Genomic DNA, 72,089 nt, shown 5'->3' on the forward strand with positions numbered 1-72,089 from the left:
TTGCATATTTAGTGAATTATTGTATATTAGATCATGAATCATAGGTCAGTATACACTGAATCTCTGTAATGAAGCTAATTATCAATACTGAATGCCCGATTTCACCCAGACCTCTGAGATTCATTGATCGTTTATTTATGCCAAAAGTTTGGTGGCATTCTTATTTAAGTAGTGTACCTCATTTGCATATTTAATGAATTTCTGTTATTAATCTATATGAAAATACTGAATGTGCTGATTTTGACCGGACCCTTTCTAACTCATTGAACAAACATGTCTAATTATGCTTGAAGTTTAATGAGTGCAACATCCTAATTATTAGCTCATTTTCATATTTAATGGGTTTCTATAATTACGGTGTATATCAATACTAATGCACTTTGCCCGAATCTCTGCTACTCATTGAATACATTTACGTTCAGATATGCTGAAAATGTGATGAGCACGAGATTCCGAACTCGTTCCGATATATATTTGATGAATTCTGTTGCTAGGTCACCGATCAAGTCTACCGAATGCACTGAATTTTATCAGACTCCCCAGGTTCACTGGTGATACTTAGATTTAATTATGTTGACGGTATGGTGAGTATGCTACTTATTAGTTGATCTGCATATTTAAAGGTTTCTTGTAATTAGACAAAATGTCAAAGCCGAATGCTTTGAATATGAAAAGGTACGACATCCAGAGATCACCTGTGTTTGCCTCGAGCATGAGCATTTTAAGAAGTATTGAGCCTTTGTACAGCTTAATCAAGTTTTATGAACACTTGTATTTTGATTCTTTTTACTTCCATACTACCTGAATTAAATGGCGTAAATGCATAACATTTAGCATTAACCCTAGATTTATCACAAGACATTAATGATTTTACAGTCACGTTAAAAAATTGGCGCTTTTGACGTTACCCCGGTAAAAATTCGCAGAAACGTAAACTACCTCATCTATATTTTAAGTATTATGAAAATGAAAGAGAAAAGCGTGCGCTACACCACCGTTAGAAGGGATTACGTCTGGATTCCCGAGTATTGACACCCCTAGAGGAAGAAGCTTAGGTGATAAGTATTGTATAAATAATTTCTTCAATCGCTTACAGACAATAGAGAAGTGGTAACTGTGGTATAAAAATATATAGTTACGCTTGTTTGGCATTCTGAGTTTTTCTGTCGTTCTGACGATTATAAGTATTTTCGAGCATAGAGGTCTGCGTTTACAAATGTGTCCTTGAATACGCCTACACACCAATTTCGTTACATGTACTAACAATAGCATGTATCCAGAAATGCCGGTTTGAAATATGGTCCTATCAATATGTGTAGAAATTCGTAGTAAAACATCTAAATTATGTATTCTCTTATCACTGTAACAGGTATCGCTGACGGCCTGAATTCAAACTGCTGCATTATTGTAAAAGATTATGCAAAGCTCTTGATGGGCTTTCTTTGAAACCAATACCCATGATTGCCGCCGTTCCAAAATAGGAAAGGTTACGATGAGAATTATGCACTATTTGGCAAACAAACACTCGTCAGTGTGATATTTTTTCTGATACATTATTCCTCAATACTTTACCGGCATATTGACATAATACAAGGAAATATAAATTTTCCAGTGCAAGACACAAAAAATTAAAGATGTTTTGAATATTAGTTCTCAGAAAAATTATGCAAAAAACGTTGAAAAAATGAAAAAATTCAAGCATTAATGTGTTTCTTCAGAATCCTTACTGTCACAAAGGCGTATCTTCCCTTTTGTACTGTCTACCGCAAAACATTTTCAAAATAAATCTATTAATGTTGAACGGTATTCATCAAAAGCTGTGCTTTGCCATAAAAATGAAAACTGTTGAGGAGGCGGAAAGTTGCTCTGTCAGGGTTTTAGATCGCGTGTGTATATTTTCATTGCAGGAAAAACAACCATTTAAAACGTTTGAACATCTGAGTAATGTTTGGACGGTTGAAAATTGACACGGAAAACGAATTTAAGACAATCGACATTACCAGAAGCGTGCTCTCCTTGAAGCTTGAGAGGTCTTTGGGTGTTGCTTTTAGGCACTCCGACGAAAAGATGAACAAAACATTTAAAATGTAACGAGATGTGCTGGTTGGACTGTATCAAGCTGTTTGATAGTCGGGGCAACATAGATCGGTACATTTTATCAACACTTTTGTAATAGCAGGACTTTGTAATTGAAAAACGTTTATTAATAGGCAAGCGAAAAAAACACGTAGACTTAGCTTATTATGGATTTACTGGAGAGGAGAAATTTGCCTTTAGAAACGCCCTCTTTAGTTGTGACTAAGCTAATGCAAGCGTGCATGAAATATCAATCCGCCGGTAGAACTGTTAACTTTCGTATTGGTGTTTTCTGGCGACATAGAAAAGTGACAGTATGTGGCCTCGTGACTATCAGATGACGCTCGTGATCAGGGAGGAAAGCAGAACTCATTTCTTGAGAGAAGACACGCCCTCTTTAGTTATGACTAAGCTAATGCAAGCGTGCATGAAATATCAATCCGCCGGTAGAACTGTTAACTTTCGTATTGGTGTTTTCTGGCGACATAGAAAAGTGACAGAATGTGGCCTCGTGACTATCAGATGACGCTCGTGATTAGGGAGGAAAGCAGAACTCATCTCTCCTATCTGCGCCGCTACGAAATGGAGGCTAAGATCGTCAGATTTTGACTGAGTGTGTATCAATTAGAGAGATATGGCGAACAACATTACAAACGACTCCACGCAGGATTGGGATGCCATTGAGGCTACGATCAGGGCGTTCATACGAAAAATGAAAATGGAGGAAAACTCTGAAAAGCAACCTCTTAGCAAAGTCTACGAGAGCTTTACGACTTTGAACCCAGACTACGAAGATGACGAAAAAATGGCCCTTCCCTTTGAGTGGATCACTGCACTGACTTGTGCATTTGGTGTTAATATTGCACTGTCTATCGTGGGAAACATCGGCGTCATCGTAGTGCTACTCTTTGGTCGATCTAAAACGGTCTTAAACAGACTACTGATGAATCTCGCCCTGGCTGATTTGACGATGGCCATTTTCTGTATGCCGTTCACTTTTCCTACCATCATGTACGGTCGTTGGATATTCAGCGCTAATATGTGCCCCACGGTATTATTTCTACAGCACGTAAGTTAAGCTCACATTTAATCTCACATTTAATGTTGAATTTCTAACTCACCATTATTTTATTTAGCAGGGAAGGCTTCGTTAGGTCTAAAGTCGTATCAATATTTTTCTCCCCGTATGATATTCTCCTGGTAACTCAAGGTATGTTGCCATGCTATGCCAATCTGAAAGAAATAAGAGGATGGCTACCTGTATGTCTGTTTGTCCGTCAGCAGTAATTGTCTATGTCCCATTTGTATGGATAGCACATGGAAGTACATGCGCATGTTATACTTCAATGTACCATGACATATGGAGCTGTTAGCGAGAAAAGATGTTCGCGCGCAAGCATTTCCCTTGCACGCAGGTAAACGTATAGTGTCGCCGTGTCGTCTGGTGAGCAATTTTTAGGGCGGACGGGTACTGTTTCAACAGTAGGCGGGAAAGCTATCTATTGCTCGGTGAGCAACTTGGAACAAGCACCTCGTGAAGATTTGGCGTTTGATTCAGTTGTCTTTAGGACTTTGTGGATGAGGAAGGCAAAAATGATTGTTAGAGAGACGTTTTCCTTTGAAAAGTGAAGAAACGAGGGTATCATCGGGAGGGATAGGGATCAGTAAATCGTTGCAGCCTGAGCTCCAGGTTCTACTTTTCCACCAAGTATTAATGTTGTTCAAAATACCCCTTTATTACAATTTCCTGAATTCGACTGATCGGCTGCCCTTTGTCAGTATGCAGTGCAATTTCAGATTCTGATTGCTACCAGAATGTTATCAAGGTGGATGTCATTGTTTCAATGAACGAAGCAGTATGACAACAACTTCAGACGCCATGGCATTATTGGCCAATTCAATCAATGTGATGGAGCAATGCTGAGGGGATGGTGGTACGACACGAAAAGAATGTACGATATCGATGCATTAACATCGCTCTACCAAGTCTGAAGAGCGAACTCGCTTCAATTATGTAAAGAGTGAAGATTGATGAACATAAAACGTAAGAACGTGAACCAAAAGAGTTTTACAGGGGCCTTTTTTGCAATTTACTCGAACTACAGCTCTAGCGACTCCCTAGTTTAATGATAATAATTGCGAATGATTTGGATAATCAATCTTTCCATGATTACTCATGATTATCTTTAAACATTGCGTACCTACCATTCTTTGCACAACTAGGCATGCTGATGTGTTCTGTGACCAAACATCCTTTCCTGTGGCATTATAGTCACCATGGATAGGTCATAGTTGGTAAGGCCATTTAAAGAGAATCTTTTGTTTGCCGTGCTTGGATTTTTGAAAAACCTACCAGACAAAAACACAAGTGTATTAACATAAGCTCAATTTTATTTGGTTTCCTAATAATATTTCATTTGTAATAGTGTTAACATTGTGTTTGTCTTCTTCATTTTATCTTAAAACCTACCAGCACGCGGACGGCAAACAAACTTGAAGAATTTTATTTAATGCGCCTATTAAAAGATTCACCACAAACTGCTGCTAAGAACTCAAGGGAAATCAGAATTAATCTTTAATTTGAATGGTCTAATTTTAGTCTGCTACGTGCATAAATCCGGAAGTATTTATAGACCAAGTAAACACTTAGAACAGGGTCCATTCATAAAAATCTGTGACGACGTCGCTACACTAGTAAATGCGAGCCCGAATAGAGCATAAATAAGCTAAAGGAACTCCAGTTATCCTGTCGTGTCTATAGGTAGTCCTTTTAAAAATTCAATGCGCTCTCACATTTTTCATACGAATCTTCCATGTGCGTCAAACCCTCTTGGTTTCTGTGTCAAAACCATTGCGGAATAGTCCTGTTTTGCCAGCAGGTTACCAGCGCTGGTTTACACCGTAAGGCTATACTCACCAGAAAATAAGATTCAATACAATAATAACGTAATTTAAGAAGGTATGCGCCTCGAAAGTGAAAGACTTCAACTTTTGCTCTAACTTTCCTGAATGAAACTTCCAACCCTTCTCTTACCAAATCGACAATAAAGATCTGCAATGTTTGGAACTAGCGAAACAAATTACCCACCACTTTGCTATATTTGAAATTCAAAACTGCCGCCATTCCTGTGTTAATTTGACTCTATGGGGTGAAAATAAAAGTTTTGATTCAATTTCGAAAATCTTTTCTTTCTGCAAGAGCTTAAAAATGAGCCCTAAGCGTGGTAGATCAGAAAATAATTGTAAAAGTTTGAGAGTCCGAATATCTATCCCCGAGGCGCGTTCTACCTTAAAAATCAAAATATCAGTGTTCTCTCCTCCAAATATTGATCCCGGCAACATCTTGGATGGATAGCGGAAGCCGTATTGTTTGCTCCCCTGGTATGAGATTACGTGATCTGATGAAATTTACGGCCCATATGCTGGATTTTCCATAAAATATAAAAAAGTTGACATTTTACGGTAACCGTTACCAGAATGTAGTGGTGTTGGCGAATTTATATCCCAGTTAAGGGTAGCAATTGCCAGTCAAATATGTTTTTGCGATTTCATTACATAAGGTTGGAAATAAAAATAAACTGAACAAATTGGCTCGTAGAACTGTCAGGGGATAACATCTTTATGTATTTGCCTGGCGGTTCAAGAGTTATGAGTTGTGTATGGTTCCATGCTGCAGGCTAATTCGGATGATATATCGTCTTGGTTTGTGAATTATGGTTTGTTGTACCAAACAGAAACATGGAAATACCAACTAACTGGGATAAGTATCATCTGTGAGATGGAATACGCATTAGACACAACAAAGCAAATATGTGACCATTTGACACAAATGTTATGCAACTAATATATAACAGTATTTTTTGTGACCTTTGTTTTCTAAAGGTGATTATGAGTGACCTAACTTTTCATATCTTGCCTAACGGTCCTTACAAATTACTCTACAGATGTATATTTATTCAGTTAAAGGTATACAGTCACCTGTAATCTAAATATGCCCATATATGGCCAAAGGTCGTTCCTTGGCATTCAAAATGCCCATGTGAGGGTGCTGTTTTTAAAAAGCGGCCACCCGCTTAAAAGCTGTGATTGGTATGATTTTCTCTTTCCATGGTAACTGTGGCAAAATTGGAACAGGTGACAGTATACCTTTAATGGTTTCGTGAGTTCTTTCCGACATTAAATGCTTACTCTCGACCGCGGAGTCACGGTGATGTCAGAAGGTGAAACGTGTACGAGCGAGGTGAATGAGAAATCAGATGATACAGAAGAGAGAACGATACAGAAATTATGTGGAAAAAAGCAGAACTAAAAGTTATGTCATTTAAGTATTTTGAAACTTTGAATATTGTTTTGGTGGTTGAAAAATCAGAACCCCTTAACGGCGCTGTGACGTAAAAATGACGTAAAAAACCGCAAGTACCCCGATAACATGGTTTTCAAAGTTAGGGTAGATAGGTCGGTAGGAAATGTTTTCAAAATATTTTTATTCTTAAATAAGCATTTTCAGGGGTTAAAACCCTGCAGCTACTAACAGTTCCATCGTCAGATTGGATTACTGGTTGACATGTATGTTTGTTTGAATGTCATAGAAACTGAGCTGGCTGAATCATAATTCTTTTGACAGCAAAATGTACAGTCCGGTTTCAGACCTGCTTGTCTTCGGTGGTGCAAACTGCTGATTGCCCGCCATCAGAACTTGAAATGCATTCTTGGCTCTCGTAATTCCTCAACTTTCGCAGTCGCTCAAAGTAAAAGTTAATCATGGTCACTGAGTGAATGTATTTCACGTTGAAGTTCATAGTAGCGTCACGATCTGCTGGACTTCAAACCACTGCCCAGCCGCAAAACTCGCAAATTGAACTCGAGTGGAGTATGTTTTACACCGAGAAAAAAAAGAGACGTTTTCCTCAAGAATTTGTTCGACAGTCCGTTTCGGATTTGACAACGACGACCTTGCCGTGATCGCATTTGCGAAACGTACGTAATACATTACACGTTGTGCTTATCGCTAACCGGCCGCCATATTGTTTGTAATATATGTGCAACGATGAATGACGTCATAGGTTTAGCGCTAGAGATTGAAGCGCGGTGTGGCTCCTGTGCGGTGTGGATACTTCTAACGAAGCTAGAGGGTATCCGAGTCGTTGAACGCGCGCGCCTGCACCGGTAACATAGGGGGTCGTAGAAATGTCCGTCCCCAGGGGTTGGAGCAGGGGTAGGGGTGTCTGGGTCTCAGCACAGGTTTCTTCTTGCTATGTTTTTTGCCAATAAAGATTTATACTGCCAACCTTTGGTGTATTGGTCTTTTGTGGAGGGACCGTGGTCTTATGTTAGCACTGGTTTTTAAACAATTTCTTTTTCTCCCACCACTTCGCTGTGTCACGTATTTGTCCTTTGACAATCTTTGTCACCGTGCTGCGTTTATATCTAATGCATTTGATCGCCTAATGCGCCAAAGCAAGCAAGGGTAAATTACTAATCTGTGGATGATTATCCGGTGATAATCTGGTGACAGCGTCCACAGATTAGTAAATTACCCTTGCTTGCTTTGGCGCATTTGGCAATCAAACGGATAGGATTATAGACGCAACACAGTGACAACACTTAATTCACTTCATTGTCAAAGGACAAATACATGACACATCGACGGAGAAAAAGAAATCGTTACAAAACCAGTGCTAACATAAGACCATAGATCCTGGAGCGAGACCAAAACACAAAAGGTTGGCAGCATAAATCTTTATTGGCAATACATATTATATTCAAACCTATTAAATTGAAACCATGCAAGAAGAAACTTGTGCTGAGACCAAGCATTAAATGAGAACATTACCAGAATCCACCTATTCTTTGCATTCAAGTCTCAATATGAAAACTGTAGTCTTTATAATCTCGTGTTGACTGGAATGTAAAAACTAACGTTTCTCTTAAGATTTCGAATGAGTCAATAAAGCTTCACAACTATCTGCGAAGTTGAAGACCAGCATATCTATGTACCTACGAGAGTTCGTTGATGCTTGTCTACGCAATGCGGATTCTGGGCTAGGATCGGCAAAGAAAATATTTAGACTGATGGCTGGCAGTTACTTCGTTGTCGTAAATTATACGGCACGCAAAGGGGTAAAAAGTCGAATCGAATGAAAATGTGATCGAAAGAACGGATTACGAATCCAGATTGGTGTACTCGATTTGACGATTGAAAATTATACTGCAATTCATTCCGTTATTATGAGTGAGCTCTGGTTAGCAGTGTAGTATGTGATCGCACATACCGATTCTAGATGAAGTTTTCTCAATAATAATCCGATGAGTGCAGATTGAAGAGGAACGAAATGAGATGGGATTCTGGCAGACAAACAGCTGGTAACCTCATGTACAACCATGGATTTCCAGGTTATTGGTGAAAATGCCTTTGTAGCGATTAATTTGAGAGCGTGTTTGTCATAGACATTTTCTAGTGATCAAATACATGTGAAAAGTTTATTTTTGTCGCAACTTTTCTGTTTTTATACGTATATCTACTATTGAATTTAATGAACGTATTCATATATTTCGCTTCACCACCAACATTGGGGCATATTGGCTTCACCGTCGTTGGTATGCCTAATACAAAGCTACAACAGGGCAGCAAATCGATTAAATTGGACTTAAATATGCAAATATGTAGACACCATTATCTAATATGTCGAAGCATCAAGGAATCATCGTTTAAATATCAATTTAATTTGAATGCTAAACCACGTGATAACCTATGTGACGTGGTACGATGCATAACTTAAAAAGCTCAGAGTGGCAAAATTTGATTTTTACGGAGATTTCAACGCTAAATCCACCACATGTATTCACAGACATTGACTGGCCTATACAATAGCAAAGGAATACGTCTGTCGCTTGAAACTGTTTCTAGCTATGCATTATGTTCTTTTGTAAGTGCTACACGTAGAATGATCCACTGGTTGTTGATGTAAGTTTCAAATGAATGTCCGCATGAGGTCCATAGCTTTGTGTCCGACACATATGAATATGCGTGACAAGTGAAATGTCTTCAGAGTTTCAGAGCTTATAAAAGTTTTCAACGAAGCATCCGAATACATGTACATAGTACGAGTCAGTCACATGTATATCAATTCAGTGTTGCTGAATTTATTTACTATCCTTCGTGTACTAGAAATTTGTCCCAGCACAAGGAAGTATTCAGCTGTAAAAAATTTCATAAAACTACATTACCAGGAGGTAGACACCACTCCTGACCTCCCCCAGTTGTTATATTAACTTAACTACATGTGTGAAAAACTAACTAGCAGAACTAACTTAACCCTAACTCCAAAGCTTGGTAACGCACGAAGTTGTACGGCTCAGCGAAAAACAGTCGTCAGGCGCGACGGCACCCCTTTTTGTTCTTTGGAATAGCAACTAAAGACTTAGCGACTTGAAATTGCGATGGACATGCCTTCCGTGTTTCCATGTCTGTATTTATTGCATCACTTTTTCGTAAAAATATCATGAGGACACGGCATCGATCGCGACAGATCGGTCTATGCACGCAAGTTTGCCGGCGAAGTGCAGGAAAAAAGTTCCGGTTGATGACGTCGAACAGGGGTAAATCGGATTTTTATCCGTTCTGTTCTACGTCACACAGGTGGCTATTCGAGCCAGTTCATTTGAAAATAGTCCCAATTTATTCAATCAAAGTTTGGTCAGGCGAGATCATTGTATAAGCAGCTATTCCTAGGTTCATTATTTTCTATCGTTAGAACTCGACTGTTAGGGTAACCATTCTTAGCAGAAAAGGCGTCTGTAACTATGAATAAAAATATATCAGGGTACGACCTGTATTCGGATGGATCGTGTACAATTTTAATAGCTCGGAAGGCAATTTACGAGAGCGCATAAAGCTTGAGGCCATAAGCAGAAAACCTTAGAAGCATCGTCAACTGGTCACTTATTATACATGTTATGCTCACACGATAATGAAAATGCACATAAAGTGCCACATCATGTGCATTCCGTGTCACGATTCGCCAGAACACGCCATATGACGAGAAAATAAATACGTCTACTCCCAACTGGTTCGAAAAGAGTGACGTAAAAGAGTATTTTTCCAAAGTTCCCAGTTTCGTGACCATACGCTTAGTGTCGTCTGCAACTATGAAACGGCATTTTAGCACGAAGAGCGCCGCGGATGAGCGACGAGCCTCCAACTAAAATAGCAAGATTTTCCATTCAATGCAGAGTATAGGAATTTAAAGAGTTCATTGATGACAAAGATTGAAGTGCAACCAAGGACAATATGCGGTATGCTTAGGACATATTTTGCTTCATTTTGTGAAGAACTTGCCACTTCTGCGGGCACAACTGCTACTGCTTCTGAGAATCGCCAAGCAAACTTCTCTCAAAATGTATTGGTGCAGAGCCTATATGTCAAATATTACGTAATGCAAGAACGTAGAACAGCATCAGAAACACCTATGACTTAGTCCCTGTTCGGGCTATATTACCCGTTCATCACCCCTCGTGGCCGTGCGTTAACGAAAACATGTCGCTATACCCCTTCGCCTACGGCCTCGGGGAAGAGCGATATATTTCTGGCAACGCCACAGGGAATTCCGGCTCCTTGTTTGTTTGTTTGTTTGTTTATTTGTTTGTTTGTTTATGCGTGTTTTTCATTACTTATATATGATATTTCCCTATACAATAAAGAACCAATAAACAGTTGTATATTTATTCATGTTTGCCAGGAAAGAATGATGTTTGTTTTTTTTGTTTCTTTTTTTGTTTGTTTACAAGCGTTGAAAAGTATAGTCAATAATTGATACTTTAAAAAGTTTCTAAATTTTCAAGTCAGGCAAACGACACAAAATAAATGCCTGATAATTAAATACCGCTTGTATGCAGAGAAAATTACCTGTACTTACTTATCCACTCTTGAATTTACTGTAATCATGTGGAAAGGCTAAAAATCGGCGATTTTTGACATCGCACTTCATGCCAAGCTCTCTTTCAACGAGACCTAACTGCCGCCCTTTAGCGGGTTAACATGACTTTTTGTGATTTAAATTCAAATTGGACCAACCAGATGACATATTTCCTGCCGCGACCCCAGCTACTCATTTTATCGTTGCGACTCTCGTCGCAAAGAGAATTTTCATCGACGAGCTCTGCCCTGTTTATTGTCCCTTTTAAGATTCGGTTTACGATTACTGTAAACACTGTAAATTTCCATATGTTTGAGTCAGCTGGCCGACTTCAATGTAACGTTGTACGATACGTATACTCTTCTTTAGGAAGCCTTCAGTAATTACACGGGGTGGCTGGGGGAATTAGGGGGAGGATAACTTTTTAGAAAACTGTCCAAGGGGGAGGGTCAGTCTTATAAACCTATCTTGAGGGGAGGGTCACTTTTAACAGAAGCTGATTTTACGGTCAAACCTCCGATTGTCCATGTGATATTTCATGAATAGGAACTCACCGACGAAACAGACCGATTCTTTAAAATACATAGATATTATCAACAAGTTTCACAAGCAAAGAAGACGCAGTGATATCCTTCATCAAACATCTTGAACAGTCAAAACTGATAAAAGACGAGAGATAAAAAGATATGGGACAGATTGCAAAGTGTATATCAATTATCAAACGTCTATAAATGCACAGATAGTGTTAGTTTTATATTGGAAAAAATATCATAGTCCTCTCATAGACTACCATGTATAGTGCATCAACCTCCAATATCAATTTTCTTGCACAGACATCCATTTGTAACCACCATTGTCTCATCAAATACATTAATATCAATAATCAAGCATACATAAATACACAGATTTATCTACTTTTGTATTGGAAAAAAAATATTCATAGTTTGCTCACAGACTACCATGTATAGTGAATCATCAGTTCGGTGAAATTCCAAAATCAAATTTCGTCTCATGAACGCCAGAGTAAAATATTTCAAGTAATGGCCGGCAGGTACTTTTACAATGTTAATAATGCAGGATAGTAAAAAATAAATCTGGGGAATTATTAATGTGGATGTGGTAGACGAGTGGATGGGCAGTCGGATAAGTACCTTGATTGACAGTCAAAAAATAGATTTCATTTCATTTCGTGACTGTATGTGAGCTCTGAGTTACCACCTAGTATGCTCGTTAAGTCTTACTACATTTGTGATCCCATTTACGATTCTCGGGGGACGTTTACCTGAACAATACTCCGGTGAGGCAGCCATACAATTCAAATGAAGTTCACATATCTTTGTTGCTCGATTTTTTTCTGCCAACTTGAACGCAAATCGGACAGAAAAGAAATAAGATAGGCTTCAGGCAAACAAGAATGCATTCATGTACCAGTTGGTAGCCTCACGATGTTTATAAGAATCAGTTTTTTATGATTCTTCATGAGGTGTAATGTCTTAAAATCTGAGAGTAGCTAAATAGTCTGTTATTTGTGCGGAGATTTTATCAGCTTTGCCTCAGAATATACATATGGAGAGAAGGAAATGTTTTAGCGCGTGAACTATTAAACACCTATTACTTGGTCCTAAGGGCCATAGCGCCCATTCATAATTCCCAGGGGGTTATAAATGTTATAAACGTTACACCAGGGGACTAACACATCATTTCACGTAAACTGTTCTCTTAACCTTTTCTACCTGACACTCCCTAGGTTACAAGAGGTTGCTTCAAAACTCTATACCTTTGTCCACTGTAGTACCATGCCATACTGTATCATACCGAGCATAGGAAAAGGCAATCAATTTTTTGTTTCTATCAATATTGCAAATAAATGTAATACCAAACATCCAGATGTACATCGACTATTTCTTTTGTGTGAACAATAATCCTCTTCTTGGTCGTCATTAATTATGACGGAAATTCCTTTTTATAATTAAAGGACACGGACTGTTTTCTCTATACTACTATAAGTAAATAGTGAGGGTTCCAGATAAGTACTGATTCCGAACTTGTGTGCATCATGACTATAATACATTTCATGAACATATTTCAAGCCTTCCCGACCGAGGATTGTTAACTGTTAATGAACATGCATTTGCCAAAGTATACGATGAAACATGCATTTTACATAAAAACGGCCATTATGATCGTCTTATGATGAATTTTCGAGTAACATGAGAGAAAATGCCAAGAGAGTTTGACCGGTTGACCTCGCTGTTAATTTATGCAGGAAATTACAATAACAATGCTTGGTCGAATGACGCAGTGCCTTGAGGGTGGGATCACCAGTGGTATATGGGGAGGAGTACCTTCCCGATGGTGATAAGTGGTGCAGATTACCGTCGCCTAGGTGACTGGCGTATACGCGTGCCAAAAGACACCTATGGTTGATTTCCTGTTGACCAGTAGGATGGCAGAGTTGCAAATACCTGGACTGAACCATTTGGTTTTTTGTGGGTGTCGGTGGTACTTTGACAATATAAGTAAAGATGCATATATATTGAGTTTATTTTCTTGTTATGAGCGGCCAGTATTTCCAACAGCATAAATTATGTGCATTTGCCCTTGAAGGAATAAATAATTTTCGAATAAAACATCGCGAATGTAACTACATTCCTTAAGCTCGACGTACACTTAAGTGCCCCAAAGAACCATGAAATCGCCCGACTTTCGATTGAAGAGATGAGTTTTGCCAAACCGCGTATACAGAAAAAGTGGCAGATGACTTTATTTTTAGAATCATAGACAGTATAGCGAGATGTAAAAAATGTGAAACAGGCTCCCCACCTAACTATCCTAAATGTTTTTGTGTCGAGTTTGTGTTTGATTCGTTTCGAAAATGTGTTTCTACATTCTTATCCGATTGTTTGTGTTAATGAAATGTTTGTTTCGCTTTGGATATTTGTAGAGAAGTTTGGATTAGTGTGTACGGTAATGTTTTGTTTGTGTGGGGAAAGCTTATGGCGAGACGCAGCCGGACCTATGTTGTTACAAAAGTTGATAGAGTCGCCCTTTGACGCTTGCGTTTCGAAACCTGAGTGTGGTTTCTCATCAGTCGCAGTGTAGATTCTTTCCTTAGTTTGTGTTTGTGAAAATTTATTTTAATGCATTTTAGTGGTCTTGCTTTCCGATTAGCGAGGCAAGTATATTAATTTTGGTCACGTTGTGAGTCCGTTTGGTGGTTCGGTTTGTTTGTTCTATATTTCTTTACTTCGGTAAATTTTGTTTTGACTGGTGTGTCTTTTAGATTTTTGCGGAGGTTTGTGAATTTTTAGGCAATAAGTACCACTGCGGGGTACGGATTTTATGTTTATTGGATCAAGATACTTACAAGTATCCTGGTTGATGTACTTGTTCTCGTACATTTTAATTAATAGTTCGTTTACTTTGTTTACTGTTTGTTCTGGCTTGTTGTGTATAATACTGAGTGTTACGTAATTGCCTTTCGCATTCGAGTACGTAATCGTTTGTGTTGACAATAACGAAAAACCGACCCTTGTCGAAGGGTTATTTTCCCAAAATTTGTCCAATGTTTGCAAGCTGGTTTATCGCTATTCTTTTGGCACGCGACATGTTTTGTTTCCTTGTTTGAAAGGGTATCTCTAGAAGTGCGAGTTTAGAAGCTTCAGATAGCTTTCAAGTTTTTGTTTTTTTGTTGTTCGTGGAGTCCGATTTGACTTTCTTTGAATTGGTGTTGTTGCGATTGTCCGTGTCTCACGATGTAGCGTAGTCACATTATACGACTTTATTTGTTGAAATCCTGAGGTGGTTTTATTCTGTTTGGTTTTGTTGGTGTCCGAATGAATTTTAAGGCTTTTGCCTAGTACTATTTTTCGAAGTTTCATAGTTTGAGCGATGATAGGTTGTTGTTGAATTTCATGTTGTTGTCGGCCTTTCTTTGGAAATAGCTGATTTATTTCCACGGCCATGTTTTCTGTTACGTTACTGTGATTGTTTATTTTGTATTTAATGTTGTGTTTCAGTTGTTTGTTATGTGTACGATTTTTGTTATTTCTTTTAAGTGTTTGTGTGTTTCTATGTCATTTTATCGTATTTTTGGTAGTTCCCTTTTTGGAGTATTTGGTGGCCCTGAAAAGGGCCGCTTGGTATGGGTTTTTGTTAGCGCTTGGCGCGTTTGTTTTGGCGATGAGCCTAGCTTTTTTATGCTTCTTTTCGCCGATTCGATGTGCTTGGTGAGTAGGTGTTTGCCGCCTTCTTGTCACTGTGTGTGCGTACATGGACAGTCTGCATAGCCCTTGAATGTGGTCTCGATTTTTATCAAACTAACAATTTAGGAGTATATATCAAAACTGATAAATGATTTATGTGATTACTGTAGCTATAGATAGGCTACATTCAGGACGGGCAGCGACGGGCAGTAATTAGTAGGCAAAACAGGTGGTTTTCACCGTGGGCAGAACTCGGTGCAATGATACTGAACATTAATAGTAAGCCTGTCACCTTGAAGGTAATGCTGTAGGTGAAACAAGGACTTCAAACACACGATGGTACAAACAACACCACAAGTGAAACGTACACATAGAAATACACTCGTTCCTACGTTGTGCCCACCCGGGCCACGCGATTAAAATATGACTGATACTGCTGGATAGTGTTAATTGGGTCGGTAAACAGTCAATTAATAGTTTAATTGACTACCTGGGTGATTGGCAGGTCGTGTCCAACGACGCATATGCAAAGCAGGCCAAAAGACAAAAGCCCCCAAAGTTATTGACAGCTGGCCAGGGGTCACCATGAATACGTAATGAAGCTTCACTACGCAGAAACTGCGTAGTCAAGCCCTTCTTAACCGGTCAAACTCTCTTGGCATTTTCCGGCATGAAGGATTTTTGAGCCGTTTGTGTCGAAAAAAGCATATAGTGAGTAAGGGAGATGGATTTGCTCCGTCACATAGAGGCGTTGAGACCGTCCCTATCCCTATGGTATTGTTCGGAAAGCCAATCGCGAAATTAGAACAAAACGCCCATCGACTTCGAACTGTCGAGTCAAAGATGCGTTGAATCAGCAAACAAATGTCCAATAATGAATCAAATCTCGTGTAGTATCTATATTAAAGTAGACCTTAATAGATCCGAGTTAACCCAATATAAAAAGTCATCGTTGATGACACAGTCCCCGCTTGTCCATTTTGTTATAATCTTCGGTGTCTAGGTAGCTGTGGTCTAGGTTGCTGTGGAATGACATTGATGCAACGGGTGCATCAGGCCTGTGACTTGCATAATAAAGTAATCTGAGGAACGTTCAATAAATGACTCATCTCTGCCGGTAATGACCACTGAAGGAACTTTTGATTACATCACACATAACGATGCCCTCACTGCCTCTAGTGTCATGACGGCACATACTATACACATGGTTTGGTGGAATTTTCGAAATGCTATGGGATTGGGTATGTTGTTGCAATCAGCCATCAGCCATTTCGAATCATATAATGAACAAATTAATGTGCACAAGAATGCAGCCATAGTATTTTATCTTCGAATTCGTATCACGTTTGAACAAAATCAGTCTATCGAGGGACAGTGACCTATGTTTATGTTTCAAAGACATATACACCAAAATTGAAATCAAATGGCTGTCTATTGACCATATGGATCATAGCACAAAATTAGTAGACATGCATATGTATGCCATAGTACTTTATCTTTGTACCAAGTCTCAACAACATTGGTTAAGGAATATTTGCATATGATTAAGCCTCAAAGACATGAAAAAATCCAAAAATGACCATCGGGCAGATATATTGGAAAAAAATTTACAATCTGGCAGCCATATTGGAACATGTCACGAAGTAAATTGACATGTATGCCATAGTGCTTGATCTTTGTGCCAAGTTTGGACAAAATGGGTGTAATGACCTTTGAATTACGCTTCAAAGACGTGCAAAATTCCAACAAAATGGCAGTTCTGCAGCCATATTGGATCCTATCGCAAGGTTAATTGATACATGCCTATGCATGCCATAGTACGTGCTTTGCCTTTGTGCCAAGTTTGAACAAAATCGGTTCAAGGATGTTTGAGTTACGGTTCAAAGAAATGAAAAAATCGCAAAAAAATGGCCACCTGTCAGCCATATTGGATCATTTCACGAAATAAATTGTGTTCATATGAAGGGCATACTGTTTGCTTTTGTGCCAAATTAGAACCGAATCGGTTCAAGGATGTCTGAGTTATAGGCCAAAGACATGAAAAATCGCAACAAAATGGCCGCCTCACGCCCATACTGGATTTTATCGCAATATAATTTGACATGCATATGTAGGTCATAGTGTTATGCCTTTGTGCCAAGTTTGAACAGAATCGGTTCTAGGATGTTTGAGTTATGGTTCAAAGACACGAAAAATCGCAAACAAAATGACCGCCTCACGCCCATATTGGATCGTATCACGAGCTAATTTAAGATGCACATGTAGGTCATAGTGTTATGCCTTTGTGCCAAGTTTGAACAGAATCTGTTCAAGGATGTCTGAGTTATGGTCCAAAGACATGAAAAATCGCAACAAAATGGCCGCCTCGCGCCCATATTGGATCATATCGCAAAATTATTTGACAAGGATATGAAAGCCATAGTGTTATGCCTTTGTGCCAAGTTTGAACAGAATCTGCTCAAGGATGTCTGAGTTATGGTCCAAAGACATGAAAAATCGCAACAAAATGGCCGCCTCGCGGCCAAATTCGATCGTATCACAAAATAAATCGACGTGCATCTGTAGGTCATAGTGCTATGCCTTTGTGCCAAGTTTGAACGAAATTGGTTCAGCAGTGTCTGAGAAACTGTTGATGACGGACGGACGGACGGACGGACGGACGGACGGACGGACGGACGCACAGACGGAACCCAATCTATAAGTCCCCGCCGGACTTCGTCCGCGGGGACTAAAAATCATGGAGAAATAACCAAAATAACTCTGGTGTATGCTGGGTAATGTGTGGGTCTAATAATTGAAACAGACAGAAAAAAAGACACAGGTTTCCTGTTCGAGCAAATGTCAACGCGTCACAACATCGATCGAAGATCATTTGGATGTAGTGGAATACAATTAATTTTCATCATAGGAAACCTTCAAAATAGAGGGATGAAACTAGGGTACGCAGAGGGGTATAAATGGGATGCTCCCTGTTTTACTTCAGCGAGAGCTAAAAAGCTAAGACCTTTCCTGCAAAAGTTTCTCGTGGATACCTCTGAAAATTTTGATTGAAACCCTTCGCTGCCATGTTAACCCCTGTTTATGCCACAGCACAGTGTATGTCCAAATACGTTACAAACATAAGTCATTCCCCCTAGTTGTAATTCAAATTTAAACATGTTTGATATACCAAATTGTGATGGTATTTGTTCATCTGATGAATAAAAACGTTCAAAATATTAAAAAGATATATAGATATAGATATATAACACGATTGGAACTAATTTGGGATAATTGGATCTTTATATTTTTTCAAATTTCTCAAAAATGTTTGGTGCCCTATAGCTGAATGTCTCAATATTGCAAATCGCTCATAAAAACAAGTTTGTAACTTGAAAAGAAAAGCAGATGAGCTTACATTTGCAGATTTTAAAGACATTATTTCACCATCCAATTATCCAAAATTAGTTCCAATAATGGTATTATATTATACACACACTCACACACACACACACACACACACACACACACACACACACACACACACACACACACACACACACACACACACACACACACACACACACACACACATATATATATATATATATATATATATATATATATATATATATATATATATATATATATATATATATATTCTCCGGAAATCAGATTTCCATAAACAACTGTGTTCTTGTTTCATTGAAAATTGAACCCATTCATTCAAATAATTTCCACTGTTTGTTTCTTTTCACCGTAGATATGTTTGCTCTTTATTTATTTTCATAAAATTATTAAATACGATTAATTTGAAAAAGCTCTCTACGCCCTTAACGCTTTGCCACCAAAATTCAGAGGAATGATATTTTTACTAGTCTGGATCCATTTAGTAAAAACACGATTGGAACTAATTTGGGATAATTGGATGGTGAAGTAATGCCGATTTAATCTTCAAATGTATTCTCCTCTGCATTTCTTTTTACATTACATACTTGTTTTTTTATGAGTAATTTGTATTATTGCAACATTCACCTATCTGGTACCTAACACTTTTGAGAAATTTAAAAAAATTGAAAATCCAATTATCCCAAATTAGTTCCAATCGTGTTTAAAGCTTTAACGGTAAAACTATGGCGTACCTAGCATAAAGAAAGTCAGCACTCGACAAACACATAAAACGGACACTTTAAGGTTTGGTATTCAAGCCGTTGCCAATGTATGGGCACCCCATGGGTTATGTATGCACAAATATATATTCAAAATAAGACGAGTACAAGTGAGACACCGATTCCCTCCAGAAGTATGTGCTTCAACTTTGATGACTTTAAACTTGCCAGGATGTACCCACTCTAATGAAGCACTTTTCCTTAACATCGTTTTTGTATTGAACATGGAGTTGTGTATATGTCAAACTATTACATTGTAAGTTACAGCTTGGGTTCATTTTGTTCTGTGTCCACGAAGTCTTATGAGTTGCCACATGTCCTTCCCTAATACGTCGAAGAAAGATTGACAGGGCCGCTATTAAACCTCTAAACCTTAGAAGTGATCAATTCCCGCACATTCCTTTAAAGAACACTCGCATGAATAACAGTGCCGCCAAGACTACAATAATTTGTAACAGCAATGTTTTATTTGAGAGCAGAATGAAAAGAAAAATGTATTCTGAAAAATTACTCGAACAATAATGTTTATGTTATTTCCACATTTAACCTCATATATATCTTATCTCCACATCAACCTAATATCTATGTAATTCCCACATTAACTCATCCATGCTATAAAAGCTCAACGTATGGACGCGCCAAAGAGACGCCGGTTAAATTGCTGCGCATTCGACATGACGTTGGATCACTGCCTAAAATTTCTTACATCGAACGATGGAATAATGAATCACGATTAGAACAAGTAATACGTAACTATCAGCATTTTATCATACGTCAGCATCTTTATTTAAGAAAGTAACATGATTGTACACATGTACAGGTAATGCCGCGTGATGTTTCAACGTGACAATGTACCCATGCAGGCGGTAATAAAAGTACCGACAATGAAAGTTTGCAGAATCAACAAATCATGAAGAGTCAGCAATTCGTTGTATCACGAGATGGTATGCCATTAGAATACAATGTGGATTACTTTTAGTGTAAAGATAGATTACGTAAGAAAGTAAACTTGAATTGTAATAAATAAAAATGAAATTCATTCGGAGGAGAGGGGCGATTATCAAAGAGCTGAAGTTGTAACTCAGGCTGATTTCCCCTGCTGTAAATAAGGCCATCAATCTCAATTCTACCGGCATGTTCGTCTTCAATTACACAAGTATTACAATCACGTGGTACCCTCGATACCTGGTAAGGATTGGACACAACGTACGACTACCGTTCGCAACAGACAGCTTGAGGCTATTCCCAGTAAAAACCAGAGTGAAGGTTGGGATAGTTGCGAAGTTGTTTTCAAGTGTTCATATCTTGTAAATTACTGAGTTCACGAGAGCATTATAATAAATGAAATATATATAATACTTACTCAGACTGATGTTAGTTCCAGCTAGATACCATTGAATTTGCACGCAAAAGACTGGCAATATTAATCTTTATCAAATTGTATTTCAACGAGAGGGAAATTGTGCTGTAACAAATTTCCCACAGTACTTGATACTGGAGTACAGCTGAATAAACAACCTTTTTTAACAAGGAGCTGATTATGCTCCGGAAGACTATGTTCAAAATGGTTAATTCAAAGTTTTAGTTAACATCATAAGCTTATGTTAGATCAGGAATTCGATTGTTGACGTTCCCCTTTGCAATTAGTTAAACGCTTTTGAGGCCTGTTGGAGTGCTAAGATAGTTTGTACATATTACATTATGAATAACAAAATGAAGATGTGTCTTCGCTTGAAATAGGCGGTGCCATTAAGAGTTCAGTTATGGTTCAGTATTAAACGTAAACATGTTCCGTTCCAACCCTGGTGGTTTAGGTTTCTCGCTTCTACACGATTAATAGATAATGTTGTCTTTTTTTCTATCGTCAGCGCTTATGGTCATTAACGTAGGTGGTATACCACCTGCATGAATGACCTGATCATTCATATGATGAATGATAAAGTGCTTGTGCTTGAGATTTGTAGAACAATGTGAAGATGTGTAACAACTCCGTACAACGCGGCCTGGTACAGCATGTTATTTCTCAGGTTACGTCTCGTGAATGTTTCAGCGTGACAGAGTGCCAATGCAATGTACGAATGTCTCTGATGTCCGTGCACCTTTACGTTTAGCTGGATTCTGTCGTCGTTTTATTAGAGATTGTTGGAAGATTTGCTAATCCGCTGAATAATTTATTGAAGGAAGAAGTAAAGATCGTGTTGAATGCGAACTGTCAACAGGCTTTCCAGACCCTGAAACAGGACAAAATCGAGAAACTATTAGTTACTGGAGGGCGTTCCCTTACTCCAGGGCAGCGGCAATACACTACAGCAGAACGCGAACCTAAATAGTAGAGCAGATAAGTGTGGTATTTTGGCAAAATATTTCATTTTATGACACAAGCATGAAACTTTTCACAACCATCAATAGTGTATCACTTAGTAAAAAAAACAACGCTAGCCACAAGGAAATCCAAGATGGCGGCTTATGGCAGCCATTTTCCAATATGGCTGCCGTGCAAATATTTTAAGGTATAAAAAGCAGAATTTATGAACGATTTAAGTGGTTTCTGTGTCAAATTGTATATTTTATGTGCCTGAGGCTGGTTTTGCAGGTCTTAAGGCATATTTTGTAATTATGTCGATCCAAGATGGCGGCCGTAATGGCGGCCATTTTCCAATATGGCGTCCATGCAAATCCATATACTAGTTTTTAAGGCGTAAAATGCACAATTTATTATCCGTTTAAATGGTTTTTGCGTAAAATTGTATGTTTTTATGTTCCTGAGACTACTATTGCATGTTTTAAATGTATATTTTTCTGATTTTGTCATCCAAGATGGCAGCTGCATGGCGATAGCGGGCTTCCATGCAAATCTATATACTATATTTATGGCATAAAAGACTGTATTGCATTTTTTTGTTTATCTAAGATGATGGCTGTATGTTGGCTATTTTCCAATAGAGCTTCTAAGCAAATCCATATACTATAATTTAGGGCATAAAATGCACAATTCACTACCGATTTCAGTGAATTATATGTCAAATTGTATCCTGAGAATTGTTCTTTCAGGTTTTAAAGGTATATTTTGTTATTCCGTTCATCTTGAAAATGGAAAACATATAAAACTTTACTGTTTAACAAACACTCGTGGAACCATAGCCAACTTTAAAAAAAAACTGTTGTGTACTTTTTCATACCAAATACTAAAACTCTATCTTGTCAACATTTACTTGATATTAGTTTTAGGCAGAAAAACTTCAAAGTACGGCACTGTGCAAATCAGACCACTGCCATGACACCCACACCTTTCAAGAAAATTCTAAAACTGCAAGACCCTCTTCAATGGCTGATGCCGGTTGTTGAGTGAATGTTCGACAGGTGTCAGAGATATCCGTAAAGACATTCCATGAGTACCATGCAGATTTATTTACCTTCCCTTTGAAAGCAGATACAGTATGGAACAGGAAATGAAGGCAGCACACATTGTTTCTACCCTTCTTAGTGATATGGTATGAGAGTAAATCAATGTGGTTTTATGACAACGGTAAACATGGTAAGCAACCAGTGAATCGATTGTGCTTTGACCCTATCATGTGATCTTGGTCCCCGGGCAAACGATTTTATGTTTGTGTGATTCGTCTAAATGGTGTTTCAGGACCAAAGTGAGGTCCCTTCATCAGTCGCTCGAATGGTTTTTATATCCCCACATGTTCAGTTTGATGGAAGCCATTGTTCATCAAAGAGAGTTGCTAGAAACGTTATGTTGTGGTCTGATTGTTGCGTAGTTTGTTGCTCAGACTTCGTTTAAACTGTCCTGGTGTTTTTGTTTTTGCTCGAACGATGATGTCTTTTATGTTTTTATTCCTTTTGCATGCTGTGATAGGTTTTTTCTGGAAAATCGGGCGCAGTGTTTGATTGTTCAATTTTCCAGTTTCTTATCAAACATTGTTTGATTAGGATGCGTTTACGGTTGTTGTGTAGAAAACTTTAGCTGTTACGTCATTACTCTTTTTTTGCCAATGAGGTATAGCGAAAGCATTGACCAAACAGCAAAACCAGGCGGAAAACGAAAGGAAAGGAGCTTTTCAACAAAATTCATGGAATCTGCAAAAAAGCTTATAAGCTAGCTTTCAAAGGCAAGAAAAAATAATCTTCTCTTCTGTCAAAAAAACCCAAAAAACAACCGACCTTCATATAGGTCACCACATCCTCCATAAAGAAAGCTACCGTCGCACTAAACCACGTGTCCGGCACTGCACACACCAAGACATAACAACAAACAAAAAAATTCAACAAATGAAAAAGTCTTCTCAAACAAAGAAAGCAAGAAACTTAAAATGCAAAAAAAGACACGAAGCCCTTAAAATGGAAGGTTAAACAAAAGCAAGAACTGAGAAAGAACCTCAGATATATCAAAAAACCTTTCAAATGAAATGTTAACAAATTTTGAATCAAAACATTAAGCAAAGGCTTGAAATATATTCCCACTCCAAAATACCCAAATGGGAAAAAACTCGTACGATATATTAACATATTAATGCGCATCATGAGATTGCGTTATATCATGAGAGTCAATCAATCAGACATCTTTTCATAGATAAGTCCATGTGGTTACTTCTGACAATAGATAACCCGAAACAGGAAAACTAGATGGAAGTAACTAAGATTTATATAGCAGAAATTCGTTTTGAAACCAACATCAGAAAAAATGTGCACACCATGATAGTATCTTCTACCAATATACACAAACCCAACCGGAAGGAACAATCTTTATGTGATGCCTTAATATGAGTTGCTGTTTCCAGGCAAAAAAACAACAAATCTCCGAATTTATAGACTATTTCATAAAAACAATAATCCAAAGACAATCAACAAATATCAAGGGCACAAAAGGCTTCCTTAACAAGCTGGAATTAAAAAAAAATACCGGCAATCTCTATTTATATAATATTAGACGTTACGGTGGTATCAATGCACACAAACACGCCACAAAAGAACGCCATAAGCGCTCTTATCGTGGCGAAGGACACTAAAATAGCACCACCCAACACAAACGATGTCAAAAACCACAAAAAACTACATAAAAGCCCTACTCTCGATTATTCTCAAACACAATATATTTGAATTCAATGGAGAATACTATAAACAAATATATGGAGGCAGAACGGCTCCATTTTAAAACCCACACAAAACCGACTGACACATTTCAATATCTGTTGAGAAGTTCCTGCCACCCAAACAACATTTCAGGGGATTGTTGAAAATGAATTCTTTAGATATGCTCACACATGCAGCAACAATGTGGACTTCATAAAAGGGGTAAATTTCTTCACACGATAACTTCAACAACGAGATTACAGAAAAACAGAAATATTTTGTATCAGAAAAGAAGTTAACAAAACGTCAGCTATACCTCATTGACAAAGATAAGAATAATGTCGTAACAACAAAACTGCACACAACCACCTTTAGTCCAATCATCAAAACCATCCTAATCAAACAATTTTTAATAGGAAACTGAAAATAATTATTGCGATCACACACTGGCCAGAGTTTTTCTGAAAAAATATCATAATATAGAAAAGGAAGAAAGACATAAAAGGCATTCATTTCCAAGAAAAACGGACCACGAGCACAATTTAAACGGATGGTCTGAGCAACAAACAACGCAACACCCAGACTAAAACATAAAGATTCTAGCAACTTTTTTTAAAACAATGGCTAATGTCAAACTAAACAAGGGGGAATACAAAACCATTCGAGCGACTGATGAAGGGACCCCAATTTGGTCCTACAACACCATTAAAACGAATCACACAAACATAAAACTGTTTTTCTTGGGACCCAGATCACATGACCAGGGTCAAAGCAATATCGATTCATAAAAACAACATTGATCCACTCACTATATCGTATCATTGACAAAGGTAGCCCTTTAATCGTTTGTTCAGCTGTCCTAGGCTGGCTCTGGTCCTGACAATTGAAATGCGACTAACTTACGGATAATAGGGCTGGTTAATTAGCATTTTACATTTTTCTCCCATTGCTTGATATGAGCTAAATACACTTACAGACATACAGAATGCTGGTATGTCGTAAAAAACATCAAAAATAGCAAAAAAGTGGTTGAGAAGTGAAAATCTTTTATTACAATTTTATTTTTAGTTTTTTAATACATGAAATGTATTTTTTGTACTGTAATTCACTCGTAGAGCAGTTTTCTGACCCGAGAGTGAAAAATATCAAAAATAAATGTATCTAGGTGAAATTTTGCATAACCTGTTTAGAGAATTCAAAGCTGTTCATATAGACACACTGTCGTTTCACTGTGTGTTGTGTTTTATATAATGTTCGCGTGTAAGACAACTCTCCAAGGTTGAGCCAGTATCACACATTGCCTTTCATATATAGTAATCCGCCGATATTGAAGTAGTGCATCTTTACGCGACTTGTTTATCATCCAAGCAACGTAATCTGATTTTCATTTTAGTAGAGTCATCTGTTAGATTTAAACGTACTTTTTTGAGTGATTACTGTTACATTCAATAGGAAACTTTATTGTTTGCTACGCTTATTTACACTAGTGTATTAATACGCATGTAAGTGAGAGGGGAAGCGTGGAGGCTTGAGAAAATTTGGCCGTCCTTGGCTTTGGCTGCCAAACAAATGGATCGCCGAGCCAAGAATCATTTCAGATTACAGCATGATAGCAAAATTATATTAGAGTAACATTCCAAGATTGTGTAGGATCAACCACAGAGAGACTCAATACAGATCACGGCTGTTTCGCTCGATTTTATCCAAGGAGGTAGGACAATCACGTATACTGTCCCCAGTGTCTACGGCGCCCACAATCGCCGTGTTTGCCATGTGATCAGTTCAGCTATTCACGAACGCTCGTATTGAGAGACGGTCTGCCGTTGTCAAACACAGAGACAGTGACAAACAGTTCAAATAAGGCGATCCATGTTAAAAGCTAGAGTATCAGGACGGAGGCTCCACAATTCGACTCTTTTAAGCAAGTAACTCAGAGCATATTTGACACTTATGAGCACAGGCGCTTCTTAGCTGGGTAGTCCGCTAAATAGATCGATTTTCGGATCGATCTATTGATCCCGTAGTCGATATGCCCGCCACTCTAACCTAAATACTCACAAGGTGTGCAACAGAATCACTCAAACAACACACCACCCGATTTGTCAACTGGCCGTGCGTTCACACAAAACATTCAAAACTACATTCGCATCATCTTGAAGAAATCGGCCGTGTTTTTAGACCAAGCGTAGTGAAACGCGGCCTGCAGAACGATTCTACCATATGACATAATTTTTTCCACTGCTGATTGGTTCAACTATACTTCATCAGTGACGTCTTGCAAATGACCCTCGTTTCGGTCGTTGATTAGCCAATCAGTAGTAGAATAAATTACATCATATGGTAGAATCGTTCTACAGGCCGCATTTCACTGCGCTTGGTCTCAAAACACGGCCGATTTCTTCAAGATGATGCGAGTAACACGTTCATCAGCGTGATTTTCGAGGAGATGGTTAAATTTGTGATCCAACTAGATATATGGGAGTGTAGTTTTGAATGTTTTGTGTGAGCGCACGGCCAGTTGTAAACCCGGATCGCGTGTTATTAGTGATTCTGTTGCACACCTTGTGAGTATTTAGGTTACAGTGGCGGGCATATCGACTACGGGATCAATAGATCGATCCGAAAATCGATCTAAGCAGACTACCCAGCTAAGGAGCGCCTGGGCTTATGAGTGAACCGCTGGCTTAGTAAGATTTATACCGCCAGTTTACTGTTTACATATAAGCTCCAAGACTGTTCAAGGACAGAACAATAAAAAAAGTGTTTCCAGTGTTTTGTGGATATACAGGCGTGAAAACGCTCAGTACATTTCACGGGGAAGCCGCTAGCCTTGAAAGTGGCCATACAGAGTTTGTTTTGTGTTATACGGACTCGATGCATTTCAAAACAATGAAACAAAAGGTGTTGTAGGTTGTTAACCACAGTACGATAGAATTGTCTGATGTTCTGCTGCTGTATGTGGAGGACTACTTAATGTCAAAGAAGTTTCCGGTGAAGGATGTACAAGGCTGTCCTGCGTGTATCAGTAACGTTTGACTGGCTGATTGAATAACGGACACTAATCAGCTGGAACAGAACACTAAGTGCCTACACTTGCTGATCGGACAGTAAAACTTTATCAGCACAAATCATTATACGAAATACTGCCTGGTAACAGGTTAGCTTCACTAAATTACGTTGTTTTGCATACGGGTTCGAGCATTTGTATTGTCCTCGGACAAATTTCATGATTGTTGTTTTATTTTAATACAAGAATTCAGCAGATCATCTCAGTGTGTGTTGTGAGTGATTTCCATCTATGCTTACCCAAGTGACCTCTATTATCCAAATTAACTATGTCAATCTGATCCAACCGGCCCCGTTCTCTGTAGATAAATTTTTGCTGAGCATTTGCCTTACTCAAACCATGTGTGGAACCGAATGCTTACATAAACATCAGAAATAGACTCAACACAGTTGAAAACATGGGTTTAGCCACCAAAATTGTTAAATTCAGATGATTATGTCCCAAATCATCAATGATTTCATTTTTCCGACAGTCGATTTGGCGGCCATCTTGAAAAATGGCCGCCATATTGGATTTCTTCGTGGCTAGCGTTTTTTTCTTAAAAGGTGACCTAAAATGTGCCAACATGCCAATTTTCATGCTTGTATCACAATTTGATATATTTTCTCACTTATCCGCTCTACTATAGCAGCATTGAACGGTTTATCTCAGTGCGACCCATATTTGCGCTCTGCTAAATTTAAGATCGTTACTGACCTTGCAAATGTACTTAAGATAAAGAAACCATCAGACAGAATCGCTTGGTAAAAACTTAAAGTTAAGGGCTAAGATTCTGAAATCGTTCACAAGCCATGGAAAGCAATTGCTCACGTTGACGCTTTATCGAGTAGGAAATATAGTGAGGTGTACGATAATTCTGGTCTTAGTGAGCGCGATTTGCTCAACGATTGTGCAAAGAATGACTCCTCGGCTGCGGATTTGGCATCGGAATCCGTTGAATGTACATCAGGTAATAAAGATAGTCAGATAGTAGAGAAGAAATGTACAGAAATCACAACGCAAATAAATTAGATAGCAATGATGTCTGAAAACGATGTTTAGGCGTTTATAGAGTGAAAATTCAAGTAATTCAAAAGGTGAATCGAATTTGCAAACCGACGAAGACAAAGTTTAAGAGAAGGGCGATGACGTCGAGTAGCGAAGCCGATCATGATGAAATGGCAGAACGAATTAAGAGCTTCCAAAGAAAGGACAAGGAACTCGAAGCATGGTTTAACTTTACAGAGAAAGGTGCATTGCCCGAAAATGATAAATTAGCGCGATGCATTGCATGTGATAGTGATAATTCTGCGATAATTGACGATGTTTTATATCATTATTGAAGGCTACGGGAAAAACTGCAAGGAAGGACGTGTGTGTATTTTAACTGTCCGTGTTTCAAAGATTACATAACGATAAGTGTCACAACTATGTCTACCTTCACTCTTCGTTTTACTTTGGGAGAGCATCAAGCTGTCTGTGGCGAACAGTAGTCATACGTTGTCCAGTCCTTACCAGATATCGGAGGTACAACGGTACTGTAATACTTTTGTAATTGAAGACGGAAAAGCCGGTCGGATTGAGATTGATGACTTTATTTGCAGCCCGGGAACTCTGCCTTAGTTACAACTTAAGTTTTCTCATAATAGTTTCTCTCTAAAAGAAATTCATTTTTCATTTATCACATTTAAACTTTACTCTCTTACGTAATCTACCTTTACTCAAAAGGTAATACACATTATATTCTATGACACACAATCTCGTGATACAACGAATTGCTGACTCCTCATAATTTGTTGATTTTGCAAACTTATATTCATCATCGGTACTTTAGCTGCATGGGTACATTGTCATGAACACAATTGGAACTAATTCGGGATAATTGGATGGTGAAGTAATGTCGATTTAGTCTACAAATGTTATCTCACCTGCTTTTCTTTTTATATTACACACTTGTTTATATGAGTAATTTGCGATATTGCAACATGCAGCTATATGGCACCTAACATTTTTAAGTAATTTGCAAAATATGAAAATCCAATTATTCCAAATTAGTTCCAATCGTGTTCACGTTGAAACATCACGCGGCATCACCCGGGAAATAACTTGTCGTACCAGGCCGTGTCGTAGTGGGCTGTGATATAAGTTCAAACAAGCAAGTCATTTGTATTCTCTTTTAGGTTTCTGTCTTCGTGAGTGTATACACACTCACGGCGATCGGCGTTGATCGTTATTTTGCTGTCATGCATCCCTTGAAGATCCGAATAACGAAGACCAAAGGGAAAGTACTGATTGCATTGATATGGCTAGTGTCGGTGTCGTTATCCATCGTACAGGCCGTGTTTGCCAGAGCGAAGCCATTCGACTACGGACGAACGGTTTATCTGTGTACAGATTGGTGGCCCTCAGCAACGGCAGCGTCAGTGTACGAGATATGTATCTTTTTGGTGTCGTACATTGTGCCTTTCATCGCCCTTCTTTACACCTACGTCAAAATCGGAATAAAACTTTGGGGACGCCAAATTCCCGGCAACGCTGACAGAATCAGGGACGAGTCGTGCACAAAATCCAAGAAAAGGGTAATTATGAAAAATCGCATTTTAATTACATTATGATAAAAAAATACAACGGCATTTTAGATCCAGTGACATTGCGATTATGGTTAACAAGAATGGCAAGCCTGAGGATATTCGATCCACCTCAAGCATTATTTTTATTGGCACTGTATTCTTTTAGTGTTTCCGTTGTTTACACGAAAATTCACAATAATCAAGGGACAGCGACACGATGTCTTCCGAGGTCAAAAAGTCGATTGTGAACGTGCTCACTTTTACACGTTAAATGCGTCGTTGGCAATGGGAAACGTACAAGGGAGTTGCAATATTTCGAATGCACTAATTACATTATTACATACAATCGTCCCGTTCCCTGTGTATACAGGGTTTCCTTAAGGGTGATTTTTGTCGTAATCTCATCCTCACAGACGTCTTACTGTTAGAGAAAAATAACGAAAATTGTTGGTAAGAAATTTAATGGCCCTATCACCCTTAAAGCGGCGTGCTTCACATCGATAAGCTGCTCCTCTAAATTGATCCATGTTCTCAATCAGATTCCTCTGCCTCTCAAGGCGACTAGTCAGCAATTTATGGTTATTTCTGTCCGATACGTGCTTACATATTACTGACCAAATAAAATGTGTGCGCCAAGATTAAGATTACTGTAACGGAATTTAAAGATTGAAAAAAGATATAATCTGTGGAGCTTAAGCTGGTAAATATAGAATATTAGTAAAAAAGCATAGTTGTTTTACACCACTCGCTGGTCAATATGGATCTTAATATATTTAAAATGGTGGCATTGATTTCGTTTAATGGATGCTTTCCGTTTTCTTCCGTAAAATTTGTGGAGTTTTGTTGTTGGGAAATTTTGCCAATTTTGGCTAGGTTTACGAAGTGAAAGATTTTATGCATACTTGTTATTGATATTGTTCTAAGCAATTGTGTTGATCTCCCAAACCGATTGATATATGTATATTTGTGTTGGAAACTCGCCACAATACAGAAACATTGAAACCTGTTTTTGAACAGGTGCACTAACTGAAAAATTGCTGATAATAAAAGTAGCACATGGTAAAGGTAGACAGCAAAAGCATATGATCAAAGATGGCATCAATGACGTTTTCATTCCTCTTGTAGATAATTAAGATGCTAATAATTGTCGTGTTGCTGTTTGGACTGTGCTGGTTACCCCTGCAAGTGTTCAACATGGTGGTAAAGTTCTTTCCATACCTTTTCGGCGACGAAGAGCGTCAAGATATGATTAGAAAAGTCAATGCTTGTGTCTTGTGGCTAGCGATGTCGAACAGTTTTATGAATCCAATCATCTACAGCTTTTATAACGACGGATTCCGGGTGAGTAGTGCTAATACCAGCTAAACATCAGATTGTGGATTTATTTGCAGCATCAAATTTAATTGACCACGCAATGAATTCCAAGCCTTAAATTTCAAATGTTTTCAACGGACTTACAGAACTGTAAACCAAAATCAGTAAAATAGTCAATCAATAGACTGAACTTTCTCCAATATGACACTATTCTTGAGTTTGGAATCACGATTTATATTTCAGTCACTGTGTGCATGCTTATTTATGTTGTAAAATCTATCATATGCAACAGAATGTACTTCTAGTGCGCTACTTTAGGTCCAGAAGATTAATCCTTTTTTTAAAAATCCTTGTTCATTTTTGAAATAGAGTTTCTTGTCTAACACCCAACACCATATAGAACTGGAGTTCAACTTGTCAAATCAACATTGTCTATTTAAAAAAGCTTGTTCCTCGAACCTGATAAATCATTGACTTACTTCATACTCGTTATTGGACTTGTTTTGATGTCTTGTCTTCGGATATGATATGTCCATGCTGTTGTTTGAAAATGAATCCTATTCATTTGTCAATGATAACATTTATCATTTATTATATTATAGCCCTGTCAATACCAGTCACGTCATCCCACAGATTATTACTGATAATGTATCCCATCATCCAACACTTCGGCCCAGATATTTTATACATCTACAAATTCACTTAAATTATCAAAACTATAAAATAATAGCAATAATGTACCCCCTCCCAGCCCATAAAGGGCTCAAGTAAGCTTTGCACTTCATAATGTACTCGACTTCGTCTCGTACATTACATCGTGTAAAGTTTGCTTTCGTCCATTATGGGCCGGGAGGGGTACATTATTGCTTGATTATATTGTATACCTACACAATGACTCGTGATGGAAAGGCTAATACAACGTCTTTCTGACTGGACAGAGATGACTGAGAAGTGTGAGTTTTATAGAACAAAAATAATGGAAATTAAACGATACGGTATATCGTCTTTTCCAATAGGCTGACGCAAAGCAACTGTGTGTACGTTTTAGAAACCTTCACGTTCTTCACGCTTACTCGTTTCTGCCGAGACCCCGAACTTTGACGACTTCAACAACGTGTACCTCGATGCGAAGTGTTCCAATCCTAAACAGTCGGTCATCATCACGAAGTAGAGACACTGTTGCACCGGTCCAGGTAAAATAAAGAAAAAAACAAATGAGTTGAATAACCGGAAAGGAAAGATTATTTCACACATATCAAAGCACCACATTTGAAAAAAAACATGTATCTATATATCTCTGGTAATAAGTCACATCAAAAATATAATCATTCGACTGGCCTGATATTGGACTTACCTGATAGGGTATTCTATCGAGATTTTACGGTGGCCCAAAACTACCTGTTCTCCGCATTCAAAGTCTGCGTCGCATTCAATTGTTTTTCTCTCACATATGTCTCCGCATTCAAAGTCTGCGTCGCAATCAAATGTTTTTCTCTCACATATGTCTCCGCATTCAAAGTCTGCTTCGCAATCAAATGTTTTTCTCTCACATATGTCTCCGCATTCAAGTCTGCTTCGCAATCAAATGTTTTCTCTTACATAAGCTTATGTCTCCGCATTCAAAGTCTGCGTCGCAATCAAATGTTTTTCTCTCACATATGTCTCCGCATTCAAAGTCTGCGTCGCAATCAAATGTTTTTCTCTCACATATGTCTCCGCATTCAAAGTCTGCATCGCATTCAATTGTTTTTCTCTCACATATGTCTCCGCATTCAAAGTCTGCGTCGCATTCAATTGTTTTTCTCTCACATATGTCTCCGCATTCAAAGTCTGCGTCGCATTCAATTGTTTCTCTCTCACATATGTGTCCGCATTCAAAGTCTGCGTCGCATTCAATTGTTTTTCTCTCACATATGTCTCCGCATTCAAAGTCTGCGTCGCAATCAAATGTTTTTCTCTCACATATGCTCCGCATTCAAAGTCTGCGTCGCAATCAATTGTTTCTCTCTCACATATGTGTCCGCATTCAAAGTCTGCGTCGCAGTTAATTGTTCCTCTCCTAGATGGGCACAGGCGGCCAAACACTATTAATAAGCTTGTTATTGAGTTTTTCTGAGTTTTCTCTATCAGTTCTTCTCCCTTTCTTCACGCTCTGACTGGTCGTAGGAAATAAAAAGAAATTACTTTATAGCCTAACCTAGCCTCTTGACTCTTTATTTATTTTACACCCCATTACAAGGACGTTTATCTCTCATATACACTCATCTTGTAATTAATTAGTCAACATGACTAATTATGCTAATCCGTGGACTTATCAGGGATTTTATAGGTTAGTCAATATCGCGAAAGATAGGAAAGGTTACTAAAACTCCTTTATTTACATCTCTATATTTCCAATGTTGACCAACCCTTGATAAGTCCTCGGATTAGCATAATTAGTTGTGTTGACTAATTAATTACAAGATGTGTATATGAGAGATAAACATCCTTGTAATGGGGTGTAAAATAAATAAAGAGTCAAGAGGCTAGGTTAGGCCACAGTCCCTCTATCGTGGATAGAGGGACTGTGGTTAGGCTATATAGTCATTTATTTTATTTACTACGATCAGTCAGAGCATGAAGAAAAGGAGAGGGACTCATAGTGACAGAGAAAACTGAGAAAAACTCAATAATAAGATGTATTAATAGTGATTGGGCCGCCTGTGGATGGTCGTCGCAGTCAATGATTTTGTCACCAACACATGAAGGCGTTGGCAAGTTTTGGTGAGCGTGACCCTCGCTCCATGACCCATCCGGAAAAAGTATCACTCTTTTAGTGTTCGTGATCGCGAAAAGCTCATTTTTGAAGGCAAGTGACAAAGTAATTTATTGTATTGTAAGCTTATGGCGTTAATGATCTAGCCAAGGGGGTACGCTGCTCACCAGTATGGGCGCATCATAATGGGTCCCACGTGAGCGTCCGAATGTAAAACGGCAGCCCGTCCCACAACTGCCAATACATCCAGGGCTAGACGGTGGCTAGATCATTAACCCCATAAGTTTACAATACAATGAATACCTTTGTCACTTACCTTTGAAATCAATGAGCTTTTCGCGATCACGAACACTGAAAGAGTGATACTTTTTCCGGATGCAATCATGGGTCATGGAGCGAGGGTCACGCTCACAAAAACTTGCAAACGCCCTCATGTGTTGGTGACAAAATCACTGACTGCGACGCCCATCTAGGAGAGAAACAATTGAATGCGACGCAGACTTTGAATGCCGAGACATATGTGAGAGAAAAACAATTGAATGCGACGCAGACTTTGAATGCGGAGACATATGTGAGAGAAAAACAATTGAATGCGACGCAGACTTTGAATGCGGAGACATATGTGAGAGAAAAACATTTGATTGCGACGCAGACTTTGAATGCGGAGACATATGTGAGAGAAAAACATTTGATTGCGACGCAGACTTTGAATGCGGAGACATATGTGAGAGAAAAACATTTGATTGCGACGCAGACTTTGAATGCGGAGACATATGTGAGAGAAAAACATTTGATTGCGACGCAGACTTTGAATGCGGAGACATATGTGAGAGAAAAACAATTGAATGCGACGCAGACTTTGAATGCGGAGACATATGTGAGAGAAAAACATTTGATTGCGACGCAGACTTTGAATGCGGAGACATATGTGAGAGAAAAACATTTGATTGCGACGCAGACTTTGAATGCGGAGACATATGTGAGAGAAAAACATTTGATTGCGAAGCAGACTTTGAATGCGGAGACATATGTGAGAGAAAAACATTTGATTGCGACGCAGACTTTGAATGCGGAGACATATGTGAGAGAAAAACATTTGATTGCGACGCAGACTTTGAATGCGGAGACATAGGTGAGAGAAAAACAATTGAATGCGACGCAGACTTTGAATGCGGAGAACAGGTAGTTTTGGGCCACCGTAAGATTTTCTCGAAGTTCGAGGCTTTATTCACTCTTTCATTTAAAATCTGTTCTAGCCTTAGGCTAACCTACACGATCTTATAAGTTCATTCACGTAGCTAAAAGATTTCACTAGTAAGGGTATCGTTGGTTTTCAAAATATACGTCATTTTTGTAATAATATGTACGAAGATATATAATAGCCGTGATTTTATGTAATTGTTGGTTTTACTGATATTTCAGCTTCTGTAAATTAGAAAATGCATTCATAGTGACATAACATTGCACAATTGTTTATGTTCAATCACTTTGGTGTAAGCTTACTTATTTTTAAGAAAAAAATAATAACAATATTTTCAAATTACACCCATCAATTTTGTACCATTCGTTTTGAAAAATAACCATCGATAAACTGGTCGCGTGATCTAAAATGAGAAGACGTTGTAGTAGAGAATTCTGGAATAGCTGAAGTCACTTTTATTCCATGGAAAGGAAATATAAGAAACGGAAAATGGCGAATTTCCTTAAAATGTTGGAATAGCTGACGAGAATTTATTTTCGGTCAGCATCACCCAACATTTCATACTGTCGCGTACCGAAATATTTTGTCCATCAGATGAAGTCCAGAAATGACATCTGAGACTATTTTCTAGGATAGAACAGTTTTGCTCAAGATTAAAAAAATAAGATCTAATGTATCTTTTATCAATTGACATTACTTACGGGATATAAAGGGGACGAATGTAAGAATTTTGAGGTGATAAATAAATGTCAACAATTATTCAAACGCTATTGTGTTTCTTTTCTTGTAGCAGGACCCGAAATTAACTTTTTCCCTTGTAGTCCACTTGGGCTACCGTTTTCTGAAGTTGGTAGCCTAGTGATAATGGCTGGTAGCCCATGCATATTTTAGTTTAGGGATTTTTTTTGTTAACAAGAGAAGAAAAAAATATTTTTCAAGATTCTACCCATGAAGTGAATTTGTTAGTCATTTGGATGTGAATACTTGCACACCTTTATTACCCAAAGGAAACTGGTATAATTGACGACAGTGACAATGAAAAGTTTGGTGACCTATCATTGTGTTGACAACCCGTTTCATTCTCAGAGTTGCATGCCAATTTTGATAGTCGTAATGGCAATGACCACAAACTTCTCAGCAGGGCTAAAAACAGACCCTGGGCTTTCTTTAGTAGGGAGGAGTTTGTGATTGATACATTTTGATCAAAATGCAATGATAATACGTTTTTACTGGCCATCATTTTTCTGTGCCTGTCATCCAAGTACATCAGTTGAGATATTGAAACTTTGTTGCAAAGTTCCATCTCAAAGTCGTCTTTGTAATTTGTAAAACACAGTCATAGTCTGGCCTTACTGTTTCCAGCTAGGTTTGACTGCATTTAGCTCGTCCAAAAGTGAAAGACCGGACATGGCACGCCAAGTAGTGACTTAATTTCATGTTCCAGGCTTTGGTAGTCGATGTGGGCTACCATTTCATGGACTTTGGTAGCCTCAGGGAAAAGTTGGTAGTCTGTGGACGCGGGACTACCGCTAATTTCGAGCCCTGACTACTGTAGCCATGTTGATAGATGATTTTTATGACACCCAATCTCTGATCTCGACTTTACGCCTTCAATTAGGTTGTATCTTACGGTTAAACTGAACAGGATATTATAGATCACGGAATGACATTTACCTAAAAAAGATCACATGTATTATCTATTATAAATTCATTAAATTGGTGTAGGCCTATGCCAAAGGTATTTGCATATTAAAGGAACGTAGCGATCAAAACCTTTCACCTTTTTACTAAAACATAGTCGTTCGTTCGTCCTCATTGTGTATTTGGTTCAGGCTACTGCCACCGAAAGAGATCACACGGAACTGTTACTCTTTTCGGTGGTATAAGTACAGGTGTTGTATGATAAGTCTACAAGATCACGCATTTCTTAAAATAACTAAAATGGCTTTCCACCGTGTTCACCATCGTAAGTGTGGTGTCGATAGTTTGCTCTTAATATTTTTCATGGAAAGGCATAAAGCAATAAAATTAATTGATGAGATTTTTTATTTATTTTAAAGTTCAATCACTAATCTGATAGCTCTACAAAACATAATATATAGACTGCGTTTGGGTGTTTTATTCCTATTGCGTAAGATACAGCAATAACAATTGGAAGGGAACTGATTTTGTGTAGCGTATATGCATGTAAACTGTCTCCAAGAGATCGCAAAATAAAAAAACCGACGCGTGAGGTGAAATGTTTACGTCAACACCACTAATTGACAAACAATAATGATTTAGGTTAGCACGCTTTTTCATTCTTTTGCTAAATTCAATGAAAGGAAAGATAACCCGGGGTGTAATAATTGCCAGACAACACTGGTCATTATGCTAATTAAGTAAAGGCAGACTGTGTAAAATTATTATTGCCGAAGCTGTCACATTTCATTACATTGGTCATGACTGTCAGGTCTCTCTCCATAGGAAATGTCTAAGTGGTAGATTACATTTATATATCCCTGACGTCATTCTGTATTGCGATGACAAAAGCAGCGACTGAGTGATATTGTAGTTAAATGACCAATAAGGCATTTGTGTCAATATGGCTACTAATACAGTTGTTACGCTTCGGTTTTGAACTGATTTAAAAAAATACACACAGTTGAACATGTTTGTATCTGTTTACACCTTTTTGTTGGTTTAGATAAATCCGTGAAGATGACAAAGGGGTGTTACGGAAAGTATCTTATTCCCCCAAGACTTTGTAGATACCTGATATCTCACACAATAGTTTGTACATCTCAGCAATCGTTGAGTTCATGTTGCGACAATGATACCACAGTTTAACTATGTTAAGTTGATCAGAACATCCACAAACAACATTCGGTTGGCTTGAGAGTTGCGAGTTACACACCAGGGTATCATATTGGTTGATATGTCGTTGTCACCGACTTACGTCTTCGTGAGTCAAGACTTTGAAGATAATGTATCATCTCTGCAAGCCAAACGAGTATTACCCAAGGCAAAGAAGAAGCAGCCCCTCGAGTCTTCAAGAAATTGTAATAAGCGGTAGAGAAGTTGAATTGGAACAAAACACATTGTATGAAGATGAAGGGCCGGTAACCAAACACATGTGACAACAAAAGGAACTGAATATGACACGATGGTCCTTGAAATTCGACGATCTCAGTGAGAGGCAGCCTCAAGTATGAACTAATCTAGTCAACTTAAGTCCCAACGGTCTCCTTTCGGGCGGAGATTGATTGGAGTGTCATCAACTGAAGTTAACAGGCACAGGTAAGAGGATCCAGAGTGAAGTCATGAAATAAAAATCAGACAACGGACACCCATGTAGCAGTGTGCGCATATTTTGATGAATCACCTGGTGAGTATCATATTCAATTGACTGCACTTGTAGAAATCAAGAACTCGGCGAACCAAAAATTACCGACGAGCTCACGATTAATAGTTACTCTAAATAAAAATAGAGCGACGAATGCTACGATCGATAATATTTAATACGACAAAATTTGATAGTTTGAATTAATATTATTTTGTGAGGGTTTAATATGTTTTTTTGTTGTCGGTCTCTTTATTCTATGAAACACTGGCACCGTAATTCGCAATATGCAAGGTAAAAATAATAATTTTTACTTCAGGCGTTTTCAAATATAAAATAATTGATAATGAAGAAATCTTTCGCTTTTGTGGGAACCATGATGCCATCTTACATCTAATCAAAGAAGTGGTTTATTTCCCATGTAAGACCCTTGTCGATTGTATAGCGAGCTTACAGCGGCGTATTACTCTCAGAAGAACTGCGAAATTCTTTTTCATTACGGTGACAGCGTCACACATAAAATGTAACGGATACGGCCCCCGTATACTTGCAATTCTTATGGCGTGCTCTTACCTTTGATGTAAACCGTCATAAACAAGTAGGGATACTACCTGCAGACATTAAAGTGACTTCTGTTTGAAGTAAGCCGCTATTAAGCCCTATCATTCTCAGTTATTGTCATCAAAATAAGAAATATTTGAATAGAATGTCCCGTTCATTCTTCGTTAGAGTCGTTTTTCAATAATTCATACATTGCCTGTGCCAATGGTCCTTGAGAAATAGTATGCCTTGATATTTCTATGTTTAGTGGGAAGCAGAGATTTTTAAGTGATTGTGAGAATTTTACATTGTAATGATGATTTTATACAGTCACGGCCGGTGAAGGTGAGTTTATGTATACGAAGGTAAAGAGAAACATCGGGTGGTAGAGAGGCATTTTTATGGGTTGGTTTACGAAGATATACTTATTGAGTATCGAGATTACAGCCGAACACATTGCCGATTAGGTTTTTTGCTTATACAGAAGAAGAATGAAAATTGAAAGTTGTCTGATTCAAATTGATAGTCTTTCGACAGAAAAAAGTGATAATAATGTAATAAATCGAGAGCGAATTTTATCGTGTCGAAAACTGATCTAACTGAATCATGTTAATGGTTAAAGGATAAGATTAAACAGATCTGGTCCAAGAATTCACCACGATAGGGTGAGAATCAAGATAAAACTGCAACGATGGCCGCTGGCGGTCTGACCTATTAGCGGAGTAAATCGATAATACTTTTATTACATGCCTCGTGAATTGAACGTCGCGCGCTCCATAAGATTCAATGGTAACTCGTCGATGACGTCGCGGGCCGCATCAGTCATCATCACCGGGCTGAAATTGAACCGGAACTATTTTCAATTCAACAACTTTTGGATGTAAAAATGTTGAAATTTCATGTTTTGCATAGGAAATCCGATTTTAGGAAAATTGTGCATAAAAAATTGATAAACCGCATAACATTGGTTTAAACATATCAATGCGCCATTCGATGATGAAAATGATTCCATTTTTAACGGATTTTCGTCTAAGACGGAAATGAAGCATTTGATTATCATTTACCAATAAACCTAAATATATTGAGTGAAAACTGTGTAGAAGAGACATGTAATGATAGCCCAGACAAGGGATTATGTGCCTATAGCCCAAACAAGGGACTATGTACCCTCGGGGCAAGGGACCATTTGTCCGACGTAAGGAGAGCAAATGGTCACCTACCCTCGGGCAAATAGACCCATATTTGGGCTATAATATATTATATATATAATATTTTCCAAACATTGAAGGCAATGTTCAACTTTCAGAAAATTTGCAGACGACCATAATCGTCCTTCTCTTTCACATAAACATACAAGTTAAACACCAAGTATGTTGACCTTAAGCTGATAAAGGCTACTGAGACAGAACAAGAGGGGTCCAACATAGGTGATGCTTTTTATGTTTGACAATTATGCCCGTATAACCACTCAATTAATTATCCTTATGAGGTAATTTGAAAGGTCCACCGTGAAATCAGCTGTTGAAGGAACAAAATTGCTTGTTGAGCGTTTTTCTTTCATGAATTTTGTTTGGTGTGAAAAGTACTTTGTGTTGTTTAAATTCTTGAAACATACTGGTCAACTGTGCGCAACTTTAGCTCTGCTTGCAGCCAGACAATATTTAACTAAATGAAGTTCAAAAGTTCAAGTGTACAACTCTCACCAATCATGGCTGAATATACATGGTTACATAAAATTGAATCGCATGCAAGCTTTTCTAATGGTGGTGCCTTTCATATAAATAAGGGTAGCAGCTTTCCCTTACACAGTGGCATTGTTTATTTGTCACAGGAAAGCAAGTTGGGATTGGAAAAATCCATGTTTGGCTAGAAGTCAAAAAGTGAAATCATCTGCTTGCCTTCAGCAAGGGGGTAATTTTTGACACACTTTTGCAGTTGTGTTTAGTCGTATTCCATTTTATCCTGATATCACAAGAAATCAAAGAGACCGACTTTGTCTCTTTAAAGCCAATACACCCTGATGGTCCAGTTGCCATCGCTGTAAATTCCTGATAATAATGTCTTTCTGCCTCATTGCACCATAGCAGTTGCTGATCATGGAAAAAACCTTGTAGCAAATAATATCAACTTACAGCTGAGTAGATCTTGACACAGACCAGATGTGAACTGAATGTGCTCACGTTGTTTACAACAGGGACATCACATAGTAGTACGCTTCTCAGATCATTACATGTAGCAGGTTTCATCAACTTTCGCACAGTCAAATCACTAATTACACTCATTACAAAACTTCATTTAATATGCAAATGAGCTGTTTATTAACTTGACACTGCTCATTGCTTCGGGGGATAATTAGATATCAGATCAACATCTGTAGCATGTTTCATCAAATTTAATGCTGTAATTTAAGGGTTATATCATTAATTACAAGGTTCATTAACATGCAAATGAACCCTTAATTAACTTGACACTGGTTAGTGCTTCACGCGACAATTATATATTTATCTGATAAATTTCTGTAGCAGATTTCACAAAATTTGGTGCCATAATTTCAGAGTTATATCACTAATTACAAAGTTCATTAAATATGCAAATGGACCCTTAATTAACTTTACATTGCTAAATGCTCAAAAACACAGTCAGATATCTGTCAGATTAATATCTGCAGCAGATTTCATCAAATTTGGTGCAGTTATTTCGGAGTTACAGGAGTAATTACAACACTTCATTAAATATGCAAATGAGTTATTTAATAATTTGCCGCAGGTATCATCAAATTTGGTGTAGGAATTTCAGAGTTATATCACCAATTCAAAAAGCTAATTAAATATGCAAATGAGGAGATAATTGACATGACACTCACAGTGGAACTTACAAGGATGATGCATTATTGCATATAAATGATTTTATTATCAAATTTACATCATAAAAAAATTCCTTTTCTGATATAAAGCACACTGTTATGGTTCAATCCATGGTGATTACAAACTACTAAATTAGGAGTGAACGGAAACTAAAATCGATGCTGTGTATACAAATCATGGTTTCCATGAAATAAAGCACATCATTCTTGAAGTATTAAAATGTCAATAATTTGAGTTTGTAGTAATGGGTGCTGCTTTCACAGCAATGCCCCTGTCTGTGTTTTGAAATGATCAAATGAACAGTATTTCAGTGTCTCGAGACTGCATTCATTTTTTTGCAACATTGAAATATTTTTCCAAACTGTACTCATGGTTTCAAGCAATTTAAGACCGATAGCTGAAAGATAATTATTCAAATAACTTGAAATGAGCAATTTGCATTCAAGCAAAAACATTGAATAGTCTCACATTTATTCTACTTGTAGAAGAAATATCCAAGCAACTTTTTAAAGAAAACAAACGCTGAGATTTGTTTCATATTTGGTCAATCAAAGTCCATCTTTCTGTAAATGATCAAAGCTGATAATGTGCTCAAAAATTTTTAAACAGTTAACAAGCACGACGATTAAGTCAGCGCTAAGGGTAAAACAAAATTCAGAACTTTTTTCATAATCACTGTGTCATACAAGACACTACCTGTACATCCATCTGTACAGTACTGCCCATTTCATTTCATTTGGCCCAAAGGCATAACTCAGGTACTTAGATACATAGGTAATTTCTTGTACGCCGTCATTGTGCATTCACTCGTACATTGCTTGGATTTGTTCTGCAAAGTGCTTTCTAAGAGAAGGCCTCTTGCTCTTAGATGTGGGCGTCAACAGGTCATTTTCCATTGTGAACTGCTCAGCTGATAGATAGATGTCCTTGACCTGGATTTAGAAATGAACATGGAAATATAATGTGAATAATTATTTGTGTTAGCTGTTTGATGTGACTGCTGATGTGCACAGATATTTACCATCATACAATAACTTTGCTTACCAAAAATTGATGAAGAACTTACAAGTACTCATTATCATATACATACATATATTTTAATTCAAATGTTACTTTAGTTCATTCTGATGCTCCCCTTCACTGTTAACCCATCCACGAAAACAATTTGGTTCATGCCTATTCTCTTCTAGGGTGGATGGGTAAACCAAAACATACTGTGGGGTGGATGGATGATGACACACACATTTAACGAACACACACATTTCATATTCTGCATAAAGTTATATCTTATATATATATATATATATATATATATATATTATATATATATATATATATATATATATATATATATATATGTATATATATATATATATATATATATATATATATATATATTTTTGATAAGTATCCTTTTCTTATTTTTGTAGTACTAGTTTTTGACAATGTTCACCTTTGAGGGAATAACGTCAATAAAGTTATTGTTATTATTATTATTATTATTATTATTATTATTATTTAACGATCACGTTGAAACAAACATGTGACATAGACGTCAATCATGTGACAGCTGTCTCTGAAAACTACATTGACAGTAATGAGAGTCGTAACAGTATAGAAATGAATTCACCTGTTCAAAGGATTTTAATCCAGATTCTTTTCCTGCTTGATGCATTTGATCAAGGATGGTTTTCTTAACAGTCTGCAAGAGGCACAAAAAACAACGCATAAGACATTCAACAAGCAGTCGAAATACACTTACTTTCTTGTCAGTGATGCAAAATTCTAATTGATCAAATCACAACAATCCACAGGTTATTCAGGATGAGTTGTTTGAAGTACATGGGAAGAGAAAACATACTAGCTGGAAATTCAGAATCAGTCCTTTTAGTTTTTAATTATTATAGTGAATGTTGTTCATTTATCAAATATTTGGTGAATTTCAACTATCTTGTATATTGAGTAGAATCTCACAACAGTTTCCATATCTCATCTCTACTAGAAAAAATATTCATACATTCTGATATAATCCACTTTTAACTGGAAGAATTTCAACAAAACACTGGTAATTAGGTCAATGAATATGCTACACTGATCATGAGACATTTAAGAGTTTGATTTCCATACTGAAGGTGCTCATAAATACATTTGTAAAAATGGATAATATCATCTATGACACCTCACACAACTACACCAACGGACTAGGTTGCTACTAAAATCGATAAAATTCATTGTAAGTAATGACATTTTTAAAAATTTGCTATGTAATTTGTGAATATATAATTGCTCATATTACAAGTTTATTCATGCATGGGAATGCATTTCCCTGGGAATATTGATGATTATCCAATATATTTTATGGAATGTCTTGTGTGTATGGACATTGTCATCAAGTCCTATCACAACATCATTCATGCCTGAGTTTGAAATTTTGATGCTCAGCTTACGCATGAATGCTGGTAGCCGTTTCTAATAAGTGGCAATCTACATGTAGGTATATGCTCATCTTTGTATGTCTCAGTGGCTTCTTTCATATCACATCGGCTCTCAGTTTTGGAAAACAACTATACCCTGTAATTCAGTCTTAAGGTTGTTCCAATTAATCACAATTTTGACATTCTAGATCATGAAATTCTTCAACAAGAAAGATATTCAAACAAAGTAAAACTTGTTTAACACTGATGTAATCTCCTGAAAGCAAGTTAGTCATGCACATCCCAATTCTTCGGCTTCACAACCAGTGTCTCACATTGCAATATATTCCACATCATCAAGCCCAAGCAATGGGATCTTGAGTTTCTTTAGATCTTTCTCATTATTTGGACATGTTTATTTGAGAGCTCATCTTTACGGAGGCATCACATTTCGAATCTGTTGTGGTATTTGTCTGAGATGAAAATGAGTTACACAGCAAAACATGAAGGGTGAGGATTTGCAAGTTAAAAATATGATATTACCTTTAGAGGAGTGAAAGTTTAAACTTCTACGCATATTGCTCACATACCGTATTTCGACAAAGCTCTTCCAGACTTCCTGACATTCCGTTCTCCTTTGCCCACTTCAACAGCTCATCCGGATCAGGTACAACTATCCCAACCGCATAACTCTGATCAAAATAAAGTATAAAATGTTCCTATCATTGTCAGGTATGTTTTTAAAAAGCTCTTCAAGCCAGTGACATTGTTGTAATCAGTGAGTCAAAAACATGCTCATACACCTGTGTTTTTCACTCAAAAGTATATTGTGTGCTAAAAGATGCTGTTTAGACATAAAAAATTTATTCTCCAAGCGCCCACAACAACTTCAATTATCCATACCTTTCAGGGGACAGGGATTTGTTTGGATATGCAAACATTTCAGTAATTCAATCCAATGCATGATCAGGGTTCATTTCCCATATCCAAAACATGCAGAATTTCTTAAAAGATCTTGCAAGCATACTTTCGAAGAAGCCGTCTCACTAACTTAAATGCTAATGAGGCATGTCATTCTTGAATATCATCATATGACTTGCAAACTCTACAGTATCTAAGGAGTTGTGAAGCATATAAACCATAAGTTGGAGCAAATGGAATGTTGCTCGACAAATAGGGAAAGTTGATAATTTGAAAATTAAAGTCATCCATCTTGCCATATGGCTTTGTGTACAGAACATGATGCTCTTATTTGGATAAACAGATCAAGCTATGAAGCCACGATAGGATACCATGCCCACAAATTTGATGAATATGTTGTCAATGAGGAAATGAAGCATCTTAATAGCTTCCTCATCAATGTATTTATGTTTGGCATCAGTGTTGTTCCTGAAATATCCCTTTATTGCTTGTGATGACAATGTACTGGTAGCGACGAAGTGATGATATCGTTGTTCCGCCAATCAGATTTTAGTGTTGCAAGTATCACTCAGAGAAATGTTTATGTGATTGACTCTCCCGTTTTCAGCTTATCAAACTTTTGTATTATTTCCCACAAAGATCACTCATTCAAGGAATTGACAGTCTGGCCAATCCAAGGTATATATTTGAAGCTTCCATAAGATTCAAATTCACTGGATGAGAAATACCAATTATGTGATGTTTCACTGATGTGATATCTTACGGTGGTTTGCATTGACCCATTGGCATTAAGGGGACTAGCTAGACATCTTGTCTAAATAGAGGTGTTATCAACACTGCCAGGCGTAACTATCAGCTTGGCGGTATTATCAGTCAATTACAAAGAAATCAACTATGCAAAAGTTGAAACATTGTCTAGCAGATGGTCAGACATAGTCGAAACAACACCACCACTGAATTACAACTCAGATTGCTGGTATGTAGCTGAGGATAGCAGACTTGGTGTGTGTGGATCTTGTGGTGTGTTTTGACTATGCCTGACCTCCTGCTAGAAAATGTTGCAACTTTTTTGAGCTGATTCCCTTATGATTGACTAATATTACTGCCTAGCTGATAATTGCACCTGACAGTGTTTGCAACACCTCAATTTAGACAATATGTCTAGTTCACCTAATGCCATCGGGTCAATGCAAACCACAGTAATTGATAGACTCATTATAGCTTCTGTGATGCGATATCCAGTCATTGTTTGGTTTTCTTGTGTCACAATTATGAAAATTAGGAAGAGCAGCGAGACTGTGTAATATTATGAACTGTACAAGATTTCACCATCAGGTCAAGTTGGTTAAAACTAGTAAGGCAAAACATATCCCATATGGTGCATTTTAACAAAGATATGAAGATTTGAAGGTCCCTGAGGACAGAGATATTGTAAACATGAAATTTACAGACTAAAGCTGCTATTACATACCAAACAAAGAGGGTGAAAATACATATGATTTTGGCTCAATACTGCTTTTTACTGACTTGGCAGATGGGAAAGTGATACTATCTGGCAGGTAACAGGTTAATGTTGTTCTGAATCCACTAGAAAATTTCAAATATTAATGGAAAGAATAGGGATTAAATAGTTTTGATATTATACAAATTATCTTGTTAATTCAACTGAATTATAAAAATTAATCAGTTGTTTGGTTGCAAATTGCTTCTTATTCCATATGCATTGTTGGTATAAAATCATAACAATGGGTTGAAATACACAGAAAAAAACTTAATCATGTCAATTTCTATGTAATAGGGAAAAGGTACATTCAAGTTATAAAAATGAATGTGTTCCCATAGTACCATATAATACTGAAGTACCATGAGTACTAACAAATAGTTAAAAACATAGGGCCAAAGTCCCTGAAGCTACTATAGACGTAGATACAAAATTAAGTATTTCCTGACTGTATGAAATTATCTCACTAAGGTCATCCTAGGGACTTGTAAACCAAATATTAAAGCTGTCTGACCAGCAGTTTTGCAAAAACAAGCAACTCAACAGTTGACAGAGCTCTGCTGTGTTATGTAGAGAATAACCCATTGTGACACATGTATTGATGAAGAAGGTAGATATCTTTAATAGCTCATTTCAGGATGGCCTGACCAAAAATGGAAAAAAATTCTGCTAAAAATACAGATTTGCATATTTCATCACAATTTTAACAAATCTATGTTATCCCTAGGGACCTGTATACCAAATAACAAAGCTGTCTGACCAGTGGTTATGAAGAAGAAGATTTTTTACCAAAAACGCCTTTTTTTGGCGCTAATTTGCATATTTTCAAAAATATCAAAAAATTATTAAAAATAGTTTCTCAAAATTGTATTTTATCCACATAACAAATATCAAATCAGTAAGTACTGCAGTTCTCAAGATATTTGAGTGGACGGACGCCTCACAAACGGACATACATACATACATACAGACTGATGGTGGACGCCGGACGGATACCCATCCCAATAGCTTCTATAGACTATATTAGTCTATAGTAGCTAATAAACAAGAGTTTATTACATTCTAATTAAAGTAAACAAGACTTTCTTAAATCAAGATTTACGTCATAAAAAATATACAGACACAGACGCCACTCAGACTCATCATATAAGCTCTTTTTGGTATTTATATATAAAACCAAATATGAGCTAAAAAACAGCATATCTGTCAGGTTATAAAGAATCTTGAGCTGGTTATCTTTTAATATCAGTATTTTCATCCTATTAACCAAGCACATTTTAACTTTTAAATTAACATTGTAAGTAAGTTCTTTTGAATAAGTTGAGACTGTACGTAATCAGAGAAAGCACACTGAAGAGACAAATGTTTGAAACTTAAGAAGTTCAAGGTCATCAAAAGCATTATAAGGAATCATATAACACTTTCACTGCACTGTTTACACAGATTGCATAATTGCTATAAATAGCACATGAGGAATCTTACAGCCCAGCTTTACCATAAAAACCCTTTCACTTTGTCCACTCTTTTAAGGTGAAGTACTACGAATTACGTCAAAATTAAGTTGTGGTGTCATTTCTTGAAACTTTACACAAATATTCTTGGAAGTTGTACAAGTGCAAAAATGAAATAAAAATGGGGGTCACCAAGCTCGTTTCCATGGAAACGGACGTTAAAATGGCGTCGTTAGAAATAAATAAAAATGATATAGTTCACTTAAACTAAAGAAAGCAATTATAAAACGCTTAGCAAATGACTTAATTTTAATAAATACCAATACTTAAGATCCATATCTATCGAATTATAGTTTTCATGATGTTTGTGAAGAAATTTTAACATAAATATATCTATTACAAAATGACGATATCGAAATTATATCACTACATAATTTTCGAACTTTCTTCCTGTCGCTTTGAATGGTGTCATTTTGACCAAACTTGGCGAATAAACTCCTGACATAATACCATTTAGTTTACACTTTCAATAAAAGGGTGTCACCACGCTACTTTTTACAATATCTCCAGGTGAATGGGTAATTTGCGCCATATAAATGGGAGAGAAATGTTAATTTTTCGCTCATATTGAATAAATACCAGTTTCCTAGGGGGTCAAAATATGAAAAGGTTATAGGTCATATGTATTTCTAAGACACTGGGTCAAAAAATTAGGTAAAAGCGCAATTTCAACAATGACAGGTGATGTTAAATACAAGCGCTACAAAATAACCAATTTGCGGCAGGCTGGAGTTAAATCTGCGCAGAAACGTTCTAAAGCGTGTGGCGCGTCCGAATTCGTCGCCCTTTACCTTAATTGACCACTCTATTTTTTCCTCAAGAAGTAATTTTATTTTATCCTTACCAAGTCAACCATAAATGGAAATTAGAACTTTCTCTATCTCTATTTATTTGATCACCCTCTCATGACAAACTATTGTGAGCAATTTCTTTAGATAACATACAGGGCACAGTAAATGACTTTTAGGATATATCAAAGTTGTGATTCAGGAAAGTTGCCTTTACATGTTTTAATCCTCCAAGATGGTAAGCATTTCACTATGAGCTGTCAAAAAAAGTTGAACTTTCTGATAATTCCACACTAAAATTATTTTGGCTTTGATGATTTCCTAATTAATTCAATTATTTAAAATCATATTAATTATTTTTTTTCTGGGTGAATTGATAGGGTTTATACAGTAAAGAATTACATATAATGTAAGTCAAATTTGACCAAAAATGACAAAAAAATTCCTAAAAATACACATTTGCATATTTCATCACAATTTGAACAAATCTAAGTTGGGTTATCCCTAGGGACCTGTTTACCAAATAACAAAGCTGTCTGACCAGTGGTTATGAAGAAGAGGATTTTTACCAAAAACACCTTTTTGGCATTAATTTGCCTATTTTCAACAATATCAAAAAATTGAACAAAATAGTTTCTCAAAATCATATTTTTAATCTACACAACAAATATCAAATCAGTAAGCGCTGCAGTTCTAAAGATAATTGAGTGGACGGACGCCTCACAAACTGACATACATACATACATACATACATACATACAGACTGACGACGGATGCCGGACGGATACCCATCCCAATAGTTTCTATAGACTATAGTCTATAGTAGCTAACAAGTAGTGTCCCTTAATATACAATGATGCAGACTCATCTGTGCAGGCATACTATATTCTTGTAGCTAAATACTTTGTACTGCACGGGAGAATTATTTCTCTATCCAGAGCTTTCGACAACTATCCAGCCGTCTTTATCAATGGTGTTGATTAGCACCACTGCGCATGCGTGATCTTAAAATATTATCCAAGATTCGGGGAAGTTGATACCGTCCGCCATCCCGATTCAGCGTTGGTTTATGTGTTCTTATGTATATCGCTTCCTCTTGAACCAATCTGGCTCCCGATCCAAGATTTTCACATTTTCTACCATGAAATTATGACCCGGGGAATCATTGTGAATATGTTTAGAAACCTCTGAAGTGACGCAGCTTGGACGCCGATGTTCTTTCACTCGGGCTTGCAAGGATCGTTCTGTTTCTCCGATATAGTCCATTTTGCATTCATTATCTCCACAACCCTCACATCGGATGTGATAAATAGGACCACATACGTCTTTCGATGGTGTGGGATCCTTCAGGCATACCAGTAGTTGTCTGATGGTGTTAAAGGGCCTAGTGTGTAACTGCATACCATATGTTCTGAAAGTGTGCTGCAATATTTCTGTTAGGTTTTTGATGTATGGAGCAGTTACGTGCACCTTCTTTTGATTTCCATTCCTCTGTACTGAGTTAGTGTGGGCCTTCTTTCTGGTACGGGTTGCCTGCTTAATTGCCCAGGATGGATAACCACAGTGATGAAGGGCATTGTTGATGTGGGTTTTCTCCTCCAGCCTATCATTGGGATCGCTACAGATGAGATCTGCTCGGTGATGGAGGGTTCTGACTACCCCCATTTTATGAACCAGGGGGTGATTTGAGGTGAAATGTAAGTATTGGTCAGTGTGTGTTGATTTCCTAAATACCTTGGTTTTTATCTGGCCATCTGGGCGCCTGATTGTCTCAACATCCAAGAACGCCAATGCGTTATCGTGCTCCTCCTCCGTTGTGAACTTTATGTGTTGGTCCAAGTTGTTGATATGATGCGTAAATTCATCAGCAAATTTCCGCTCTAACTTTGTGTGAGTGTCATCAACATATCGGTACCACCACGACAGTGGATTGGGAGCTGTTGTCAGAGCTATAGATTCAAAGTGTTCCATGTATAGATTGCATACTATCGGAGACACTGGAGATCCCATAGCTGCCCCATGAATTTGCTGATAGAAAGATCCGTTAAACGTAAAATATGTACATTTCACACACAGTCCCAGTAATATGATAATTTCGGCCGGAGTCATGGATGTACGTTGATGCAAAGTTGTATCACTTTCCAGGCGTTGACTTATAATCTGCAAGGCCCCGTCCACCGGTACACTAGTAAATAGCGCACTAACATCGTACGATCGCATTTCTTCATCCGGTCCAAGATGACATGTTTTGATAATATCACAAAACTGTTTGGAATTATTCACATGATGGATAGAAGTACTGACTAGTGGTGCAAAACACATCTGCTACGTACTTTGCACAATTATATGAAATGGAACCGATGCAACTTACTATGGGCCTAAGAGGTATTCCCTCTTTATGGATTTTTGGCAAACGGTAAAATTTGGGTGGTGTATCTGTTGTCGGATATAATCGTCTGTGGAGTTCTTTACTGATGCTACCCCTATCTGTCAGGTCCTTCAGCGATGTTATGAACTGCTTTTTATAGCTCTGCGTGGGATCTCGCTTCAGTATTTTGTATGTCTTTGAATCACTGAGTAGCGATTCACATTTTTCTTTGTATGTGTCAGTGTCTAGAATGACAGTACATCTCCCTTTGTCCGCCGGCAGGATTTTGATTGATTTGTCACTTTTAAGTTCTTTAATTGCTTGATGTTCTCTTTGGTGAAGATTTTGTTCCACCCTCTCATGTTTGTTTAGTTCAACAAGAACTTTGGCACGCAGTTCATTAGCATCATTTTGGTCAAGGTGTCTACATGCACATTCTGTTGTGGTTATGTAATCGATGATGGGCACCTGGCGGGGACTCACTGCAAAATTCAGGCCTTTCATTAGCACTGATCGCTCAACTTCATCAGGTATTTCAAGGTATCAAAAACGGAGGAGTGAGGGACATAGTGCGGGACATGCAAACTGCAATTTATGGCACTCTGAGGGACGTCCCGCACTGTGTAAAATATTGGACTCTGAGGGAACGTCCCGCAGAGAGTTAAAAACTGGACTCTGAGGGACGGGGGCACCCCCGACGATGTGCATTGGTATAGCACAAAATCACGATCAGGCCCATGGAGATAGGGCTTACTATAAAACATTGCCCTGCAGGTCGCTGAAACCGCATGTACTACGTGAAAATTTATCGAAAGGCGTGTAGGTGAAGAGAGTTGCGTGTTCCCCGTGTTGGGGCTGTATGCTATGGGCAGTCTTGAATAATTGGAACGACGAGGATGAAATTTACGCGAGACATGTTTGCCATGTTGAGACTGCTTCAAAGCATGGACTGTGAAATTTTGTGAGGTCGACAAATTAGGTAACAAAAAACCCTCAAACGCACGTGGGTGTCACATCAAAAGTGGCCGCGATTACAGACGGAGCGATCTGTGACACTGCACCGGCCGCACGACGGACGACGCGTAAGTTGACATCGCGTGCCAGCCCTTGGAAATATATTGTAACTCCCTGACAGGCATATGTGATAGTCTAATGGCGTTTGATGCATTGAAAGTTTGTAAAAATAATAAAAAATGACATCACCAATCATAAGAAACGTGGTGTTGAAGAAAATAGTTTTTAGAGAAGACTGACGACCATATTTCTGTAAGTATTGTCTAACTTTGGAAAACCAACATCTGAAGATTTACTTCAACCAACACTTTTGGATTTGTTCTACTCTTATTATAAGATTTGTCAAATTTCTGGAAAGTAGGTGTACATTTTCGATGTCTGTGTATCGTCTATACCGAAGTCATATCCGAAAGAGTATAATCAGTTCGCGACAGCGTAAACCTCTCTCTCTCTCTCTCTCTCTCTCTCTCTCTCTCTGGCATTTTTCAATGTTTTATATTGTCGACATTTATATATCAGTCTGAAGTCACTGCTCAATGCAAAAGTTGATGTCAATTTCCCGTATCGGGCATGGTCTCTGTCGTCACTCTAATCGTTAGTTTTTTCCTGTTATATTCGATATCAGACTCAAAACACAATGTGAACAACGCTGATAATATATTGCATCTTTCGTATCGAAAACCGGTAAAGTTCGTAACTGGTGACATGTCACGGCCTGGAGAAAGTTCATCACCATCGATCGAATGTCCGTGACGCTTTTGCTTCCAAATAGACATATTGAAATGCACAGGGAACTTCGCGGTATGGTAATTATATGAATTTTACCGTGAAGAAAGTCTTTGACTTCAAACTGGCCGTACAACCAACAATAAACATGGAGGAGCAATGATACCGACTTCACGGGGGGGAGAAACTGGTGAGAGCGAGTCGTCGAATTTTTTTCCCACTGGCTATTTGGCTTTGAATTTTCAATTGCCATCATGTGCTAAGTTAAAGCTAAAGAAAAGACGGGCGTTCTCTGTAAATCAATAAGCCTTTTGAATATGAAAAAATCGGACATCTGAACCTCAACACGCAGCTTGAAAGTTGTTCTCCGAATCAGGACAGGGACATCGGTGAGGCCGGATTTCACGTAGTAGCTATGGAAACCGACGGCTCGTTCGTTGTAAGAAAGCATGCGATGTACGTCTCATGCTCCCTTGGACCGTGGACTTTCGCCGCATAGCCTCTACAACACCGTCTATTACCTAACCATGCTAATAATCACACGATAGTTCAGTGACATATGTCCTTATTAATCTACCGATCATCGACCGTCGAACACTTCAAAAACAATGGTCGCGGTCACGGATTCAAAGACGTTCACAAGAAGACACTATCAATAAGTGGTGCGCAGAATTATTTTTACTGGTTTTGAGAACTTCTAAAATAACTTGTAATCTCACATCAAACCGATATTGTATACCTATCACCGTCGAAGTTTATGTCTTTCTCTGTAGAGTTCTTTTTATCCAAAACACATATCCAGAAGAGTCCCACAGAGCAGTCAAATGAAAGGATAATTGCTTCAAACGAATGAAATTGCACGAAAGAATGAAAATCAACAGCACATCCTGGACGTGATTTAAAACAATAGCGCTTGTGAATATGACTATTCTATTTGAGTAACAGGGACGGAAAGCACAGAACTGTAAAAGTACTGGAAAAACATGCCGTTTTTCTCGCAATTTTTGCAACTGTAACGACCCTTTATTCTTTACTAATACCTTTCCATAATTGAACAATGTTTAGGGCTTACACACACAGTGTACAATGATGTGCAGAACTTTAAAAAAGTACTCTGCTGGGAACGAGCAGGTGTTTACACTATAATGGGCGCAGAAAAAACAATGGTCACGTCCATAGGTTCAAGGACGTTCACGGGAGACACGATGACAAAGAAATTGCTTTATAGACTAGTTTTAAGAACATACAATATCTGGTCATCGGTGTACCGCTACCTGTGAATCGAAACGACAAGTGTAGGCCTATAGATTCGAAAATTTATGGGAGAGACACCAAGACTGAGACCGACGTAGCACAACAAACTATTCCGAATTGTGCGTCCGTGTTTGATACAGACATCTCTGTAGGTGAATCTGGTTTCTCAATCGAATCAAAAGTCCGACATTGACAAAATTGACATAAAATATGTCCGAAAAGTTATGTTTTATTAAACTGACTGATTCATCTGCTTTGATATCCCTAAGCTACATGTAAACAGCCCGGAAAGACTGACATCGATGTGTCCCGGGCCCCCATGCATACAGTATGGTCGTACGTGTTCAAATATTTCTTCACAGTTTTGCAAAATATCTCGTCAACCGGGCGCATGGCCACGTCTTGTACGTTGGTCAAAACTAATGAAACTATAGGTCAGGATATAACATCGGTCAAAGTAAGATTGAAATATGGAAGACGAAAATGCTTTCATCGATTGACAAAAATGAGAAGGAACGAGTCAGTAAATATCAAACCATAAAGGGGAGATCTAGACTGCCCTCCCCCATGATTAATCAACTGGGAACAAAATATATATTTCGATCGACAGACTTACACAACCAGAAACAGCATTTTATTCAGATTTAAAATAAGTCACTGCCTTTCCTATAATAACACCCCGTTTGCGTTTCGATCTACTCTACTCTGTTCCCGGCGTATACGGCCTACTACATTTGAGAGGCCGTATAACGCCGGGAACACACAGACCTGTACGCAAGGCTAGGACTGTGGTTGCTATGTCATAATCTGTTCACACGAGAAATTACGTCTCCAGACAGATTTTACGTAAAAGCATTTCGATAAACTTTGAGGCACGATCTGCTTGTGATATTATACCATTTCTCGCCATGACAGTGGTGGCAATCCAAGCGCCACATCAGACAGGACATCATGAAGAATGGGCTACATAGAAAGTTATATTTTCTTCTAATGATTTTGCTAAAAAGGAAATAAACGTTGGAAGCGATTTCCTGGCGCAGCTTCATCTTTCTTTTCACGTTCTATTGGCGGGATTCAAAATGTCGACGACGCTGTTGGCGATCCATTGCAAACGAAAAAGCCAAACTGAAAAGTAACGCGTCAGCGCGTACCGGACCAATGCACATCGTTGGGGGCGCCCCGTCCCTCAGAGTCCAGTTTTTAACTCTCTGCGGGACGTTCCCTCAGAGTCCCATATTTTACACAGTGCGGGACGTCCCTCAGAGTGCCATAAATTACAGTTTGCGTGTCCCGCACTTTGTCCCTCACTCCTCCGTTTTTGATACCTCGAAATACCTCACTTCATTCAAGGATCTTTTCGAATAATTCTTCACCCACCTCTCGCTGGAATCAGGCTCATCCTCACTGTCTGTTGGTTTAATGCTCTCTTGCATATTTTGTTGATTGGATTTTCTTTCAATTAATCGATTGAATTTCTTGATCTGCCTTTCCTTAGATTTTTCATGTTCCTTCATCTGTGACCTGTGACCCCTCTCCACAACCTGTTGAAATTCGTTCTCTGCGAGGCATTGTTTCAGTTCGCTGACGAGTTCCGTTTGAATTTTGGTCAAAGTGCTCAATCTTTTCACAGTTTGGTCAATCCTGACATTCAATAATGCCTTTTCCGCTCTCTGCACGATGTTATCGGCCTTGGTTCCGTTGACATTACTTCTCAGCATAAGACTTCTTGGGGTTACCTGATGATGTTTGCAATGGAGGTTGAATCGTAGATGGTTTCTGAATCTGGCAACTTTGACTGATGTTTTCTCATACTTTCTGCATAACCGTAGACAATCCAGTCCAAACTTGACCTTAATATAATTTATCATTTTACTAATCATATCATTAACCATCAGTCATTTGAAAACTTAAAACAATTTTTTTATGATTATCATGTTGTTTTACGCAAATGAGGACTCATTCAATACAATGGTAAAATATACTCTGCAATATTGGTCAAACAAAGTCCAATATTAATTTCAAATATTTTACATCATTTCAAGTTTCAAATGTTACCCTGCACAAAATGAGATGCAAATGAGACTGACTCATCCTAATACCTCAATTGGTAGAAATACATAAACTAAATGTGAGCTAAAAATGACAGCATTTCCAATTAATGAACACATTTTACAATTATGCCTGGTTGCACAAAGTATGTTGTGGTAAACTTTAAGCATACCTATTTTGATCTTTTAAACAGTCAGAGCGAAGAAATGATTGATGTTGCAATTGTCCAAAGGTTAAATTTACCATTTATTATATGAAGTGAACTGGTCAAAATCGAGTGGTATACCGTCGCTGGGTGTGATTTATTGCTATTATATCATAACAGTATATTGAAATTCTGGCGTGGAACATCAAAAATGGATTTTTGCTCAAGCTGAGAACTTGCGCGTGTGCCAGCCGTGGTATATCGCCAATATATTACGGTTCTTTTTGCGTCTCGACCAATCAGATCGCTGTATTTGCGCCATCAATATACTTGTATGATATAATAAAGAATACTCTGCAATATTGGTCAAACAAAGTCAAATTTCAATTTCAAATATTTTATAACAATTCAACTTTCAAATGTTACCGTAAACAAAATGACAGCATTTCCAATTAAAAAAATTTACAATTACACCTGTTGCACGATGTAGATTGTAGTAACCTTTAAGCATACCTATTTTAATTATTTAACTTTTTCACTGCCAGTGCCCCCAGGGGACAACCCTTTGTCCACCAGCTTCCTGCCAGCTTACCAATTACACCTGTTGCACAATGTAGATTGTAGTAACCTTTAAGCATACCTATTATTATTATTTAACATTTTCACTACCAGTGCCCCAAGGGGACAACCCTTTGTCCACTAGCTTCCTGCCAGCTTACCACCAGCTTACCAGAGTAAATGGTATTGTTTTCTAAGTCAGTTCTTACAGACTAGACATTGAATACAACCACACATATTATATAATTGTAAAATTCATTTTATGAGCTTTATTACTGATCCATTATTTTTCAATTCTCATCCAAAAATGTGTGATATTTGGGTTAAAAACACTGAAATTTGGTAAAAATATGTATTATTTTACATTTTTACATTTGCTTACTCTTAAATATGGGTGAGTTGTCAGCTGAGAATGTTTAAACCATGTCAAAATATAGAGCTGGCCTCTGTCTCAAAAAATTCATTCAAAATGGCTTGTTTGACCAAAACCTGGGGTTTTAAGAAAAAGGTCATGTGACCTGTATTGCAGCCACAAGTACACATACCATAAGTATCATTTCCTGATAATATTATGAAAGCAATGAATAATATGAGAAACAATCTCAGTACTTGGAAAAGTAGAAAGTTATCACTGTTTGGTAAAGTTCAGATTATTAAAACCTTTGGCGTATCACAATTTACCTACGCTTTCAATAACATAGCTATTTCAAAAGATGTGTCATCAAGGAAATTCACAGGATTATTTACAATTTTCTTTGGCATGGCAATGACAAAGTTGCAAGGAAAGTTATGATAGGAGATGTGGGCCAAGGTGGATTAAAGATGCTGAACTTGTATATTATTAAGAAACATCAGAGAATTAGTCCGGTGCCGAAACCCTGATGTTTGGTCGAACCCAAAAATTTCGGCCCCACAATGGTTCTCGATGGATTTTGTATCTTCAAAGCCTACTGAATCATAAAGCTTAAGGTACAACGTCTGACGGATGACATTAAAACGGTTGTCAAAAGTGGCAAAAGACAAGTATCTTCATTGTCAAATCAGAAAACCATGCCTGCAATGATAAAGGTATTCATAGAAGACCTCTGCTACACCCACTTGCGGTCATCTGAGTGACTAAGTTGGTGCAAAGATAAACAAGACAGATGACTCAGGATGGCTCAAAGATGACCAAACAAGTCACTTTTATGCAAGTGCGAATGCATTCTCAGCAAATTCGCCTCAAATAATTGAAGCTCATTTATTGTGGTTGATTGGCAAATGATAAAATGACCATTGATGTTGTATGGAAAGATACAGTTCATTATCATTTAATTTAAATGGATGGTTTGACAATTTATGTGGATGGAAATGTGAATTCCATGACCTCTCAAACAGACCAAAACACACACAACTTTGTGTCAAAGATGCTGGATAAATTAAGATACGGTGTAATGTTTTACGAAACCATTATAGCGGCAATGTGGGATAAAATCCTTCCATTATAAGTAAGATTTTTTCCAGTTCAGAAAACAAGCAATGAAAACCCTGCGGCCAATAAAACCTGACCAAACACAACAAAATAGATCTCAAGAATGCTTGGTGGATTAAGATACGACTCAATGTTTTTGTGGCATCCATTTGTGTGGCCATAGTTGATATTGGGTGGTCATTTTGGCTTTCAATGAAATATTTCACATTTAATATAACGAAAGAAACTTATCCTTCAGCCTTGAACCCTTACTGTATTAGTCTCTAGTATGCAATCTCAGCTAAGATATACCTTGATATGTGTTGTGAAACAAGTTTAGCAACTATTCAAATTTTCATGGTTGATTTTATAGCAAATATAACAAAAGATCCGTAAAACATGCCGAAAGACACCAAAATCAGAGGCATAGTGTATTGAGATATGACTCCTTACACACTGAAACAGGTATTTTGATTTTTATGCAAATTTTTATGCAAATTAAGGGTTGTACATGTCAGCCAATGAAAGATATGAATTGCTTGACCCAATATACCTGGCAAAGGAGACCAAAATGACTCCAACAGCTTCTCATTGAGCTGAGATATGATATTTTACCTGTTTTTGGATTTCGTTTGTTGGCAGCACCATCTTGGCTTTTTATGCAAATTAACGTTTGTAAATATAAGGCAATGAAAGATATGAGTTCCTTAACCCCATTTACCTGGCAAAGGAGACCACAATGACTCCAACAGCTTCTCATGGAGCTGAGATATGGCATTTTACCTGTTTATGAGGTGATTTTGGCAGCCATTTTGGATTTTATGCAAATTAAGAGTTGCACATGTTGGGAAATGAAACAAACGAATTCCTTGGCCCTGTACACCTGGCAAATGATACAAAATCACTTTGAAAACATTTCATAGAGCTGAGATATTACCATTTACATGTTTTGGCGGCCATCTTGGCGGCCATCTTGAATATATTAAAATGCCCAAGGATGCCAGGGTGGCATCATGTAGATCCTGATTCAATAGGCTTTGAAGATACAGAAACCATCGAGAACCATTGTGGGGCCGAAATTTTTGGGTTTTGTGTTCCGGCACCGGACTATCAAACGTTACTTAAACCCAGATAGTAAACATCCTAGGAAACTTTTTGTTAAGAGTAAACTTAACTCAGTTGGAAGTGAAATGTTATTTAAATGTAATTACAAAACCAACAGTATTCCAGTTCAGTTCTCAAATTTTTTCCCTGAATGCCTCGATAGTTGGTCTGATGAAACAAGAATGTATCAAGAACGCTATAGCCAACTGATTTGGAACAATGAAAATATTACTATAGGAGAAAAACCCATTTTCTATGAAGAATTCGCTCGGAATGGCGTTATGAATGTTTCCGATTTAGTTAATGAAAATGGAGTTATTCCTTGGTCAAATGTTGCTAAAAATAATCTGTCATTAATCCATAAATTAAAACGGATGGGTATTATTTCAGCGATCCCAGATCAATTAAAGAATAAAGAAAATGGACCAGAAGAAATTTGTTTTTACATTTCAGAACAACCTATGCCTTTAATGTCATTGAAAAGTCATAAAATTAAAAGGGAATTGATTAATAGAGTATTTACTGCACCTGTAAGTGAAAAGAAAATCGAAAAGATTCTTGATATTGGTAATTTACGATGGGAAAAACTTTATGATTTAATAATGAAAATGTCGATTGACAGTAAAATAAGAGAATTTCAATTTAAGTTGTTACATAACATATTATATACAAATCAAAAACTGCATAGAATGAATCCCCAAAAGTTTCCTGATGAAATGTGTACTTTCTGTCATAATTTTCCGGAAACTCTTGAGCACCTGTTTTGTAAGTGTCAAACTATATTTCACTTTGGAGACAGATATATATCGAATGGGGAAAGCCACTCAATTTGAACTCAATGCCAAGCAGAATATGTATGATTTTATCAGATCTAGATGAATCGTTATTAGTTAATTTTATTTGCTTATTGGTAAGAAAACACATTTACTACTGTAAACTGAATGGTGTAAATCCAGAATACAGAGGTGTCCTCAATGTGAATATTACATGGCAAATAAGAACAACAAAGTATTAACACATTTTAAAAAGTGGTTACCTCTAATACCATACTTGAAATAATGTTTGTCTCTTTCATGCTTTGATGAATCTACAGGGACTGTGAAATTTATTTTACTGTATTTGATAAATATAAACATAGGGCCAAAGTCCCTGAAACTTCTATAGACACGGATACAAAATTAAGTATTTCCTGACTGTATGAAATTATCTCACAAAGGTCATCCTAGGGACCTGTAAACCAAATGTATTAAAGCTGTCTGACCAGCGGTTTTGAAAAAACAAGCAACCCAACAGTTGACAGTCTGAGCTCTGCTGTGTTATGTAGAGAATAACTTTTTGTGACACATGTATTGATGAAGAAGGTGGATATCTTTGATAGCTCATTTCAGGATGGCCTGACCAAAAATGACAAAATTAGCTGCAAAAATACAAAATTCATGATTTCATCATAATTTCAATATATTACATTAAGATAAAGCCTAGGAACCTGTACACCAAATATCAAAGCTATCAGATGAATAACTTTTGAGAAACAAATATTTTGACCAAAAATGGCAAAAATTGACCCAAAAATACAAAAAATTGAAGATTTCATCAAATTTCAATATATCACACTAAGACAATCCCTAGGAACCTATATACCAAATATCAAAGGCATCAGACAAGTAATTTTTGAGAAACACATTTTTTGACCAAAAATGACAAAAATTACACCAAAAATACAAAATTGCAGATTTTGTCATGTATTCAATATATCATATGTAGTTCATCTGTAGGAACCTGTATACCAAATATCAAAGCTGTCAGACGAGCGGTTTTGATGAAATAAAGTTTTGACCAAAAATGACAAAAAATTCCTAAAAAATACAGATTTGCATATTTCATCACAATTTGAACAAATCTAAGTTGGGTTATCCCTAGGGACCTGTATACCAAATAACAAAGCTGTCTGACCAGCGGTTATGAAGAAGATTTTTTACCAAAAACGCCTTTTTTGGCGCTACTTGCATATTTTCAACAATATCAAAAAATTAAAAAAAAGTTTCTCAAAATCATATTATTCATCTACACAACAAATATCAAATCACTAAGTACTGCGGTTCTCAAGATATTTGAGTGGATGGAGGCCTCACAAATGGACATACATACATACCTACAGACTGACGACGGACAGATACCCATCCAAATAGCTTCTATAGACTATAGTCTATAGTAGCTAAAAAGTATCATTTCCTGATAAAGTTCAATCCAACACTGACAGATATATCAAAATTACAGACAATGCGTTTATCATTGTAAAGCTCTGACATTGTAGATTAATGTCCACTTGATAAAATTTGCAAAAATTGTTTTAAAATGGCTGAAATTTAAGTCAAAAACACTAAAATTAGTGAAAAATATCATTTTTTTATGTTTTGATAGTTATTTATTCCAAACTGTCACTGAGTTGACAGCAGAACTGAGTAAAAACTTCTGTCTGTACACAGAGCTTGCAAAAGTCACCAAAAAAATTATTTATAACGGCATTTTTGACACATACCTGAGGTTTTTAGTAAAGGGTCATGTGACCTGTAGTGCAGCCACAATATGCCATACAAGTATCCTTTCAGGAAAAGTTCAAGCCTACATTATTGACAGATACATCTACATACAGACAATGCAAAATATACTTGTAAAGCTCTGACATTGTAGATTAACGTCTCCTTGATAAAAGTTGCAAAATTTATTTAAAATTGCTGAATTTTGGGTCAAAAGCACCAAAATTAGTGAAAAATATTATTTTTTTATATTTTGAAATGTATTCATTACAAATTATCAATGAATTGTCAGCCAAATCGATTAAAAACACCTGTCCATACACAGAGCTGGCGACTGCCACAAAAAATTCCATTTTAAAATGGCAATTTTTGACCAAAACCTTAGATTTAAGGAAAAAGGGTCATGTAACCTGTATTGGAACCAAAAGTATTGCAGCCATAAGTGTAATACAAGTACTGTTTCAGGAAAAGTTAAAGCCAACATACTTGACAGATACATCTACATTACAGACCATGTCATATATCATTGTAAGGCTCTGACATTGCATTTTAAAATGCATTTCGAAAAAATTTCAGAATCACTTAAAAAATTGCTGAAATTTGGGTCAAAATCTCAAAAATTTGTGAAAAATTTGTTTATTTAGATTTTGAAATTTATTTCATTCAAAAATGTCCCTGAATTGTTTGTCCTCCAGTTGCCTTCAGAAGTATGACTGACAAAAGGGTGACCTTCGATGACATAGCCATTGTAGGCTGCCCAAAGAAGACACTTCCTGACCAAGCGCTAGTACCAATGGTAGGTCTTCCTTAGCTTTGTTGAGTGCTGCCATTCTGTCATTCAGGTCTATACCACCCATATGCTGGTTGTATTTTTTACTACTGGAGGGGCAGCAACTGGAACACTATTTAATTTCCAACTTTATCGGTGCACATGACCTGTAATCCTGCAACTTCAGGAACATGAATTGTACTAAGGTACAAAATGTAGTACACAACACGACTATCACGCCAAACAGTTGCAACCATACCAGTTGTAGCATCCATTTTCTAGACATACTCTCCCAGGACCATATCTTTCTTTTCTCTCTTTAACACTGATGGAAACCCTATTCTGTTTGGCATGACAGCTCCAGCAGCATAGAGGTTTTGGCTCTGAAGAGCATACAGAAGTACTGGGCTTGTGTAAAACCTATCAGTATAAATGTGGTATCCTTTTCCAGCAAGTGGCTCTGACAACTGCAAGACAACTCTGGAAGCAAGACCCATACAAGGATAGCGTTGAACTACTTCATTCTTGCCACAGTATACTTCGAAGTTGTAGCCAGTAGCACTGTCTGCCAACATCCATACTTTGATACCCCATTTTATAGGTTTGTCCTTCTCATACTGTCTCATACCCAGCCTACCTTTCAATGGTACCATGCATTCGTCAATACTCACTTCATGGGATGGCTTGTATTCTTCCGTGAATTTCATTCGAAGATAATTTAACAGAGGACGAACCTTGTACAGCTTATCTCTATTTTCGACGTTACGCTCTTTGTCACAGAAATGAAGGTATCGAAGAATTTGGTAGAAACAGAATTTGGATAAAACAGCGCAAACCCCTGGCAGATCTATCAGGTGAAATCTTCGCAGCTTTGTCCACAGCTCCTCCACTCTTCCACACCAGTAAAATTCGATAAACATCAAGACTCCAAAAAAGGCCTTCATTTCATTGATGTCAGTTATTGGTTCCCATGTCACCTTGTTGTTGGCAGGATTGCGTTCGATTTTACGCTGGGCATTCAAATTCATCCAATTGCACATCCGTTCAGTCGATGAGTCAGTCCAAAACAGAGAGAAATAATCAAGCGCACGGTCTCCGGGAGGCTGATGTTTTGTCAGCCCTGGCTCACTTTCAAAGTCCACCATACGGTGTTAAATCTCAGCATTTTGCCAACGAAAGTCCGGCAATTCAAAATGTTTGGCGCCAAAACCAAAAAATAGCATCATCTTCCTCCCCCTCGGCCTCAGCAAACAAGTCCTGTATTTCTTGTTGAAGGTCACTCAAATTCAAAAAGCCCTCAACAGCATCGGAGAAGTCATCATTGTCTGATTTGTCTGAATCATCACCTTCAGTGGCTTCATTACGTTCGGCAGACCTTGCATTGTCAAAAACTGCAGTACATGTATATCCCAGAAAAATGTTCTCATGACCATCAATATTGGCTGGAATGTGATCACCACTTGCACTAGGACGCCCTGGCTGGCAGACATCGGCCATTTTTTGCTCACGTTTTTACACACGTGAGCATATGTCGCAGCGATGTCTGTCTGTCTGTCCGTCTGTGTGTCTGTCTGTCTGTCTGTTGGTCCGATATCTCAAAAACAGCTGATCAGATCAGAATCAAATCTGGTACATAGATTCAGTTAGCAAATGGCAAGAACTGATTAGTTTTTGGTGGGTGTGGCTTGCATACTTTTTGCTCATTTGCATAATTAATGATTTTAGAAAAAACGGATATTCATTAAAAACGACTACACACAATTTGATGAGATTTGTTACAAATGTTGATCACACCAAGATATATCAGTAGTGGGAACCATTAAGGGGTGACATGAAAGAGAGTTGCTAATTTGCATATTTAATGAACTTTCCTAATTAGGGATATATATCTGATTTGACTCGATCAAAATCGACCAAACTTGGTATGTATATTAAAGATACTATGATTTAACATTATTGAAAGTCATTAAGCGTTTTAACTGCAGCCAATTCCTAATTTACATATTTAATGAACTTTGCTAACTAGAGATATATATTTAAATTGACTGGACCAAAGTTGATGAAACTTGCTACATGTATTGAAGCTACTATGATACAACATTTTTGAAAGTCATTAAACATTTTTACTTCAGCCAATTCCTAATTTGCATATTAAATGAATTTTCATAATTAGGGATATTTATCTTAATTGACTTGATCAAAATTGATGAAACTTGCTATGTACATTAAAGACACTATAATACAATATTATTGAAAGTCATTAAGCATTTTCTCTTCAGCCAATTCCTAATTTGCATATTAAATGAACTTTCCTAATTAGAGATATATATCTGATCAGAATCAACTTGACCAAAGTTGACAAACTTTCTACATATATATTCAGATACCATGATACAACGTTATTGAAAATCATTAAGCATTTTTACTTAAGCAAATTCCTAATTTACATATTTAATGAACTTTGCTTATTAGGGATATATACTGGGATTTACTTGATCAAAGTTGGCATAACATGCTATGTATATTGATGATTATACAGGTTAAAACAAAAGTCATTTCACATTTTCATGTCAGCTAATTCATAATTGCATGTCTAATGAGCTTTCACAGCTCAGCATATATGGCTTGAAGGACTTGGCCACGGTAATTACACTTGCTATATAAAGTGGTAATACAATGACAGCAGTAAAAGAACTTTAATATTTTTATTTCAGCTAATCACATATTTGTATACTTCATGACCTAATCGGCAGTGATTATTGTTCATTACGTTGATCATAATACTTTCAATGAAGTTGCAAACATGTGGCCATGGTTATAATTTACACATAACCACAATATATAATGAAACACGTGAGCATTTTCAGTTCATATCTGGTTAAAAACCCTCTGTCATGAAAATTATGTTTACGTCGCCGAATACACAAAAGATCGTGTCCGCTCAAAGAAAAAAGGTCAGATTTTGCGTATCATGGCGGCCTGAACAGACGTGTGCTCTCGAACCTCCGCAATTTTTTTCGGTTTCTTCAATAATTGAGTTTATTCTACCTTGGCTGCAATAATTATTGGCGTTATATCATTGTGGTTCATGTGAACTACTTTTTTTAGCCATATGGTACATAAGAGTAAAAAAAGACAACGGCAGAAGTCTTCGACAAGTTCCACGTGTGGTCTTGACATGGCATCTAATGCTGCTACCGTGAGTATTGGCAATGAGAGTGTTACACAGCATGCTGATCAAGATATTTTCCTGCAACTGTCGTCACCAGAACTGAAGGCTTTGGCAATGATACTTACTAAGCAAAATGAAACTTTATCACTCAAAATAGACCAAGTGAAAGAAGAATTAACTCTAGAAATCTCCTCGGTAGTCGCTAAATTGAACTCAACAGTGGAAAATGTTAGAAGGAAAGGGTCGCTGACGTGGAACGCTGTCAAGAGTGCCAGTCATCGGAGATTGATTCCCTGCGTAAGATGCTGGTTAATGAGCGTCGTGAGCGGATTACTGCTCAGTTGTTATTACACAGATATAGTCGAAAATATGATATAATTATACGTGGTATCCACTATGAAAAGGATGAAGATTTAGAACGCAAACCTTGAACCTTTTTGAAGAACTCGTTAAAACTCCCGACGGCTGAACCGTACAATTGAGTTCTGTTCATCGTCTTGGCACGTCTTCTGAAAGTCGCCCGTCTCCTCCAGTTATCACAAGGTTTGTCAGTCTCAGTGATAGGAATGATGTGCTTAGTCGTGGACATTGATTGAAGGACACCAACTTTATCGTTCATGAACATTTACTACCTGCCCTACAGAATGCACGCAATAATGTGTTGCCTGCGTATTACACGGCCAAGAAAGATGGCCACCGCGTCAAGTTACGAGTACCACCACGAGACTGTTGTGCCTTGTTAATTATTGACGGTAAAGAGAGCAAATGCTTAGATGCAGTGGTTTAATTTTTTTTATATGTGAACAGCTTGTCCAGATATACACTGAATTTAAATCTGTCACAGTTGTTGTTTTTTTGTTTTTGTTTTTCTCTGTCTCTCTCATATTGTTAGTGGCGAGGTTGGAGACGCTTGCTTTTCCCCGTTGTGCTCCATCTGTTAGCGCCTCTCGTCTGAAGTTTGGTCGTTTTTTTTTGGTTTTTTCCCTTCTAGTTTCTCTTTGTTTTTGTTCCCTTTTTGTTTTTGTTTTTTGTCCTTGTGTGTTGATGTTTCCCCTTTGTTTGCTCTCTTCCTTTCTTTTTTACGTCATGACAATCCCCATTTACAGCTATTGTATACATTTGGTGTAATTTGTAAGTTACATGTATTTATTTCAGTTTTTATTTCCCACTACTTACATGTATGGCTGTTACTTCCAAAGTTGAAATTGCCTCATATAATTGCAATGGATTAGCAAATTCAGTTAAAAGAAGAGACATTTTTACTTGGTTGTGAGATAAATCCTACAACATCTATTGTTTGCAAGAAACTCACTCCACTGTATGTAATGAAAGTTACTGGAAAGCTGAATGGGGTGTGGATATTTTTTTCAGTCATGGTACCAGTAATTGGAGAGGGATTGCAATTCTTTTTAAAAATAATTTTTTGTATACAGTAGCCCAGACAAGTGTAGATTCTGAGGGTAGGTGTATTATGATTGATATTGCTGTTGATACACATCGGTTCATTCTTGTTTGCTTATATGCCCCAAATGATGATAATCCCCTTTTCTTTGAGAATATCCACTCACAAATTGTTGATTTCTGTGGAGACTTAAGTCTCTGTATGCAGAGAGAACAGTTGGTCTCATTATTCGTGCTAAAGCCAGGTGGATGGCTGGTGGCGAACGTCCGACAAAATATTTTTTTAATCTTGTTCACAGAAATTATTCGAGGAAAAATGTCATGACTTTAGTACAATCCGATGGTACCGTTCTGTCAGACCCATTACAGATTTTGAGTGAAGAAGTTTTGTTTTTGGGAAACTTTATTCATTCGATCATTCCCCGATTTTACTTAGCAATGAACATTGTCATACCTTTTTTCCTGATAATTATGCTCGTCGTCTACGTAGATCTGAATGGGGAAACCTGTGAAGGTTTAATTACAATCAATGAATTGTGGCAAGCTATCAGATCCTTCCCTGCTGGAAAATCTCCTGGTTTAGACGGTATTCCGGTTGAAGCTTTTTACTTTTTTCACAGAATTATGTTTACCCATGCTTCAATGTTTTAATTATTCATATTATCTTGGGTTTTTATCATTCTCACAAAGAGAAGGGCTTTTATCACTTCTTTTGAAACAGGATGCACAAGGTATACTGATAAGGATCCGGCGTTTCTTAAAAAGTTGAGACCTTTACCTTTGCTTTGTTGTGATACTCGCATTTTGGCCAAGTGTCTTTCATTGCAAGTAAAACGTGTTATCACAAATATTATGAATGAGGACCAAATAGGCTTTATTCATCGTAGATTTATAGCAGATAATATTAGGAGGATTCTTGAAATTATAAAATTGTATGAGATGAATAATGAGCCTGGTTTGGTCTTTATTGCCGATTTTGAAAAGGCCTTTCATAAGTGAGATGGGATTTTATTTTTAAGTGCTTGGATTTTTTCAATTTTGGTCCAGCATTTATGTCATGGGTGAAAGTTATGTATAACAATATTTCTAGTCGTATTATTAATTATGGTCATATTTCTGATAATTTTAGTCTTTCTCAGGGCTTCCGACAGCATTGTCCACTGTCACCTTACTTATTTACATATTACTTGTGTGCGATGTATGATAGTGTGTGTGCGAACGTGAATGCTTCACGAACTCTACAGCGAGTAGAGAGGGCGCAGTCAGAATTGTAACAACTTTAGCTCGGTTATTGAACCAATCTTTTTTGAGATTGGGGATTTAGCCGAGCGGTTTTGTCTGTAGCTTTCTCCGCTAGGTGATTGGGTGCCGTGCGTTGTGGTATCGAGCCCAGTTGAAACCATCGTATTCTCTAACCTGGGTTGACAGTTCTGCTGGTGGACAGAATTGTCCCCGAGGCTGTCTTCTGCCCAGTAAAGAGATGTATTCATTGCTTCGCTTCGATAAAGTTTTTGTGCTATGTATGATAGTGTGTAAGCGAACGTGAATGCTTCACGAACTCTACAGCGAGTAGAGAGGGCACAGTCCGATTTAGTAACAACTTTAGCTTGGTTATTGAACCAACCTTTTTTGAGATTTGGGATTTAGCCGAGCAGTTTTGTCTGTAGCTTTCTTCGCTAGGTGATTGGGTGCTGAGCGTTGTGGGTTCGAGCCCGGTTGAAAGCATCGTATTATTTGTAATTGCTATAGGATGCTGGCGATTCGAGTAAGAAGTTGTAAAGAATTAAAAGGTCTTAAAAACAGGTCCCTTCGAAAATAAGATTTCACAATACGCCAACGATACTAACTTCCCAACTCAACCAGACGCTGGTTCTTTTCATGCATTACTTGATATCTTGAATGTTTTTCCATAATTTCAGGGTTGCAACCTAATTATGATAAATGCAAGGTGTTACGTATTGGGTCACTTAAAAACACAGATTTTCATATCAATACCAAATGTCCCTTAATTTGGACGGATTGCGATGTTAATGTTCTTGGGATCGAGATTTCCAATAGATTTCTCATATCTTGTTGATGCCAATTTTTATCCACGTTTTGAAAAGGCGAGGAAGTTACTGCAGCCATGGCAGGGTAGGGGACTCACTCTTTACGGGAAAGTAACAGTTATCAAATCTTTGGTTAATTCACAGTTTACTTATTTGTTTATGTCTCTCCCTTCACCGAGTAGCGACTTCTTCAAGAAGTACGATACTTTAATTCTTAATTTTTGTGGGGAGGTAAACGAGACAAGATTAAGAGATTTACTATACAAAACTCCTATGAAAAGTGGGTCTTAAATTAACAAATTTGAGTGTTTTTAACCTCACGCTTAAGACTGCCTGGTTTATTAGACTCTTGTGTAATAACAGTTTATTTTGCAGTAAGTGGTATAAATATTTACTTTCCAGTTTTGGTGGTCCTTCTTTTTTATAATGTTAATTTAGACAAGACTGATTTTGATCTTTTAAAGCCGATTAGTTCTGTTTTCTTAAAGCCCCCACTCAGTTATCAGATTTATCTAATATAATATTATTTACTTGATGAAATATTCAATGGAAGGCAAAGAATGACAAACTGTTAATAGGCTGTTGACACATTTGCTAATGCGAGAACCTGGGATTGAGAAGGGCGTGGCTGCAGTATAACTTCACCACTGGTGTTGACAAACAGGTAGATGTTTGCCAATAACTGATCTGTTATAATTCTGAGCAAAACAAATGGTAGTCACATGTTGGACATATTGGACTCATACAGATGAGAAATACAGATGAGAAATCTTTTTACCGTAATAAGATATATTTGAAAACATTGCCGAAACTAAAAATACAACAAAATAATTATAAATCTTCATTTAAATGTCACCTTATCACCTACATCACTCTAGTAAATGGATTATCAGCACTATTTTTATACAGCACTCATATCCCGTTCTGCATTTGTGTAAATTAGGTGTGTGGTGCACAACTTCATTAGACTTTTCGTTTACCATTTCCCTGACCCTCGTAAAATGTACAATTATGAAATAGTTCTATTGTGGGAACAGTACATACCGGTATGCAGTCATTTCTTTGTGAAAAATAAATGGAGAATGACGTGGTATTACAGCCATATTTGAGTTATGTAAATAAGAAATAATAGAATATTCAATTGTCTACACCAAAAATGGAAAATATCATTACAACTTTGCCGATGATAACTTGAACACCTATTAACGCCTGTTAATCAGATGCGAAAAGCGCCACCTGTATGTATTTCGCAGTGAAGTGTAAATGAAGTTAATAGTTTGCTCACAGTATTAGGTAATGAGGGGATTTTATTGACGATGAATTTTCTGGCCATCATTATGGCAATGCGGACCATGATATGCTCAACCTTAATCGCTCAACACACGGACTGTGGCTGACCCTTCCCACATAACAAACTTAAAGACAGGCTATCATCTCTCGTGAAGAAAGCCTTCTTTTACAAGAATGGTAGTCGTAGGTATGAATACATTGCCATCAAGCGCAACTTGGGCTATTTCACCAACAACAGTGATGCCAAACTCAAATACAGTGATGTTGAAGTGATGCAAATGCTATATTTCCTAATTGACAACATATTTATCAAGTTTGCTGGCATGACATTCAGGCAAACCATAGGCATTCCCATGGGCACAAACTTTGCCCACTTCTTGCAGACTTATTTGTGTATTCATATGAGTCAGAGTTCATGCAATCACTTCAGAAATCTGGGTGTAAAAGGATTGCCAAGCGATTTAACAACATCCACAGATATATTGATGATCTCATCAGTTTAAACAATCCTGGTATATCCAATTATCTACACCACATCTACCCAGATGATTTAGAAATAAAAGAAAACAACTTAAAGTGTGGACTCGGCATCATACCTAGACGTATTTAATGACATTAGACAAAATACACTATGTAATAAGCTGTATGACAAAAGAGACAATTTCAATTTTGAAATCATAAACTTTCCCTTTTTGTCGAGCAATATACCATCAACTCAAGCTTATACTGTGTATATTTCACAACTCCTTAGATACAGTAGAGCATGCAATTCATATGAAGACTTTCCAGTTAGACACAGCCTATTAGCTCAAAAGTTAGTGAAGCAAGGATTCTCAGAAAGTAGATTAGTGAAATCATTTAAGAAGTTCTACGGTAGATACGGAGATGTTGTATCAAAATATGACCTGTCTGTTTCTCGAATGATGAGTGACAGCATACCGAATTTTGACTCACAAAAGTAATTTGGTGAATTCACCAAATAACAAATAATGGATTTGTCGCTTTGGGTCAATCTTTACGGGTGCAGCTAACTG

The 72,089-nt window shown here is 37.4% G+C and overlaps 2 protein-coding genes across 2 annotated transcripts in view; one reads left to right on the forward strand and one right to left on the reverse strand.

Moving 5' to 3' along the window:
* Nucleotides 1-2,605: 2,605 nt before the first annotated feature.
* Nucleotides 2,606-32,691, forward strand: LOC139122377 (neuromedin-K receptor-like). Its single transcript, XM_070687762.1, has 4 exons — nucleotides 2,606-3,145; nucleotides 29,650-30,048; nucleotides 31,165-31,380; nucleotides 32,370-32,691. Exons 1-4 carry the CDS (start codon nucleotides 2,711-2,713, stop codon nucleotides 32,553-32,555), a joined length of 1,236 nt encoding a protein of 411 aa, XP_070543863.1. The 5' UTR covers nucleotides 2,606-2,710; the 3' UTR covers nucleotides 32,556-32,691.
* A 9,351-nt stretch (nucleotides 32,692-42,042) lies between these two features.
* LOC139122946 (long-chain-fatty-acid--CoA ligase 1-like) overlaps nucleotides 42,043-72,089 on the reverse strand; it is an 84,487-nt gene continuing 54,440 nt past the window's right edge. The window contains exons 20-22 of the mRNA XM_070688834.1: nucleotides 45,040-45,141; nucleotides 43,666-43,737; nucleotides 42,043-42,967 (exon numbers count right to left, since the gene is read on the reverse strand). Coding sequence (XP_070544935.1) covers nucleotides 42,839-42,967; nucleotides 43,666-43,737; nucleotides 45,040-45,141 — 303 coding nt within the window. The 3' untranslated portion in view covers nucleotides 42,043-42,838. The remainder of the gene's footprint in view (nucleotides 42,968-43,665; nucleotides 43,738-45,039; nucleotides 45,142-72,089) is intronic.

Source organism: Ptychodera flava, chromosome 22, assembly GCF_041260155.1.
Source record: "Ptychodera flava strain L36383 chromosome 22, AS_Pfla_20210202, whole genome shotgun sequence".
Lineage (NCBI taxonomy): Eukaryota > Metazoa > Hemichordata > Enteropneusta > Ptychoderidae > Ptychodera > Ptychodera flava.

Excerpts from the sequence above, each read along its gene's own strand:
- LOC139122377 (XM_070687762.1), top strand. The coding sequence starts at position 2,711 with ATGGCGAACAACATTACAAACGACTCCACGCAGGATTGGGATGCCATT. Across the intron at positions 3,146-29,649 it reads CGGTATTATTTCTACAGCAC|GTTTCTGTCTTCGTGAGTGT; the intron begins GTAAGTTAAGCT and ends ATTCTCTTTTAG. Across the intron at positions 30,049-31,164 it reads GCACAAAATCCAAGAAAAGG|ATAATTAAGATGCTAATAAT; the intron begins GTAATTATGAAA and ends TTCCTCTTGTAG.